This window comes from Passer domesticus, chromosome 2, assembly GCF_036417665.1.
Source record: "Passer domesticus isolate bPasDom1 chromosome 2, bPasDom1.hap1, whole genome shotgun sequence".
Classification (NCBI taxonomy): Eukaryota; Metazoa; Chordata; class Aves; order Passeriformes; family Passeridae; genus Passer; species Passer domesticus.
In genome coordinates, this window is record NC_087475.1 from 115,790,020 (window position 1) to 115,850,967 (window position 60,948).

The following is a 60,948-nucleotide window of genomic DNA, read 5'->3' on the forward strand; positions in this document are numbered from 1 at the left end:
TTGCAGCATGGTAGACAGATCCAAGAATATTTAAATCTTTTTGCTATATATTTTGAGCATTTAAAAGAAGATGCATAAAGGCTCACAGCAACTTTACTTTTTGATTTCCAACATCACATATTTCAGAGAGTTACACAGCAAAATGGGGGGTTTGTTTTCCTTTGGGTTTTTTGTTGTTGTTTCTGGGTGTTTTTTTGGGATTTTTTTTTTACAATTGAAGCTCATCTTGTGATTTAGAAGTACGGAAATCAAGGGAGATATCTTTTGCTCTTTCTCAGTGATCTATGAGTTGTGTGGAGCCATGCTGATGAATTGCAAAGATATCTGCTGTAAAACTCAACCAGCAAAGGGATATTTTTGGAGATCTCCTTACTGGATAAAAATTATCTGCACTCCGAAAGGGATACCAGAAGCCCTGGAAAATTCATGTTATGTTTTTGCAATGAGTTTTCCCTGACCTTTCTACTTTAGATGTGGCTGATTGCTTGCATTGAATATGTATGTTTTACCTTGATACCTCACCAATTATCTTCAGAGTATTACAGAGCACTTCATAAAGCTGTAAATTAGATACTGATGGTGCACTAAATGTGTAAGTAAAGGTATCAGCAGTTATGCATTCAGCTGTAGCTTATGCTCACCTGTGCACTTTAGAATTCTTTTTATTAAGAGGAATTCCTAACCCCTGCCTAACCTTAGAGAAGAGTGCTCCAAACTACCACGCAAACGGATCAGATTTTAGAGACAGACAAAGGCTGTTTCAGCCCAAAATTATCCTTAAATGTAAAGTATGACTCTCTGGCTCTCTGTGTCTTTGTGTCTGAGATGAACATCCAACTGTCAATCAGACTGGGTGGAAGCATGAAATTTCATTCCTACTGTTGACACAAACAGGAAAAAGAAAGAAACTTGCATTTCCATTGTTTCAATCTACAGTGAAATCGCAAGTCCATCATCCCCCTCTCCTATCTATCCATCTTAGCAATACTGTTCAAACCTTTTGGAGAGAGCAGGTCCATAAATTAGAGCTCAGACAGAGACTTTACTTGTATAACTTGCACCATTTCATCCTCAAATTAAAAAATAAACAAAACCAGCAAAAACAAAATGTCTTTCTGATCAGCTGAATTGTTCTCTGGATTTTTTTTTTCTCCATAGAGAAGAGAGGGAAACCAGAAAAACTAATTCCTAAATTAATGCTTTAATTTAATTGGGATAAATGGGTACTTGAGATAATGATTGACTAGATTGCTGCTTTAACCTGACCTACTTCCATTATCTTCTAATCTCGACAACAAACATTTCCTTAGTAAGTTTCTCCTCAGGGATAACAGTGGGCATCCCTTTTTGATGTATTGGTCAGTTTAGGGCAGCCTCTGGAATCTCTAAAGGTTCCTGATTAATATTTTGATTAGAGCCACTGTGACCTAGTCTCATCCTCTCTCACACCTCATACAATTGTGGTGCTGTAAAAGCCATTTCAGTCTGGAGAGATCTGTAGTGGACAGTCTCTGTGCTTTTTTTGGTCATTCTTATCAACCTTTACATCGTGGCTCTTATTGCCCTATCAAATAAGCTTGGGAACCTCTTTGATGCCTCCTTCCTCATCTTCTGGACCTCCTTTGGCAGTCAACAGGACCGAGCTTCACCCCAGTCCAGCTTGGTCCCTGGTCTCTCCACCAGCAAGAGGAGCACATATTCCAGACAGGGAGTCTGCTATATGCCATGTGCAATATACATTTCTATGGCCACACAAATAAGACACAAAGGGCACTCACAGTGGCAGCACCAATTGTCTGATGTCTCTGATGCATCAGGTTGGGTTTCCAATAGTAAAAGAAATAGAAACATGCACATATGAGGAAGGTGGATCTCTCCAGCAGCAGGCCTCACACTGCCATGTCTCTGCCTCTGACTCCAGCCTGTCCCATTCCCAGCACTTGGACAAAGAAAGCCCTGCAGCCACAGCCCTGCTGCAGTTGCTGGTACAACATCACTGCCAACCCCTTCACACCCCCCAGGGCTCCCCTATCCCCATGTCTGACTGCCTGTGCTCTTGTCTCTAGAGACACACACATGCATCACAGCTCTGGGATGTGACTTGGAGATACATTCATCTCCTCAGCTCCCAGACCTCTACCCCTGCTTGTCAGCTCCTCTGCTTTATCTTTGCTATCCATCACACACTTGCTTGCACGCCCACCCTAACTCCAGTTACTGCAGCACAGACATGTAAAGCAAACAAAAAATCCAACACCTGCACAAAGATCTTTGTATATGCAGTATATAATATTATATACTGTTGTTATGTCAAAATTGTCAAGACAAAGTTATGAAAAGGATAGCATCCTCTGTGATGCTATTTCCTCATACCTTTCAAAACTGAATTTTTCATTCTAGTGTCATACACAATGTCATAAATGCACCTGAAGGTCTTTGGATGTCAGATAATGTGACATATCAGCCACTGAAAATTAACTAGGAGACTGTAACTCAGGTAACACGGTCACCTCTTCATGTAAACTTCTTTGATTTTATCCCCTTGTTATGACTACTGGCAGTTTTCCATTTACCTTTGCATAAAAAAGTAAGTATTCCTTAAGTGGTTTTTTGAATGTGCATGACAGTTGAACAATGTGGATTTTATATATATTTAATTTAAAAGCAATATTGCTCTCAAGTAATGATGAAGTTGTCATCTTCTGACTTGCTTTAGCTTTCCCAGCTTTATTAAAAAAACATACCACATCAAAATTCTTCCTACTTCTTCTCTACCTATCTCTCAGTAGCAAAAAGTAGTAAGTTTTCTCAAGACTCAATTCACAATTGGGCCTCCAAATGATGCTGTGGCAGTAGAAATAATTGGAAACCTTTGTTCCATTCCTCTTTGTCTGGAGGGCCAAGATATGATAATTCATGCTGTTTCTGATGTGTTACTTATTTTGCAGAGCACATATAAGCAACCAAGGGAGTAGAAAGTCTTAAAAAATCAAATTAAAAATATCTTTCTTCATACAAAATAGGATATGAACTTAGTCCTGTCTGACTGATTTCTCTCATATATATGTTAGCCATATTTACTCCCCATACGTACAATGAGGGTGTTTTAGCTCACAGTTATATCAATTTTAGTTAACATATGGTTCTGGGCTGAATTTACTAAACATGGCCTAGTTAGGAGATTGATTTTTCAATCTAGCATACCACAGTAATTATTAACAGCAGATAAAGTAATTGGAAAACATCTCATGAGACAGTTTATGAAGACTCAAGGATCTGTTCTGCCCTATTTATTCTTATCCTTTTAAGATACTGCATTCTTTAAGGTATGTTTCTATACACAAGTGTTTTATGTTTGAGATATACAACTGTATCTTATGTATAGAGAGTCACAAGAAAGTTTAAATAACCTGTGAAATTAGATAATTTTGTAGTAAATATAGAGCAGCTAATGAGCACCTGATTTTATCGATTTTCGTACAATACTCCCTGGTTAATTTTTCTTTCACTTAGGCAAGGAAATTATTCGATTCCCCAGTAACTTTCAAGTGGAAGATAAAATAAAAATTTAAGGAGTGGGCAGACCTTAAAGCAAGCAGTTTGAACAACCCCATAGCTGAGGGAGCCATGGGCTTTGTGCTGTGGAGGAGTAGCTCTGCTGGGCATCCAGCTGGGAGCAGATTCCTCACACTGGGGCCCATTCGTTTGTCTTTCCCTGACAGGAAAAGAGTCATGGCTGCAGTTTGACCTCTGGTTTGGGCTGTACAAGACTGTCACCTGAAGGGGCACAGCACACTTGTCATCGTGTCACAGACTCAATTTTCGAAGCTAAGACTTTAACAAGGTTCTAAAAGAAACTGGAAATTTATATGGGTATTCAAGCAATCGGTTCAAGATTTAAGATGGAAATTAATCCATATTTCCCACAGGAGTCGTATACAGACTTGTGCAGCACTTGAGCTACTCTCAGCATCATACACAGAACAGAGGGTTCAGTGAACTCTGACTTTGATGTGGTAAATTCCATATTCCATATTCCTAGCAATAGCTCTTCCTATTCCTAGCAATCCCATACTCCTAGCTCTTCCCTAAGGAACCAAGATGGCTCACTGTGACCCCTACAGTGAGCCAGACTCACTAGTTGATTATATCCTGCTCTGAAAGCTTCCTATATCATTAATGAGAATATTGCAGAGTAATAATTAAGCATCTTTGCGTGTTCAGATTGCAGAAACATGACAGACTGTGCTGAGGGACCTGCTCTAAGGGAAAGTAACTCGAGTCATTAGGCTAGTCAGAGTCCATTCCACAGCCACAGAAATGAGTGGAAGAATGACAGACAGAACATTTACCCTTTTACTGTGGTACGTTACTATTTCCAGACCTGAAAATTGCATTTAAAAAAAAAATGTGTTAGTACATGATCAAACACTTTTCTTCCATTAAAATCAGAGTTAGTCCTGTATCTAGAGTTGCATATTTGAAAGTTGACTGTACTTTATCCTTAAAAAGGAAGAATTAAGAACAGGTGCAGCATTGTGGTCTTTAGAATGTTATTTTGGAAACATGAATAATGCCATTCAGGAGGTTAGCCATCTGCTTTCTGAATATCTGCTACTGCTGCTGCTGCAGCAATGTGAAAGTGGTACACAGGATTATTTCTGCAGTGGATTTATCAGAAAGCTTGTGCATATTATGGAGAAAAGTATGTTCTATTTTCAGTGTGGTTTTAGTGAGTAAGGGTAGAGTATGTCGTTTGTAAATATCGTAAAAATGACTATAATTTAATGCACTTCACTTGTGTAGTTTGCATCCTATTTTACTAAGACTTAGCAGAGCTTTTTGTACAAGGTGAAAGCTAAAAGTCAGTATTTTTGTGATGTAGAATGGTCTTACTGAAATGGAATTATTTGCAAAATATAAACTGATAGAAAGGGAGTAGTTAGTTCTCAAATGCAAACTCAGAGAGCGTGCTTCTAGAGAATCAGCTGTGACAGGAGTACAAAATTAGCATCTGAGACTCAGGGCAAGTGTCATCTGACAAAAAGGGAAACGTGAGAGGGCAAGCTAACTTCAAAAAACAGCAGAATCTGTGAGCTGGAGTCAGTACTTACAGGGGCACTGTTATACCAGATTTATTAACAAGCTTTTGAAAATGACAGAAATACCACCTTTTAATGCTGTGAATAACAAATAAATCTATCTTTACAGGGACAAAACATTTTCATTATGGCACAGAGAATGAAACCTTCTTACAAAGTGACAGGAAACAAGGAAAACTAAATAACTGCTTAGAGACATGCAGGAGGAAAATAAATTTTGGCAAGGTCAGGACAGAATTCATAACATGCTGTAAACATCACAACAAGAACTGCAGATGCACTGCTGGCTACCAGGGATCCAGCAATCACAGCTGCCCTAAACACATACTTACAGCACTAAAATTTCTAGAAGTATTTAGTGAGTGACAATGAAGGTCCATTTATATCAAAGGGATTCAAAACTTGAATCAAACAGAATGGAGTTAAGCACTGGAGCGATGGTAGAGGAAACAAGCCCACTGTGAGTGCAGGAGATAGAAATCAGACACACAAAGCAATTTGCCTTGCTCAGCTGGAGTAGAAACACTTCAGGGGAGAAAACAGTGAAATTCTTTCTAGGTGGCTGCTGATGTGCTCTGCCAGTCTGACCAGAGATCAGCTCCCCACAAGGAGGGCTCCGTGCTGTACAGATGAGGCAATCAGGAGCAGGGCTACATCACTTGCACTATCAGGGCCCCAATTACTGTCAGAAATACCAAATGTACTCTCTGCACAGCTCCCCCTGTGAGATGTGAAAACAGAAGGACAGACCTTTTCTCTGCTGTGGCCTCCCTGGCTGTATCTGAAGAAGGCAGTCACTACACAGGCACAGGCTTTACCTGCTTCCTCAAGGGAATCAGTCAATGGGAGCTGACCAGGACATGACAGGCGTGTCCTGGACCTTCAGACAGTGTGACAGGAAAAAAGATAAATTTTATCTACAAGCTTAAAGTGGGTGATCGTCACTGTATAAAACAATGCATGGACTAATTAACCAAAACACCATCTTTTGTATTCATGAAGGAGCTCAATTAGTTTTGATAAAAGTGCAACAATCTGAGCATTCCTTGTTCCTGAATTTAAGGCTGATCAACTTTTATATTCCATTAGTACAGGGTTTTGGTTTCAAAATTTCTCTTGTTTGCAATTCTTTATTTCTATGGCAAATAAAATCACCCCTGATCTCTAACTCATCACAGTACTGAGGAATGAGGAGATCAGTAATGATGAAAATTAGATATTCCACTAATAAATAATTATTTACCAGGTAGGAAAACTACTTTTTAGCAGTCTAAAAGAGTTAGGCAAAGAAAGAAAAGAATCTATAGTGATATGCATCTGAATTTCCCGTTACTCAGATCAGAAAACACTCCAACCAAGAATGCCTTAGAAATCTCACAACTCATCATCATTCCTCTTGTGTACAAAACATTGGATTAAAATTAAGGATTAGGAACACATTATTTAATTAGCAATTAGAAAGTTGCAAATCCACTACTAAGATTCACAAATCCTATCCCTTAGCAGTATTTCCTTTTTGTAGTTCCAGGGCGGGGAGGGAAGATTTTTTGAGGCTTAGGGCAAATAATTCATGTGTGAGGCTTCTAAACCACAGGAGATTAAACATCTACAGCAGAACTGTCTCACTGCAGGGAAAACAACTCCATCCACATTAACTGGGAAAACACGTGGGCCAGCTTGGGCAGCACTACAGGTCCCACGTGTGAATAGTGACTGAGCTTCTTGGGCTTCACTACAGAAGTGAAGACTCACACTATTTATAGAAAAGCTAATCAACAGCCATCTGAATTCAACACCTTTTCATGTAAATCATGGCAATTCATTTCCTTTTTTTTTTCTTTTTCCCACTCCACTCTGCCAAAAAAAAACCCCATTCCATTGATTTTGACATGCAAATAGTATTCTTTTTGCATGCCCACAGATAGTACTCACACAACTACTGCCTCCTGAAAAATTCAGTCAGTTTAAAATTTAGCTTATTTCTCAGTTCATTTGCATGATACAAATTGGTCATGATTTGTACCTTGCACAGGAATTATTCATAGATTTACTGGAAACATGCCCATAATTTTCATGCTGTGTACAGAAATATAATGGAAGAACAAATAGAATATTTAAATAAAATCTTAAATAAATCAAATCTACAGCAGATAGACATGTGAGATTAAACCTAGGATGGAATTTACCAGGGCAAATATCCATCTTGTGCCACCTGGATGGATTCTCTCTTCAGTCACTCTTCAATGTTAACACTAATACTAATATTAATAAATATTAATACTAATATTTTAGTTCATTGTAACAGATATTTATAAGAAATCAATGTGAACAATATTTTTAAAGTGGCTTTATACAAACCATGTAAATAGAATTTTCTTACGTTGTTACTATTATCATTAGTAGTATTAACTATCAGTATATCAGTTGCCCAGTTTCTTGAAAGAAAGGAATTAGTGAATCTGGAAAAATTGTTTTAACTGAGAATGCATTTGAATGCAAATGCTTTAGTGATGATTGGATAAGGAACATGCTGACTTATTATGTAGAAGAGAGAACTTGACTGATAAGGAATTGCGGTTTATAAGCAAAAGGCTAGAAGATTCAAAGGGGAGGAAGGCAAGTTGGAAAATCACATGAAAAAAATTCAAAAGTTAGTGAAAGGGAGAAAAAAGGATAGGGGGAATTGTAAACCTTACATCATACCCTTAAGTTTTATTTGAAGACATTAATTTAGTGAATTTTGCCAATGTTTGTTGTCCTGTCTCTCAACTGTGTTCAGGCCAAAGGGTGTTTGCATTGACAGCATTACCACCTTTATGTACTGAATCTTCAATCGTGCAAAATGGTCACAGTCCATGACGTTTTGTCATCATAAAAACTCTATCAGGGTTTGACTAATCCAATAGAAATACACCCTTGTGTCCATGCAGGACCAATGCATACTGTTAGGACAGTAACTATGCTACTATGAATTTTAACAGTCCTTTTAAAGTATATTTATAACCCAAAAGTAGAATTATAAAATTTGGGAACAACTTATGACCATACTCCAGGGTCAGTCTGACCATCATTAATAAAAATGATGCATCATAGGTTTTACATATATATACATGAAGGATTTGGCAAATATTTGTCTGATGCGTCATATTTCGCAATATTTCACTGTAAGTATTTTTTTCAATTCCAGTTAAAGGTCTGGAAATGCAAACAAATGTAACTCTATGCATGTGAGATAAGTATCCATATTTATGTTAAAATTGGGGGGTTTGTTTTTCAGATCTGTTTCTTTCCACAGGAATTCTTACTGGAGGCTGTATTGGTTTTATGTGGCAATGTTTTGGCTGCTGGAGTAGCTTCTGTGAGAAGGCACCAGAAGCTGCCCCCATTCCTGATAGAGCCAGGCTCATTCAGCTTCAAGTCAAGCCTGCCATCAGCCAAAGCTGAGGCCAGCAGAGACATTGGTAGCACCACTGGGATGACAAATTTAAGAGAGGGTAAGGGATGCTCCTGGCAGGAGCTGTGGCCCACGGAGCAGCAGGGTTTCTGGCAGGAGCTGTGCTATGTGGGGGTTTCACACTGGAACAGCCTCCTCCTGAAGGGCTGCTCTATGGAAAGGAGCCACACTGGAGCCATACTGAAAGAACAGTGGGAAGGACTCATGCTGGACAAGTTCATTAGCAATGGTTTCCTGGGAGACACACCCCATGCTGGAAGAGGAGAGAAGAGATTGAGCATTATAGACTGACTGTGTCACTCAATTCCCCATCTCACTGCATCACTCAGGAGCTAAGGGTGAAGTTGAACCTGGGAAGAAGGAAGGGAGGGCAGGTGGTGCTTTGTACTCTCATCCTAATCTCTTACAGGCAGTTGACAATACATTAAGTTATTTTCCCCGAATCGAGTCCATTTGCCCAAGACAGTAAAATGTAAGTAATCTCCTGTCCTTATCTCAAGCTTTTCACTACAACATTGTCTCTATGTCTAGTTGAGGGGAGGGTGAGATAGAATGTCTTAGTAAACACCTGGTGTCCAGCCAAGCTCAACCAACCACAGAAGCTTTGAAGTATTATTCTGCACAGCAACACTGAGAAATTTATTTTTGTCTTGGGTGTTCCAGAATAACTGACTATCATTTCAGAGTGGCTATCTGAATTTCTGTCAGAAGAGGGTTTTGAATCTCAGAACAGTAGACAGTCTTATTTTTCCTTTCTACAAGAGAAATTAAAACACAGGAAATTTGTTAGTCTGAAATAAAAAATACAAGAAATCACAGCCCAGTTTTCTCCACTCCATAAGAAAATAGCTCTGTCTACAGTTTCTTGCAAGGCTAAACATTTTGGGTGTTTGTTTATTAACTTTTATTTCAGTAAGTCTTATTTTTATTTCTCTTAAAAGAAGCTGAAAGGTAAAGGCCCAGTCCTAAGTTTCTAAAATACTTTAAGTTATGGGCTGGGTCTGTCTGGTTGATTATGCTTGAATATACTTACTAAGGCTTTTCACTTTCTAGCTTTTCCCTCCTGGTGAAATACAAACCCCCTTCAGCTGAATCAGCACAGCTCTCTCTGTGGCACTTTCTGCACAGGAACTTGTCACTTACTCATTTTAGAGTATTATCTAGTGTGTGATAAACTCACTGGGAAAAAAGCAAGGTCTGGGAAAAAAGGTGCTCAGAAATCTTTTAAACAAGGTTTGCCTCCAGGGAAATGGTGACATGAAATTCCACCCTGGGATCAACTGCTCACCCTCAGTTACCACTCACCATGAGGGCAATTGCCTCTTGGCTTTATTGATGAGCAGATTCTGCATCAAAGCAAAGGCACAGAAATTTTCTGTGCAGTTCTTTATTAAGTGACCCCAAAAGGCACACTTTTCAAAGCTGCTGTCAAATTTCTGTCACATGCAGCTATGTATTTACTTACAGTTACCTATATCTAAATGTAATTTGCTTTATGAATCCCTCTACATAGAGAACTAGATAGTTAAAGGGTAGTGTAGGAAAGCAACAGTGCAAGGAAAGACAAACATATATGTTGTTGCATACCGATGCTTGTTTTAAAATTAGTCAATTTTTTCTGCTTCATTACACATACTTTGCTTATCAGATAATCAGCTGTCTGAATGTAGTCATTCTTGTTATTAACACAGTTTAAATTGGAGTTAACCTTGTTACAACCTATAGTCTTTTATAAAGAATGATCTTCATGTCTGTAGACTAATTGCACTGAGAAAGTTCACTGCAAAGACATAATTAATAGTCCATAATGTTTGGGAAGGTGACATTTCTTACTTTCTTTGAACTCTCAGTTTGGTATTTGAAAGCCAGGATAAGGTACTGAATCCAGGATATTTAATCTGGAGTGGTGTCTAGTCGATAGTTAACTGAAACTGCTTCCTTTCCCCTAACAGCAATAAACCAGAAAGGACTAATTACCCCTTTTTATAGGTGCAATTTGAACTTAAAACTCTAGAGAGAGCACAAGTAGTAAACCACCATTATAGTCAATTTCACCATCTGCACCTTAAAACTGGGGCTGTGGAACCAGCAGAAGAATACACACAGCACTGAGATTCCCTACAAAAATTTGGGGGTTGTTGTAGGGAAGAATTTCAGCAGACAGTGATAATGCAGACATATTTTCTGAATCCCTGCACAATTACTTTATTTAAATGAATGCATATTCCATTGAATACATCATTAGTACTTAATTGAAGCTCACTCATCTAAGGACAATATATTAATATTTTTGTGAATTTAATGAACCCCTGTATCAATACATTTTTTGCTTAAGCTATGTGAAGAAAAAGAGGCCTTAGGTTATTCCTCCAGCAAGAATGGCAACCATCACTTTTCTAAGCCTAGAACTTATTTCAGTATGTTTGTTTTCTTCTGGTGTTTAATACCGGATTTTTTTCCATGAACAGGCAGGATCTGCTACCATCAATATAGTTCCTCAAGCTCAATATTTTTTATTGCTTCTGTTTTACTGCTAAGTTGCAAAGTTCTATATCTTTCATTATCTTCATAGTTGTTTACATAAATGAGAAGTTATTAAATTTGAGGTTGGTTTCTTAAATATGCATTTTGGTAGTCTGGAGTTTTCAGAAAAAAACACATTTTTTGATTAGCAGCTGAAGGTTGTCTACCTTCACCATATGGCAACTCTTTCTAACCCTTTGCAGCAGATTTTCAAGTCTTGAACTCTTCATTCACAATTTTCAAAACTTTTAACTCTCACTTACAGATTTTGCTGTGCTTTTGACCATTAATAGCCACCTCATTAAAATTTTCAGAAGTGATGCACTCTTCCACAGCATATGGTGTGATTGTGGCCATTTGACTGTATAGATATCCTCTTGAATTGTCTTGTGTCTAGAAGATCTTTATGTCCTGACTCTGAATGGTTTCAAAAATAAAAAAAAATTATTTTGGGGCAGTCTTTTTCCCAAGTTTGTTTGGTTTTTGGTTATTTTCTCTTCTTCCATGCTTTCCTGAAATAAAGAGACAATCCATAATTGTAACAAAAGAGAAAAGTCAGAGTTTGCCACCATTTTCCCTGACATAGCCTCAGGCTTTTGAGGAAGAGACTTGTTTTGCTTTTGGGTGTGAGTTTAATTTAGCAAAGGATCATTGAAGTTTCAGAGAAAAAAGTATGAACAATAGTTGTAATATTTCAGAGGATAAAAAAAATTTACAACCTTCAAGGAACTCAGCTTTCCTTTCTCTGGAAGTATGTGGATGACACTATTTTGTTCTATTAATTAACATAATATAAAGACTGAGAAATTCTGGAGTGTGTGTTTTTCTTAAGTATAACTTGAAATGAAATTAAGTTTCAAAGAGGTTTTAACTCCACTTGATAGTAGCCTGGAAATTGAAAGATGGGCTCCTGTTTTTTGAGACACAAACAAAAGGTTCAAGGCAATTTTGCCAAAGAGGCAGAGAACAATATGAATTTATTACTATTGCAGGGTGCGAAAGTGCAACTTGATTTTGAGCCACTTTTGCAAAGCTTTTGGGGAAAAACAGGACTTATTAGTACTTCATGAACTCATATATTTGCATGTGTATCTGTTGCTGTCCATAAAGTTGATTCAGCCATGAATGTCCTTAATTCACATTGAAAAAAGTTTATATAATAATGTGTAAGGTAATCTTAGGTGATTTGAAAACAATATTTGACAATTTTCAATTTGCTCAAATCCCTCTACCATATATATACAAGAATTAATCTCCATTTTTTGAGAAGATGTCTCACTGTCCTTCCTCTAATGATCATTTAAACCTGAGTAGAGCTTGAAGTCTTTTCTGCACTTGCTTAAGTCACTAGACCAGTCAGCTTAACTACACAGTGTCTTACCAGTCCATGTAGTAACCAGAACATACAAAAGGATACAAAGGATCTCTTAAAAATGAAAGGAAAAAATATCTTTCATAAATTTGCTAAGTGCTTGAGGAAGTTATTTCAAATACTACTTTGTTAGCATAATACCTTTAGATTTCTTTCTTGTACTCACTATTATTGCTTTCTCTAATTGCTTAGTTAAAAAAAAATAGACACAAAAGTAGAAAATATGCCATTTTGTTTACAAAAAAAAAAAATTATCCATTGTTTGTGATGTTACAGCAATTTATAAGTTCTGACAATATCTGATTGGGACTGATGGCCATCTCAAAATTTTTTAGAGAACAAGTTGTCTAAAAATAAGATAGATTTGTGAACATTAAAAGATGATAACAGGAAACCTTTGCAAAGTTGCAAAGTTGTATGAATTAAGTGAGGACTGATCTCTGTAGGAATCCCTTTAGATAATGAGATAAAGACCATTTTTTAAAATTCATTTGAAAGAAATCAAAATGTGAAACCTGGAATAACTCTATTTTTTATCTGGAGAGTGTATGAAAAATTGTCAGAAATCTTTTTTTTTATAGGGTATTTTCAAAAGACACCACAGATCTTCCCAAACCAGAAGGCAAAAGCTTTGTAAAGTCAGAAAGAAAATAAACAACCAAGGAAAATATAACTCCTTAAATCAGTATTTTTCATCAGATTTTGGCAGAGCTGGGGGCAATAAATGACAAACAGCAGAAATCGTTGCACAGGATCTAACATATTGAAGATGATAAATTTTCCAAGTCCAGCAATGTTCTTTCTCTCTTTTCTGTTGCATCCCCAGATCTTCCAGTTTATTCCTAATATCTGTCCTGAGACAAAGCTGTTTCTGTTGATTTACATTGCCTTAGAGCGTTCTGCTTGCTGGTCCTGTTAGCTGATGCTGTCCACCATGAGCTGGAGTTGCAATGTGAGGATGTGTTAAGAGACAGGAAAAGGAAATTGAGAAGCTAGATAAAGAAATTTTACCCTGAACTCTGGTCTTCTCCTCCCACACATGCACAATTCATACACAGAGAGATTCTCCTATGTATAAATTTCATGAGAAGTCTGCTTAGTATAATACTTGACTTTGCTGAATATTTATCTTGAGGGTTTGGATCTGCAAGAGCAAGTGTGAGTGGAAATTGCAGCCATCTCAGCTGGAGATTGGATTTGCTGTGTGTGAGAACCCAAGACTCCCCTCTAGTCAAACACACAGATGCAATGGCATAGCCCCAAGCTGCCTAATGTTCTCTGTGGTGCCTCTCATTTGTCCAACCACCACTGGGCTGGCTCAGCAGGAAGGATTTGCCTCTGCACATTCATGGTCAGGGACAGGGGGAATGCAATGATCCTTTGTAATAGCTGTTTTTGTGAACTGTCTGGTTTGGCCTGGCAGAGATTAAGGAGGTTTATCTAAGATGTCTTTTGTGGTGGCAGAGGAAGGTCCTGGTGCTGCTGTCACAGAGAAAACTCTTGCAATTTCTCCACTGACACAGGAATGGACTGAACTATCTAGAGATTAAGAAATCAGCTGACTGAGAAGTAAATTAAAAATGTACTTTGAATTTGTTGGTGCCTAATGAGAGAGGCAATTATTTCACTCTACTTTGTGCTGTTGTGGCCTCACCTCAAGTATTGTGTGCAGTTTTGGGCACCACCATTTAAGAAAGATATAAAGATATTAGGGACTGTCCAAAGGAAGACTGCAAGGATGGTGAAGGGTCAGGAGAGAAGACCATATGAGGAGCAGCTGAGGGCTGTTGGTCTGTTCAGCCTGGAGAAGAGGAGGCTGAGGGCAGACCTCATTGCAGTTGCAACATCCTAATGAAGGAAAGAGAAGGGGCAGGTACCAGTGTCAGGACCCAAGGCAATGGCCTGACACTGTGTCAGGGAAGGTTTAGATTGGATATCAGGGTAAGATTCTTCACCCAGAGAGTGGCCGGGCACTGGAAGTGGCTCCCCAGGGTAGTGGTGACAGCATCAAACCTGACAGAGCTCAAGAAGATTTTAGCCAACACTCTCAGGCACACGGTGGGATTCTTGTGGTTGTCCCATGCAAAGCAAGAAGTTGGACTTCGATGATTCTTGTGTTCCTTTACAAGTCAGGATATTTTATTTTTTTATATTTCTAATAAAGTAGTAGCTGTAATTGACCTTTTCCCACAGCTGACACGGGGTGTCTGACGCATAGTAAGAGGAAAGCCAATGCCATAGGATTTTTTGTGCTAGAAACTAAGACAGACCCTCTGTAGGGCACAGTCAAGCCCTTCAGGCAACGGCAGCACCTCAGGAAAAGTCTGTGTAAGGAAGTGCAAAACCTGCCTGGCAGTGAAGGGTGAGAGGAACAGCAGGAGCCCCAGCAGGGGTCCCCTGCAGCCCCTGGAAAGACCATAGTGTAGCAGAAGAAATAAGTGAGAAGGAGCAGGACTGGCCACAACCCCGTTCCTGCAGTGTAGGGACTGGGTGTAACCCATGGTGATAACAAGGGGAGAAGAGACCTGCTTGGGGTGAAGCTCACTCAGGTGGTTTTCATCTTATCCCCCTCCCTGACCTGCTGGGGTGGGGGAGATAATTGCTGGGTGGGCTTTTGGGAGGCGGCTGAGGTTAACCTGTCATGAGGTAAAACACCAATCTCACTTTATCTGGGATGAAACCAGTGTTTCACAGAGGTGAGTATAACCTTTCTAATCAAGAGTGACATTCAGAGTCTGTAATTTGTTATTGTTATTATTAATTTATGTAATAGAAATCTGTGTTGCATTGTTTTATCTGAAAGTTTGCATTGTTATATCAGGTCATAAAAGAAAACAGTGCGTCTGTTTTTTGGTTTAAAATTTAAAAAGTAATCCAGAACAAAGGTAATCTCTTCCCAAAACCAAAACACAATAGATATATGTACATAAATATAGGTCTACATAAGATAAAATAAAAAGATCATAAATCACACCCAAATATGGCAGAAATATAAGAAAAATATACAGACGGAATATGTTCTGTGTTTTCCTTCAAGGAACATCTTATGAAGTAATAAGAGCAACCTACAGATTTTTGAGACAACCTATGGCCATCAGAAAATAAATTGACTCTCTAATAATATTATTTCATAGATATGTATATTAAATTAAGGGATATAATTCTGTACACAGTACTTTTCATTGTGATTGCACAGTAACTTACCTCATGCTCAAAAAATTTTCATGTCATACAAGAAAATCTGTGATAATCCATGGTGTTACGGACACTTGCTAGAAATTCTTGTAAAATTCTGAATAAAGTGCTGAAAGATGTATTTTCCATAATAATACTCTAGCACATGCAGTGTAATCAATTATTAGCTCTATTATTTCTTGGTTTTTGTTTGGTGGTGGAAGCATTGCTGCAGTTTTAAAGGTGTGAGAATTTTCATGTCCTAGAAACAGGACATCTGGGTTTTGGGAGGGATGTTTTTGGTCAGTAATTGCCATTTTATATAACCTAATTAATTAACAGCCTTAACTGTAATCATCCAGAAATAAAATTTCTGGATGATTACAGTTAAATAACACTCACATCTATCAAAATGGTTCCAAGAGTTTTTTTTCTATTTCATTCCACTGACAAATTGTCTATTTTTTTTATACAGCGTCATAATTGGAGCAAAATATTTAAGATAATGTTTTCATTTCACACTCTTTTCAGGGTATATGTACCTTACAGCTGTACCCAGATGCCCAAAGTTTTTGCTCAGATTCAGTTTTCTCTGTCTTGACACAGCATTTTATGGTATTGCATTTTGAAGTTGTTTTTTAACAGGTTAAAATATTTTGTACTTTTGCATAGTTATGTTTTGAAAAATCATGTTTTTATGATGAAAACTTAATCCATTTATGTTTTCATTTTACTTCTACCACCTTCACATGATTGCTAGGATCATGTATATGGGAAGCAGTTTTGACTTCTAAGAGTTTAAAAAACTGAGATTTTAATGTGTTAAAAATACAGATAAAGGCAGAAGTCTAAGATTCCTCAAGTATGAATATGGCTTTAAAATCTCTGAAAGATTCAGATAAAAATATTTGTAAGACTAAAATAAATAAATCTGCTTTTGTAGTACAGCTACACTGAGAGGCTTAAGGTGATACATATATTTCTGGATGGATAACTGAGGGCTGTGTTTCAAAATTAGTGGCTGTTGGTTTCCTTTGAGGCTGTCACAGCTGATCATAGCCTCAGTCACATCTTCCTTCTGTAAGAAAGAGCGTAAAACAGTGGAGATGGAACAGTTGCACTTGGTTTTCTTACAGAAATTTATAATATTTACAGACATTTAAAATGTTGACCAGGATACTCTATGTGTGCAAAGAAAACTGAGTGACACACAAGGTGAGCAGTGAGACAATGGTTTATATGCATCATTTCCCCCATCTTCTTTTCTATTTAAATCTGTTAAAGGAGAAAGTTTGCAGGGATGTGAAAAAGAGTGTCTGTAAGTGGAAAGAAGTTGTTGATGGGAGGTGCTAAATAACAACTAGAGGGAAGACACAAACAGCTTAGAAGCCTGTTTACTTGTGTGTTAACAGTGATATTGCAACCCATGACCAAAAACCCTTCCTGACTGGCAACACTTCCCACAGCTGTGCAGCAGGGTCCTACATCTGGAGAGTTCCTGGAATATGCACTGTGTTTATTGTCCTAGGACACTCTAACACATGTAAACTCCTCAGTCAAGGATATAATCCACAGCTATACAAACCCCAGAAAAACACCAGGAGAAATAAAGAGCAGTATCCAACATGCCAGGTGCCTGCTGAGTCAGGAAATCTATTGAGTAGTGATAATCATCCAAGGAAGAAGGCCACCAACTATGCTATAAGAGATGGGAAACCATCAATAAACCTCAAAAGTCTTTTCCAAACCAACTTTAAGACACATCCTATCCTGATCTTTAATGACCAGTCAAAATAGTAAAAAATAGTAAAGGGATGGGTTGAAAGAGGTCATATTTCCATGCTGTGTAATTGATATTAGAGAGGGGAAAGCTCCCTTTTCCTAGGGTTTTTGTTGAGGAGAGAAGACTCTACTGATATAGCTAAATGAGTGGGGATTATGGTTTGTTTTTTGTTGTTTTTTTATTTTTATACACCAATTATTAACTGTAGTGGAATTGGCTTTTATGTAGGGGTTCTGGAGCACAGAAATGGAGGAAAAAAAAGCCCTCCTCTCTATTGGTCTCCTGCAGATATTTGCCATATTTCAGGATGATGCAGGGATTTAGCTTCTCCCTTTATTCTTTCACCTGATGAACTTCCACAGCTGACAGTGAAAGGCAGATGGGAAGCCTTGTCCGTCACTTCAATACTGTTTAAATTCCAAAACTGAGGCAAGCCATTCCCCCCACCTGAACTCTGCCCCAGGGCTCTGCTCATTCTTTAGTGAGGGCATTACCAGTCTAAACAGGAGACTAATTAGCCTGGACTGTGTGTTCATTTGGAATTTATGCCTTGGTATTGCAGACCCCAGTGTAAATATCAGTCGAGCATCTCAGTACTGACCATCTGTCTTTCAGGGCTGTGCTGGGTGACATTGTTCCCATTCAGGCACATACCTGAAGTTCACAGCCAGGTAGATATGTGTTTAATGTGTGCTGGGGAAAGTCACTGTAATGAGAATTCTCAAAGGTACTGAAACAGCTCCGGGTATGGTAGGAACTTCTGGATGTACAGTCCCTTTGCAGTTTCATTAGCATAATTGGAACTGGAACTTACTTTAGTGCTACTCAAATTTGGATTGATTGTATAATTGGATGATAATAGTAATGCTTAGCACTTTAGCAGTACTTTACATGGTCAGAAAGCTGTGCAAACATTAACTAAATAATCTTCACAGTGCCCCTGTGAGGTAGTAATTAGAGATGGAAAAGGCCCATTACTACATCATAAAATCCCATTCTCTTGCCAGAGCAACATACATTCACCCAGCAGAGGACATAGAAGACACTAAACTACTGTTATGTTCAACCTCTGATCCCCTTGTGACTTTATTTCAATCTGGGAGTTCCCTGAGACTGTAAAGGGACTTTACAAAGTTTTTAAATAGAGAAGGAACTGCAGTGCTCCTTTTTGATGAAGGTAAAACAGGTTTTTACTGTCCTTCTCCTTGCCTACTTTTCGATGTCAACAGAGAGAAGTGCATTTGATGCTCCTCAAAAGGAATAGGGAAAAGGATGAAACTATTTAAAGATGGGTTCACAGTTTCTTGCTTAGAATAGAAAGAGACAGGAAAGACTCCTGCCTCTCCAAAATAAACATCCCTAATACTAGCTATCTGCCAACAGTTCAACACTGATGGTATAAAAGTGAGACATTTCATCAGTAACTATATAAAATCTCTTTCCATTACCAGTTGCCTTGATAGAAGCACCACTCAATGTTTATATCCTGCATTTCATCAGGTTTCCAAGGTTGCAAAGCTCTTTGAATGTAAAATATCTGCTCAAAATACAATAATCAGTGCAACAATAACCTTCACCACTCTCAATCTTTGTCTTTTTAATGTTATTTTGACCAATTGTTTCCCTTGACAGTTCCTATACTTTGACAATAATAGTGACAAAACAATTATATCCTCTGTATAAGCCCTAAAACTGTACCTATGAAATAACTTTCAGAGTGTTCAAGGCCATTTTATTTCATTTGCATGAATATTCATGCATGTATATCCATAGAAAGTGCAAGTCTAGGGAGCACACGAGCTCTAGTTCTGATGCTTGTGGCATTAGCAATCAGTCTGTACAGGGAGGTGAGCCACAGAAAATAGAAGGAGCTGGCTGTTAGTCTGGGGCAGATCAGTTCCCTGGCCAGAGTTTGTTTCCTTTACACCTGAGCAGAAGATACACTTCACACAAACTTTGGTAATTTTTCTTAATAGAATCCTAATTTCATAAAAATTTCTTAATTTATTTTTAAGATGAAGAGGTTTGGATGATTTAAATTCATCTGTGTGCATATCCACAGAAATTTTTTTCTTTGTTTTTTTTTGCTTTTTACTCCTATAAAAAAGGTGGTTTTAAGTCTAAATAAGATATGTTGTACACAGTATATAAATTTCTCCTTGAGCTTTCTACATTAAGAGTATTAGTTTTTGACCAATATTAGCAACTCTGAAACTCTAGGCAGCCAACAGTAGAACTTGGATTGGATAACTAAGGCTCTTGGTTCATAATTTTCCACAAAGACCAGATTGGAAGGTGAGACAAGTAGAAGCCAGAAAATTGCAGGCACTTTCCTGAGATATTGTTGTGCTGGTAAACATAAAAGCCTTAAGCACTTAGTTTTTTTGGCTTGTAATTTTCAAGTAATATACATTATAGAACCAACAGAAATCATTATCTGTGAGTGGAATAGAATTCTTGTAAAAAAAAGGTTTGGGTTTTTTTTCAATTATCAGACTTTTGCTGTGGTTTTGTTACCAATCTGAAACGTTACTTCCAATCTACTTTGCTGTAACAATGGAAACATGTGAACTATTAAGAATCACAGGGAAAAAGACCTACTTGAGTCGTACTTACTGCAATATTATCTTTTATGTTAGCATGAAGTTCTTTTTTCCCAAACACATTTGAGACCAAGAATTTATTTCTATCCATCAAATTTTATTGAACTAATAATAACTGCAACTATCCATTTTCAATGTTAACAGCTGTCTTGGTGTCCTAATTATTGCTGAGTAGCTTTGAATAGGATCCAGTCACATCCATGGCATAATGGTGGTTATTTTTCATTTTAGCATTAATTAGTAATTTTAGAGAGCATATATTATTTAAAAAAGGGGGGACATATAAATGACTTGGTTGGTGAACTGAGTGCCTGCTTCTGAACATTTCCTTGTTTGTATAAACATTGTAAAGATACTGAAAAAAAGATCTATTTTCTTCAAAGAACATCAATGGCACCAAAATATGGGGTTTATTTCTTTTAATATATCTGTCTTTCATTTAGCTACAGATAAACCTAACTTTAGGTTGTTTTAGATTGAAAAGACCATTTATATACTATTTTAGTAATTTTGCCCTGATTTTAGGCAGCACATTTTTAAAGTACTAAACAAAATATCTCAAAACCTTGACTAAAGTTAGAACATCACTGTGAAAAGTGCTAGTCAAATAGAGCAAGATAAGTGGCATGGTTTGAAGAGCCTAAAATTTTAGTATTTTTGAATGCTTAAAATACATCAGCAAAATAAAAGGATGATGGAGACATTTTAAATTAATTCGAAGATGTTTTATTATCTGGTCTTCTTTATTTTAAAAAGCACACTTTGGAACTTTTTTTACACCTTAGTAAGAACTTAAATTTGAGTCATGAGAACTGTCCTGCTTTAGGGCAAATTTGGGAGAAAATGTTTAAATGGGTCCCTCTAGAAAGCAGATTCAAGTGGCCCCTCCCCCAACTGATTTTGGAAAATATTTCCTTGGAGAAAAGTGAAAAAAAATTGTGTTTAACAAGCAAAGTATTCAAAACCATGAAAACTAATTATATTGGACAATAAAACCTCTTGCTGTTCTGAAGAGATGGCAAATTCAGAAAGTCCTTTTCATGGGGTGTAACTCGGTTCACTCAGTCTCTTATCAACCCCTCCAGCACTGGAAATGCCACATCCCAAGCCCCAGTGGGCCCAGAAAGAGAAAAACCACAGTCCAGGGAACTTTTCTGCCTCAGCTAGTTAAAAACTAACTAAAAGCAAAGGAGAGTTCCTTCCCCCTGTCTGTGCTGTAGTCTGTGAGAAGGAAAGCTGAAGCTCTTATTTTTTATGTTTTGAATACAGCTGCCTCAGACATTGCACTGCTTCTCCTCCTCCCCACCTTCACTCTCAGATCTAGTTTTAAAGGTGCAAAACTTATTTCTGAGCTAAACAGATGAGTGGGGATACAATTAACATGATAAAGTCACCCCAGGACAAGAACTTTGGATCAGATTTATGGCAATGGTGTGTGAGAACTGGCAATTAAGTGAAATAACAAAATGAGGTGATGCCTTAATTCCCCAAGTACTTCACTGATAAACCCTTGAGTAAAAGTCAGGCCACCAAGCTGTCACTCTGGTGCCACATGCATCAGACTGTCTTGGCCAAAAGTAACCTTTCAGGGTGGACCTTTGCCAGTTTAAATGCCTTCTTTATTCAGTGTATCAGAGGAACATGAGGCTAGAAATCTTCTTCTTAAACTGTTCTAGTAGAGATTAAAAGCAAAGAAGTTGGGATGGAATGGACCATGACAGTATTTTTGTGTTGGAATAGGAAATTGCATTTGTTTTACTGTGAGTTTTGAGATAGCTAACTTGATAATAATAATAACATGCAGGACAAACTTGGAGCTGCATGTCAAGGGCAAAGTCTTTCTGTGGGACTGAACTTATACATCAGTGATGCAAGAAATTAAAAACTTGAATAATTTTTTATAGACTAGGATAGAATAAACATTGTTGGAATTGGACCTTGATACAGTAGCTGATAAAGGTGTCTATGTTTTATAACAACACAAAATGGTGATGTTGTGGTCATTCCTACTTGTTCTAAACTTAAATTATCTTGTAATCTAGACTGGACTTGTTCAGAGCATTTTTAAAAATAATTATTTACATTTTTTAAAATATTTTCAGTACATATAATATGTTTGTCATACTTGATGAATGAATGTAACTGAAGTTAAAGTCTGTGCCACCTGTTATTAAATTATATTTAATGTGAGGCACATCTGTGTAATCTGCAATAACATAAGGACTAAGGACCTTGGTTTCTGATTTCTGAAAAATTCAAGTACTGAAAATTTTTCCACTTATTTCCACTTTTATTGACTTTCATACTTCAGAGGATTACATTCTGTTATTTTTTCTAAATTGTTGGTTGAATGAAATGGATGCAAATTTGAATGGGTCTGTTCAGGTGTTTTAGGCAAGTGTCACAACTGCAAGACATTACATAAAAGATGTTTAGTTTTAAACAATCCATGGAATCCACTCTATTGGCAGAACTTTTTCTAGCTATAAGAAAAAGATGAAATCTGAGTATACCACATCTGATTGACTACTGTAAGAGTTTTTATTTTCACCTGTACTTGAGGACATACGTTGGCAGGCAAAACTTCTAAATCCGCTTTGTCACGGTTGTAAAAGCGTTGATCTCAGAGAGCTGTACAGAAACTGGATATCTTACAAAGGATAAAGCTGGTCCTATGTGTAAACCTTGACTGGGAAATCATGATAGCTGTGCATGACCCCAGAAATCTAACAATTAAAACTACTTCCTTATGCCCTGAACATGAGTATTTGACCCAGGTCTACTGTCTTAAACTTTCCTCCATGCTGTACCTCTCTCGTGTTGCAGTGCTGATGAAAATCAAATCAAGTTTGGGCCCATTAGTGAAAAGGGCTTCAGTTCTCTGAGAGCAGAAGCATCTTTAAAGAAAAAATGGCCTTGATAAGGCTTGAGAAAGTGCAGTTTATTTTTGGAGGATCCAATTCTCTCCTGTAGGAGTTAATTAATGAGGATCTGTCTTCAGCCTTGTTAAAATTTCTCTTTGGGTTATGATCTGGACTTGAGAAATAAATGAGGGAAAACAAGGAATGACTGAAGACACAGTGACTTTCCAACATCTTTCTTGTAACTAAGGAAAAGGTTTTATTGGTTCATCTAGATATGTGCCCTGTCTGATGTTTGATTTTTTTATTTTTTTTTTGGGGGGGGGTATTATCCAAAGGATGTATTTTCTTCCAAAGAAGAACTCTGGAAGTGATGCCCTCTAATGAGATTTCTCTGCACAGACCACAGGATCAAACCTGGTGTGGTGTAGCTTGTGCTGTGGTTTAAAAGATGAAAAAAAAAAGTGCATAAAAATTTTTAAAAAAAAATGTTTACTACCTTAAATTTTTATATCAGTTAAATTGGAATGACAAGGGTGATGATTGTTTCTTACCGTAACCTCTGGTTTCTAAATCTTTAATCCTTCTAAGATGAGTTCATACTAAAAAATGCTGGTTTTAATTGAAAGTTTCTATTCCCTCGGTCTCCTGGGTTATGCCAAAGGCATGAGAGCTGATAATGCTCCTGCATGGCAAATACACAATAGCTGCATCTATGATTCTGTCACAGCATGTAGGATGTGGTGCTGCAGATAAAGTAGTTCAGTATAATGTTTTCTTCACTGTATCTCAAAAGTTACACTTGAAATCACATCTGATAAATGATTATGCTTTAGAAAAGTAAACAGTAAAAAAGGCCTGTAGAATAGGAAGTGACCTGAACTGAAATTGCATTGCAAAGATGTCAGAATGCTGTAGCAGCTTAGTGATAAGTTATTTCCTGCCAGTATTTATACATTCATCTTTTTTACTTCTTAATAGAACTTCTAAAAGCTTCTTACTCTCTGACCTCCAGCTGTCAGTAGTAACCAGCAACAGTATTTCATTTTATCATTATTTTTTTTATTAGAGCAATAATTGTACAAACATATGTAGATTAAATGAGGGATTGAACATACTAAACAGCTTTTCTGAATTCCATTTTGGACACTGCTTAAGATAAATTCCCAGAAAGCTCCACAGGGGTTTCAGCCTTTCCTGTGGTTTGCCAAATATATTTTCTGTTCACTCCTGACAACTAAATGCTTCAGCAAAATTCACACTTGGTTCTGTGGAGGTGGAGAAAATATTTTACATGAGTTTATGCAAGGGTTATTGGAACTAGCAGCAAAGTCACTGCTGATATCACACATGCACAGATGTTTTAAGGAAAAAAATACCTTGAAGCAAGCACATAATTTTAGCAATTGATGTGGTGGCAAACACTGAATGCAAGATAATATTTTAAAGTATGGTTTTATAAAACCTTGCATTGACACATAATAAATCTGTGGTGGTGTGATTGTAAACAAGATTATTGCCCACACAATAATACACAAACATGCCTTTATGTATTTCCCAGCAGTCATCTGTTGCTTGCTAGATTATCTTTTTCTTTTTTTTTAAACCTTAATGATCCCCCAACCATTATCCTCTCTGAGTATCCTAAATTATATGCAAAAAATGAGCTCTGGGAATTATAGCCTGTCCCCCAGACCCCTGTTGGTGTATTTGTACAACTCTGACCCTAACTCATGGATTTCAGGGGCTGAGTCTTTGGCACAGAATCCTGACTTTTCCCTTTTCAAGCTGAAAAGCACTTGCAAAAAGTGGCCATCTGGCTTTGGCATAACAGATTGAGACGTTCTCTGCTCAACTAAAAGACAGTTGCCAGGTCTGACTCAGCTGTGCCACGTAATAAAAGGTCTCAGGGGTGAGCAAAAACTATATTAGAAAATTTCAAAGCTGAGATTTGGCTTCTGTTGACTTAAATCCCTACCACAGGATTGTTTGGTTATGCTTGAGCTGTAAGAGATGCAAAATGAGCTCAAATAAAATAAAGATACCAGACCAAACATTTAAGAAAAAAAAATACTATATAATTAATGTCTCTAAAACTTCTCTAAGGTCTTTGAGTCTTTGTCATATGCACATCATGGATTTAATGGGAAAGTCAATACGGGAAAGTTGGTTCTTGACATTTTTTGGACAGTAGACTAATAATGATTTTGCTTTCCACAAATGCTGCAATCAGCTGGCACAACAAATGATGTACTTTTGAATTCAACCTACTTTTTAGTCTTCAGTTTGAGGGATAGGATGATGAAATGTTTTCCAAGTAGTAAGAAAAATGTACTTTTACTAATTTAATTCAAATTAAATTGAAGAAAGGTTGCAGATGGAACTTCCCCTGACAATCTCTTCCTTATATTCTCTATAAGAATACCCTGATAACATAGGCACTGATATTATGCTTCCTTTTGGCTCCTCTTTTTGCAGCGGAATGAAAAAGCATCCTGTGCTTTAAATGTGTGATAGATGCCTGGAAATACAAAACTGCTTGAGATTCAAAAGCTTTCCTTGTTGGTTTTTTTCTTTTCCATCTAAATTCCCACCTTTCAAGTCAACAAAGGGAATTAACCTAATACTGACTATTCTGTGTATTCTTACTGTGGTCTTGATAGACCTAATTTACCACTGACAGCACTAAAAGGATTCTCCATTTAGCTTGTTCTCCCACTCTCCTGATAACTCATTAGCAAGCCCTGGCTTTGCTTAATGCTTGCAACACGAAGAATAAACTGGTTTGCATAAATCATTTCTACCTTCAAGGGACAAAATATTTTGGCATGCTCTGAGTTTATATTTCCTTGATTTTCTGTTCAATGTATTTAGAGACCAATTTTGCAGTTTTCCCACAGGCACATGCTGTGTCTAGTTTGGTGTAGCAAACACTGAATTTATGTGAAAGGAAGACCATACCACTAATCAAAGTGTTTAAATATAGTCTGTCATGAAATAGAATTGCACCCATGGGATTCAACAGTGACTGGAGCAGCCTGCTCACTGATTAACGTAATAAACAGTAATGATGGCAACATCTCGAAATGGGACATCTTGCATTTCCTTCTGGATATTTTCAGCTACTTAGAAAATGCCTATATTCCCTAATTCAATGTACAGCTTTTTCTAATTTATAAAGTTAAATAAATTTTGGACAGGTTGATACTACTACCTGTTATGACAGAGGATGCATATAAAGCAAAATTAAAATTCTGGGGAATTCTGGAAAAATATAATTAATCAAAAGAAAAAGATATTTCAAAATGTCTCACCATCCTTGAGCAGACAAGTTAGCTCAAGTTGAATGTGCAGACATATTTTGGTGCATCATGAGTTCTTTACATTATCTACTTTTTCTAATGAGATGAAATTTGGCACTTTTTTTCATTACTTTACTTTTTTCAGTAAAATTTCACTAAGTGAAGTTGAAAAATAAGTTAATTCCTCTCCTTTCTTCTCTAATTTTCCTTATTCTGCCTTATGTTTTTATTTTGTTATCCCCCTTTACAAATGTGATGTCTCCTTTCCTCCTTTTCCCTTCTTATTTTTTTTCAGCATTGCTTGTAATTCTTCTGGTCTATTTGGAATAAGTTCTGCCTTTTAATAGTCCTTTATGCTTAACTTGCCCTCTTTCTGACAATTTTTTTTTTATTTTCACTTTAGAAATCTCTGACATCTGACTGTGCCTATCTGTTGTGTGCCTCAAGTAGTTCTTCATGAACCTAGGTAAAAAATTTACACAAAATTTATATGCTAGTATCTCTTGTGCCATTTTAGTATGCTTAGATTTTAATTCAGTGCAAGGCAATATAAATTTCAAGCCTATTTATAATTTATAGGTGTCACAGACTTCCAATCTGTCTATATCAACCAAATTTTCCGACAGAAAAATGCACATGGAAGAATTTTTTGTGGCAATATGGGATTTCCAGCTATATGATAGTTGCTGTGCAGTTCATCTTGACATCCCTCTGAGGTTTTTGGTTGTGTCTGCAATGTGTAGGCACCAACACAGTACTGAACATGTGGAGCATGGCTGGAAACAATGGATTTATTATAAATAATCCCCACAGAGTGTGCCAGCATCTTTCTGTCAGAAATTTAAGGAAAAGATAACAGCATTTGTCAGTTGAATAGATTCTTTCTGTCCTGTTGATGTAGGTTTTCTTTAATTCTGAGTTCATGTGACTCAACTCATCTCCAGTCTATGATTCTGTGACATTCCTGGTGAGGATCACGTGATGTAGGGAGGCTGTGAGATCATAGAATGGTTTGAGTTGGAAGGGACCTTGAAGAAGCTCTTCAAGTACCAAACCCCTGTCATGGGCAGTGACACCTTTCACTAGACCAGGTTACTCAGAGCTCCACCCAGCCTAGCCCTGAACACTTCCAGGAATGGGGTTTCCACATTTTCTCCAGGCAACCTGTGCCAGAGCCTCACCACTCCCACAGGAAAAAAATTCCTTCCTGACATCTGATCTAACCCTGCTCTCTGCAAATTTATACTCATTCCTCCTTGTTCTCTCTACTGCAGTTTCTGATAGAAAGTCTCTCTCTGGCTTCCTTGTAGGCATCCATGGAAGACAATTTTGCCTAGCATAGTTTGGATCAGTGAAAAGTCTCATTGAGATATTTGCAATCATTTAATTTAAATGGTACCAGCACTTCATAAAAGCTCAAGAACTGAGGAAACAAGTTTGAAAGAGAAGAGCCCTGAGCCATGTGTTATAAAAGCTTGCCTATCAATACCTCCTGTAATCAAATATACTGAGGTTCATGCAGCACTACAATGACAGCACTACTGCTGTAAATGAAAGTAGTAAAGCAGTCATAGGATCTCATGGGGAAAAGAAATGAAAATGGACTATGCTTTCAGCAGGAAAAGCCTTAGTCAGGAACAGAGCCTAGAGAAATGCCACAGGCAAGTAAGTTATATGTCCTCCCAAGAAATATGACTGTTTGTCCACCAGGGCTGGTAAACTCCTCCACTTTCCACTTTGCAGTCTGACTCAAATGCTGCAGATTTGGGGAGCTGTGCAGCCTTTGTCTTGCTGCTACGAATGTTAGTTTTGTTCTTGGTGTTTTATCTCAAGGTTGAAGGGGTGGAAGTACATTAGCAGCTAGCGCTCTGAAAGGTGAGTGGAGTTATTTCTATGAAAATAAATAAAGGAAAAAATCTAAGTCACTCCAAGGACAATAAAAATAAAGAATGAGCTATGCTGCCCCATCAGATGCTTTTTTTTTTTAGCTAAATATCAAGTTTATGCTTTACTGTTTCTAGTTGGTTTTGCTTCCTCCCAGTCCATCAAGAAATCTGCTGACAAAAGGAAAGACATTTTTCTTTCTTCCCCACACCTATAGTATAAGCCTTGAAGGGAGCATAAAAAAACTTCCAAATTATTTCCTAACAATAACTTGTACAACATTGAAAACAGTAACAGGTTAATTTCCCTCATGACTAATGTGAAACCTTTGCCTGTCTCCTACCCCAAAAATTACCAGCTTGTTAGAAAGAGAACTCGAGATTTATGGCTCAAATGCCTCTTGTTTCATTCTCCTGGGCATCAGCCTGCACAAGGAAAGCTGTATTGATCAGTACAGTAATCTATCCCTCTTTTTGAATAGACAACAACTTGAACTCAAAGAGATTAATTCCTTTCAGCCATCAAAATGAAATTTTTAAATTGAAACTCAGCTTTGTAAAAGACTGTAAGTAGCCTGAATATCTGAAATGCAGAATATATATATTAAAAAAAAAAAAACAAAAACAAACACTTGGTAAAATAAGTGAAAGAGAAAAGAGGATTATCCCCAAAAATGTTCATCTTTTCTCTTTTTTTTGTTTTTTTTTGGTTTTGTTTCAACTGCACAACATATATTCAAAATATCCAGAACTGGGCTGCAACAACAGAGAGTGGCAGAATACTTTCAGTATTTAGACCATGACAATGTACCAGTTCAGCTACTCAGAGGCTGAAACCCTAAGAAAATGTTGGTGTCCACTAAAGCAGATTAGGTAAGAAATGTGTACTTTTTTAGAGATTTCTATAATCATGCATTTTTATAGGCAACTTCTTACAAAACAGATTATTTTTATTTCAGAATAATTGCCTGTCATATTCTTGTTGAAAATAATCAGAAGAGGAAAGGCTGAGAGATTTGGGATTGTGCAGCCTAGAAAAGGAAGGCTTTGGGGTGACCTAATTGTGGCCTTCCAGTGCCTGAAGGGAGCCCAAAACAGGGACAGAGGGAGATTATTTACAAGGGTCTGAAGTGACAGAACAGGCTGGAATGGCTTCAAAATGAAAGAGAGTAGGTTTAGATTAGAAGTTGGGAAGAAATTCTTCCCTGTGAATATGGTGAGGCTCTGGAACAGGTTTCCTGGAGAAGTTGTGGATGCCACATCCCTGGAAATGTTTCAGGGCAGACTGGGTGGGGTTCTGACCATTCTGGTCCCTGCCCATGGCATCAAGGTTGTAATGAGAGAATTTTTAAGGTCCCTCCCAGCCCTGTACAGCAAATTCTGTGATTCTAAGAAACCTCCTCTACATGATCTTACCCACTGCAGAACAGATACTCCATGAAGTTGTAGGGAAGGGCTGCTCCAGGAAGGGGAAAGTGCAGTTAATAGGAGGAAAAGGCTTCTGGAACTGGAGAAATTGTTAGATGGTGGAGAGGATCTTTCCAGTTTCCCAAGCCTTATGAGATATTTTAGAAATGCAGAAGAGACTCAAATGAGCTTGTTTAAACTTTCCCTCAGCTTTAGTTCACACACACCTATTTTACACCATGCAGAGCATCACAGGGATTCTTAAAATGCATGACCCAAAGTTCTTACTGGTAAATGGATACAAAGGCATGGCATCTGTTTACCTTACAGGCTAAAACAGCTTTGGATCAAAGAAGTTCCACTGAGAATGTTTGAAAAACTTTTATATTATCTTATGTTCTGTTATATATAAATCAGACTACACTCTAGCAAAATTTTAAACTATTACAAAATTATTTCTCTTAAATTACTCAAAAAATTACTTCTCTCAAATGCAATAAAAGCTGTGTTGTCCCACTCTCACTGTTTCCCACATGCCAAACAAAAGGTAATGTACTTTTTTCAGACATTTCCCTTAATCAGCAAAAAGCTTGGACTAAAAGCTCTCTCTGATTATTAGCCTTAAATCTTAATCTCCTTAACTTGTCAGGTCCTTGCCATTACTTTTGAATGTTTAAATATAGATTAATAAAGAAAAGACATGTCTAGCCACTGCAATCATGTAGCTATTAGAAGAGCAAATATCTTAAGAGCTCAAGCTGAAGTGAACCCCAAGAGAGATGAGGTTTAAATTCAAAAGAATGCAGTTTTCAATTTAGGTGAAAACAAGGTGGATTATGAATTGTTTGTCACTACCACCTCAGTGTTTATTTTGCTGAAGATTTGTAGTGGTAATTAAGTGTTGACTTCCAAGTAGTGCTAAGTATCCATGGAAATAAATGGAGCCTGTCTTTATAGACATAGAGATGAAATGAAGGTATTTGTGGAGTGAGGATTTGTGTTTATTTATTAATTTAGCTTGTAGTACTGTGGGAATATCTGTCTTCATTTAAAATATTTGTTTATTTGCAAGTCCTGTATTTACATTTTTGTTTCCCTAGTGGGAATAAATCAGACTTTCTGGTTTTTAAAAGAAGTCACAAAACTTCAATGGATCTTTTGCATTGCACAGTGTCTTCATTAAATAATTTGGGCAGACTTTACTCCTGAAATAGTTTTAGAATGAAATTGCCAAGGTATTTGTATATTTTAGGCTGAGGTCTGCAAAATTATCCGTCACTCTGAAGTCCACAAGTTTTCAGTACATTATTCTGTCAGGATAACTCTCTTGTAACTGAAGAATAGCAACTTTTTTCCTCTGTTGTCCAATGCTTTTCTGCCCTCCATTCCTCTTCCCCATGCTTTGACCATTGTAGTAATAGGCACAGTCCTTGGATAGCTGCATGCTCAGTACAGTGGTGTAAGATAGGAATTTTCCTTTGACTGGATTATAGACAACTAAGTTGATTTTTCATTAAAATGTTTTTCCAATCTTAACTGGATAAAGTTGGGTTTCCTCAGAAAGCAGGGCAAATTTCCACTTTCTCCTAAAACTAAAACAAATGGAATGACAACAAAAGCCAAAAACCCTGGAAGAAGTGATAACTTATGTTCAGACCTGAATTCTATGCCTATTTTGTGTCACTGTTAGTGCCTCCAATTGTGTATGGAGTACTCCTAAGAGAAAATCCATTCTCTTCCTCAAATTAGAAAAGGAAGAAAAAATGAGCAGCTGGTTTATTTTTCTGGCTCTCATCTGAATGTAAAGCTTTCTGGGCTCGTTTGAGACCATTTAGATATGATTGTTGTCCTCCTTTCTTTCTATTTCTCATAATAAATATACATCTAGGAGTGTTTCCAGATTTCAGGATAATCTCCTGGTTTGGTAACTGATTTCTTTCTATCTTTTTTTAAAGCTACATTGTCAGTGTCTTTCAAAGAATTTCCAGATGACTTTTCTCCTTGCAGTACTGTTGAGATTCAAAGTAACAAAGAACAGGAGAAGAATATATGATTTCTTTTTTTCTTTTTTTTTTTTTTTTTAAAAAAAGAGGTTCCTGTTTTTCTCCCATTCCTTGAATGAGTAAAAAAAAACATAAAAGGGTTTGAACTAAGCTAAGTCCAAGAGGTAGATAAAGGAGAGCCTGACAAACTCCAGTTGGTTTGGAAAACCAGTGCCGATATTGCCTTTCTTATCTGTATGGATAATACAAATAATAGAATGACCTATTTTTATGGCCTGATCATTAAATCTTTTCCTATGGCCATAAATGACTTTGAACTACTAACAGTCATTATTTGCAGTTATTTTCTACGTTTAAATGCTTCAGATGAGACTCTTTCAGTTTCACCCTGTATTATAGAACAGTGACTGTTGCTGGACATTCCAGGTCGTGGCTGAAATGTCATTGCTTTTAGCGTCCACACTGTTATTTTCATTAGATGATGAAGATCTGAGGCTACTCAATCAATTAAGCTAAATTTAAAAACTATTTTAATGACTGCTCAGAGTGTTATCCTACATGGCCAAACACATTGTGATGCTTCTTTTCAGTCTGTGTAATAGGTGCTCCTAGAAAGTCAGGAGACCAAAGCAGGCACAGAAGCTTCTCCCTGTGGTTCCAAAGCAGAGCAGTAGTGGAGCTCCTTGGTACAAATGAATGACCCTTTTGAGACAGGGTTTGGTTATTGACAAGCTTTCACACAATAAAAAAAGGACAAGCTTTTGTGAGTGACAGTGAAGGATATACAATGGCAAAATTATTTTTGCTGGTTAAAAAAAGATATCTAAAGGTATTAGAATAAAATAGATATTATAGTCAGTTCATAATCAATCAGATGGCAGTGAACTAATGACAATGTAATTAGTTTGGATGCTCTGGATGTGCATTTTGCTTTTTTGTTTGCCATTGCTTATATAACTGCATGACATTTGCTGCCATGAGGGACATCCAGATCTCCAGTAATTTTAAGAGCAGTCAGAGTAATAGATCTTCCTTATATTAAAGTGGGAGATTTAATTTATATTTCTCTTCCACCATCAGCCAGTAATGCAGTTGTGGGAATATCTCCCTCAAGTGTGTGTGTGTGACAATGGCCCATGAAATGACACCTACGATGGGAACATGGAACATGCAGAAGATATTGCTAGAATGATATGAACAGTAAAGATTGAATTGTTATGATCTGCTCATGGATGAACTTAAAATTTCACATATATCAAGAACAAACATTTCTTCAGACTGCAGTCTTGATAAAAAACACAAATGTAAGGCTAAGGAGAGTTACTCTCCTGATGAGAGCATTACCCTTCCATAGCTAGTGATTTAAACCTATCCTAGCTCAAGCAGAACAACAAACAGATAGTAAAGGATGACATGTCAATTTTTCTCTATGTGGAAGGCTAAGATCACATAAAAATGGAAAAACCACATTGTGGGTGAGAGAAGTGTTTCATTGTTTTGGAGTTATAGATCAAAACATTAGGCTCCTGAAACCTGGACTGTGCTGCTTAGGAAAGCAAAAATTATCATTAAGCAAGTAGGGGAAAAGCCTTGAAGATATACTTCTGTCTTAATTTCTGTGTAACAAAGAAGAATTTTCTAGAAAGGTCTAGATTCACTCCCTTTTTTAAAAAATGATTGCAAATGGCTGTAAAATCACTGAACAATGCAGTGGGAAAAGTTTACTTCCAGTCTGCCTTCATTCTTGGATGTCTAGCCCATGTTCTCCATAGGCTGACTGTCATCAGGACACTTTGATCTGGTTTTCTGCCTTTTTCCAAGATACCTGATGCTCTGCTAATAGCAATTTTTCCCCTGAAGATGATAGCTGCTCACAGCTGCTATCCCTACCCTTTGTGGATGCTTGGCAGCCCCTCCTCTGTCATGCTGAGAACAAACACCTGGTCTTATATCTGAGAGGCTACTGGGCCCTTTGGAAGGGTGACAACTAAGCACCAGCTGTTATCACTAAAAGAGCTCATCCATTTCTCTCCTCACCATCTCCTGAAATGCTCAAAGGGAAAAAAAAAAAAAATCTGACCAGGAGCAGGCTGAAGAAATTGTTGCCCAGAACAGGGGCACTTCAGATCCTAAAGACTTTGTACTCTATATGATTAGAAAGACTGGGTGCAACTGCTCTCTTTTGTTCTAGTTCTTATGTGGTTCCTGTTCCTACAATGCTGGAAAATATTTGCTGCAGTTTAAACTTTCCCAAAATATATCACGTTTTTAACTCCCATCCCAATCACTCACTCATTTGTAAACATGTCTATCCTGTCAGGATTGATATGCAGGAAAATGGACAAGGATGCTGTGTTAAGTCATAGTTTATGGCAGCTCAGGCCACATCTTGCAACTTCATGAAAATTTAATTACATTTCTGAGTTCACTGAACTGATTTTCTCTGCTTTCTAATATCAACTAATTGACTATATTTTGTCAAACATAGAAAAAGAAAAGAACACCCCAAAGTAGGCAGATAACTACCTTACACTGTAGCTGGAACTATTTCACAGTTCACTTCTCCAATGAGATTATGAGGCAGCTGCTACATCAGCTGGTTGCTTTCTTTCTATCATGGAGCATTCACCTCCTTCATAGTTGATCTTCTCAAGTTGTTGCCAGGTACCGAGCCGTTATCTAAGCAGCAGCTTATCATGTTTGAGATGTTTCTCCTCAGAGAAACACCTATTTCTAACTTCCTACGCTTCCATCATGTTTGGTTAGCTATTCCCTACTCCAACAGTTGTTCCTTGCTGCCTCTTCCCTAATTGTTGCTTACTCAGTGACCTGTTCCATCTACTGCAGCTTTATTAACAATTTCTCTTAATTCATCTCCATCAACACAAACACTGCTGTGGGCTGATGCAGGCTATACAACATCGCTATTTCAACTTCCACTGCTTTCCTAGAAACACTGAAGTAAAATATCACATTTTTCTTTTTTTTCCACAGCACTTAATTTGTATCCACATCACTACAGAATTGGTGTTTAAGTTGTGCATTTATCTCAGAATTTGTGAGCTGGTCTGTGTTTTCTTATATTCTTACAGCTCCAGATTTTCTCTGGTTAGCTGTGGACTTCCTTTTCAATAACTATGAAACACAAAAAATAGGACATGTTAAAAGATGTCATGTTTCATCAGGTGCTTTCATTTATCTTCCTTTCTCTCTATCACAAATCCAGAGAGCTGTCTATGGTCTCTGAAAACCTCCTGTGATTTTCTTTTAGGATCCAACTATCAGGCATATTTGAGAATGTAGAATTTCTGCTCTGCCAGTGTAGAATTATAGCAGTGTATGGAATAGGATGAACCCTATTCTCTAATCCCAAGATTAATTTTAGGTGTGGAATTTTGCCTTTCTCTTAGAATTATTTGTGCCAGTCAAAATTCAGAAGACATCTGACGCAAAAGTAGGTTTCCATCTAGTAGCAGCTGGAAAAGCAGCATCAGAATAAAGTACCAAGCCCCCAGATTCAGGCCACACTCTCTGACTTTGTCACTAATCTCAATTTAATTGATAGTGGGAAAACCTACATTAAGAATAGAAGTAGAAATTGTTGCTCAAAATATAGAAAAGCAAGCAAGGAGAGAAATCTACTTCAAATGGATGAAACAGTAGAAGAGAAAAAAATCTTGATTTTAGGAAGATGTAGCATGGTAATTCACTGTTTCATCCGACTTGTATAGCAAGCTGTGGACAACCAGTTATATCAGTCAGTTTAAGAGGAGTTAGCAGCACTTAACCACCACTTTCCTTTAGTCCTAAAGTAGCATCAGGAAAAATTGCCCCAACCATGTGGTTATCACAAAGGGCTGGTTTGCCACCCTATTTATAGTCAGATTACCTTTGTCTGATTGGAAGTGTTGACATTGTTCACTGAGGAGACAAATCTATTTTTGAAAGTCATTAAGCTTCTCCAAATTTTTGTGGCCTATGCTGGTCTGGGAAAATTGTCTTTGCCTTCCTGGAAAAAGAGTAAGAACTTCTCATAAAATTCCATAAGGGTCTCAGTATCTCCATTTACTGCTGTGATGTAGCACAGTCCTATTTAGTTCTCCCTCTCAAACCGTCTCAAACCTTTAATGGATTAAGATATTTACAGTTTATCACACAGAAATAAATTCCCTCTCTCTCTTCAAACTCAGATCTTACTGCTAGTTATCACAACACCTGGCTGTTTTCAAATACCACCTTCCTTGCACCGTTAGCTGCACACACTATTTCATTCCTTTTTTTCTCAGTAAGAGATAATCTCCAGTTTCTGTGGATCTATTTTCTTTGTAAGGGCTCTGGACTGCACATGTGGTGAAGAACATATCTGTTAAATCACCTTTGAAGTGAGAGCAGGGCTTTTCTGAGCAGAGGTTGGCAAATAGGAGCTCCATATTCACAGTAATGATCAGTGATGTTCTCTACCTCAAACAGTCCTCTTTTCTGAGAAATCTCCTTATCATGCACATGCATTGCATAAAGGCATTGACTGGATTTACCTTTTTCTTGGTGTCAGTTGTCTGTAACAGCCATGGGCTATAGCAATAACCCTGACAATGGCAGCTGCTTCTGTCTGTCTTAAGGAAGCATAAAAGCCCTGGACTGTCCCCACTTCAGTCCTGGCAAAGGGAGCACCTCAGAGCATGAGCTCAATGTGGAGGAAGACCTTTTAGATTAAAAAAATATATGTTGTGTGGACTGCTGTGCACTGTTTTTGTGCTGTGGAAAAAACAGTGATAAGAGAGTTTCATTAACCCTGAGGGTCTGGGTGTTTAACAGTGGACAGAAAAAGAAAAAAGCTTCACAATATTATATACCATCTTTCTAGCTGCTTTATTATGCTGAAGCAGCTGAGTTTCACTCAGAATCTGGTATCTGGCAAGCAGTGTATTGAAATGCACTCTATTGAAATGAATACAGTACTTGCAGAGCAGATACTGTTGAACAGAACATTCACAAATGGATGCAGCTACCATTTTTCCAGGGGTGACTTGTAGCTTCTGCAGAGTGACAACCAAATTCTCTGAAGATCCACCCCAGGACAAATTATTTAAAATTGCACTAATGAGTGCTATGCTCAGAATGAGAGTCTTATGCTTTAAAAGATATTTTCTGTCACTTGTTTAAAGGATAAGTGTTGAATCTTGTGGTCTGAAATGAGCAATGGTAGGCTGAGGCACTGAAGTGAATAAGGGTTTGGTAAACATTTCTTGCAAGGAAATATGTTTTCTGGTGCATCTATGTGGGTGCCTTGAATGCTTTAGTAAAAATCTGTTGGAAGCAGGCAATAATATGGAAGGAAGCATGCTGAAAATTTCTCAGAGGTATTGAGAGAAACTGTCGTATATGATGTCATTAATGGCTTGTGAAATGCAGTTGGTGTTTAAGTAAAGCAATTCTGGCTGAGCTATACATATTTAAATTGCTTGCTAAGTTAGCTGTGAAGAAAAAATATCTCCTTAAAGATGTTTTCCATTCTTTACAAAAATCTTGCCTTTTGAGATCTTTTTTTTTCAGCTCACTTGACTTAATTGAATTTCTAAGACTAATAAATATGTTTTGTTGAAGATGTGAGTCTTAATGCCCGTTTGAAGCTAAGTTATATTTCAAGTATGAATGTGCAGTATAGCACAAGTATTTTAACCACATCTTCTAATTTGGAGGAAATACTGTTATACCTACAATGAATCTGGTCATCCTTATAAACTGATACTTATCTAAAGCAAATAATCACTGCTATGTACATTTGGCTAGTACTAACCATGAATCTGAACATGGGTTTGTCTGAAGTAATATCTAGGATGCACACCACATTGAGCTTGATGTCTCCTAGAGAGAGCTTTGTTTGATTTGTGCAGCCAGGAAGTTTAATGTACTCATGGTATTCTCACAAAAATGTAATTCTTGATCAACTCTTGCCACCATGACCTTGAATTCTTAATTATTAATTTGTTTTTCATTATTCCTTGCAGAGATGACACTTAACTCATTAATTTCTCTGCATTCCCTCTTCATAAGATATTTCTCACTAAAGAAAGAACAATTTTATTTGGCTACTTACTATCTTGATTTACAGATTGCTTATATAGATCACAGACTGTCTCTGTTTAGAGCATTAAAATTTATTGCTTAGGTGCAGAAAATAGCTACAAGTGTGTGACTGTTTACTGTCCTGTAAATGATCCCATTTGTCACAGCAGTTAGATTGAGCCAGGGGGATGTAACCCCTGGATGCCACATGTTTTCCATAGGAAAACCTGTTAACAGAACACAGCTATCTGCTTTTGCCTGCCCCAAATGGGTGTAGTAACAGTAGTAATAACAGCAGGTGCTTAGTATGTTGTTGTTTGTGACAGAAAAAATGGAAAAGAAAGAGGAATTGTGGGTAGATGCAAAAAAGAAAAAAAATTTCAAATGGGTTTCTTTTAAACCTAGCTGTGTTTAGCAAGAAGTTTACAAGCACAGGAGGCCTGACAAATAGATTTGCATGAAATATATTGAGTTGAATTTTGCTTGGTGGCCAGTGGTTCCTGCACTCCTTACTCTGAGAGTCCCCCCGAGCAGTAAAGGCAGGGATGAAGTCATTACTACCTGTCTTCTGATCAAAATCAAACAGTTCTGCTCAATGGTTTTCTCTCTATATCATTTATAATTGCTCTTTGCACAAATTCATTGCTTATTTTCATTTGTGAAATGTCTCTTCACTTTGCTTGGCCTAAAGTGCTAGTTTTTCAGCAATGAGAGGCTAGGGACATTGGTGACCCCCAAAGAAAAAAGAATTTTATTCTACACTGGACAAAAAAGCAAATATAAGGCCACTCACGTGTATTCTTTCTTTTATTCCTTGTGTCTTCCTTCTTCACCATAAAAGATGCATAACTGAAAATTAACCCCAAAGCTTTTTTTCATCTTCATCCTTCCCACATGAGAGACTGGGAGAATTATCTCAGGACACCCAGGGAGAGAAAGAAAAAGACATGGTCAATCTATCACCTTCTAAAAGAACAATTCACTTGATATTTTCTCCTGGACCTGGACCTGGCTCCAGGACTCTTTCTTTAATCATGTACAACATAAACTATTCTGGGATTGTGATTATGTCTTGCTGCTGCTTACCCAGCAGATTTACTTTCTCATTCATTTGATGAAATACTGTATTTGTTGAACTTACCTGTGACAGTTTGACTGGGTGCTGAGGCTATAAAATCTGCTTACCTGCACTTAATAAATAGCATTTGCAGTCATTTTACAAGTATCTTGGCTATTTTAGTCTTGCCTTCTGAATATTGTGGCTATGGAACAAACAAATCTGAATTTCTCTTTAAAATTTCATCAAAGGCATAGTTCTCAAAAGTCTAGTTTTTTGACAGTCCAGGAGTGCCATCCACAGGATGAAATTCATATTTTATGCCGCAATGTCTTTGATACTTTAGTTGGAAAAAATAGCTAAAAAAAAGAAGAAAAATCAGCAATTAACTTTTGATACCACTTAAATATTTACACTATAACCAAATAGGAAACTCTTTCGTTCTGCTGGAATTGAATGACAACAAAAGATATGATTTAGATCTTTAGGTGGTTGATAATTGACTTCTAGCAGTACATAAAAAAATAATGATACAAATATAACGTAGCTATGGTTTGGAGATTTTTAAGACTGTTCTGTGATATTTACATAGAACATATTTCTTGTGTATTCACTGAAATCTGCAGGGAAAATACTCCTTTGCCCAAAGAGAGCTCATTGGATAATAAAACCAGGAAGTTGTGCAGGTCTGGATTTTCTAGCTAAGGTGGTAATATATAAAGCAAATTTCCCAAACTAAGATTATATTCTCGGAAATAAATTGTTAAATAGAAAATATTTCTTCATGTATATTCTGTTACACTGCCTTGAGAAACTACAATGAGAATAAAGAAATTATGGTGATTTTGTAATACATAGAAGGAAAAGATTCCCCTCTGAAAAAGAGGGGAATCTGCAGCTGGAGAGAAGTGTGTTTATTAAAAGGTAACTGTACGGAAACTATAAAAATGCAAATGGTCTCTCATATATTTCAAAATACCTTTTCCTTGAATACTTTGATAATGTGAGTCCACATACGGAAATTACTTAAAACTACAGTAGTTTCAACATGAGAAACCATTGAAATGCATCTTCATTATGTCTTTGGCCAGTGTTAGGAGCCACCGTGACAAAATCAGGTTTTGGTGGGAAGTCATAAGTTATTTTTAGTGGTCCTCTACTGTCACTGGTATTGGTACCATAGTTCTGGAATTTCTGGCCTGTAATTTCTGTGACCCTTCTGCCATTAGTTGCAATGAAACAAAAGATGGACAGCTGCTCAAGATCTCCTTATGGTAAGGAAAATTTTCCTTGTCTTTTCCTTTTCCTATTCTCTGTCCCCCAGTACAGTTTTCTATGCCTGTTATGATTTGCCAACTCACTCCACACACTTTCTGTCCTCCCCTCTGTGCCATTTCTCTGTTTTACTGCCTTTCCTCTCTCTGCTGAACACAAGGCTGTGCAGCTCTGAAGTGTGTTTGGAAAAAATTATGGATGACCTCAAGTCAAAACCCACTGAATCTGTTAAATTCTTTGACCTTGAATGTACTTTATCTTGGTACAATTGCTAACAAAGTATAATTATCTAACCACTGTCAAAATTTTTCCCATATTCTATGCTTTTTTGTGTAGCTAGGTCAAGCACATTTTCTTTCCAGCCCACAAAATGCATTCCAAAAGGCTCCAAAGCAAAAGTGATTATGATCCAGCTATCATTTTGCTTTAAGAAGAGACTGGGTTTTATTTTATATTTTTGGGAAAGTTATGCCAGGGAAGCTAAAGACCAATAAGCAGTTCAGATGCCCAATATAGCTTGCAAAATTAACCTTCCATGATTAACTAACCTTCTGTGCTTTCAGCTGAAAGTAACACTGAATGGGTTGGGATTACTTAAGTGCAACTCCACATACACATAGAAATACACTTATACTGTTACAAAGTATGCAGTCCTGACAGTCGGATTCCCAGCTGAAACTGCAGGAATGGTGTTTTCAAATTGGTTTATTAGGCAGGAATAGAGAAGAAATCCTCATTGTGCTCATAATCTTATTATACAGAGCAATATTTCAGAACATCCTCCCTGAAAAGTGTGACCCAGAAATTTATGCTTTTTTTTTGTCAGACTGCTGGTTATCATTGCACAGGTCAGTGCTTAAACAATGCATCACTTAAGGGTTTTTCTCTCTATTTCTCATGGAGAATAAGTTCTGGTATCATGGGAGTTCTTTGTTTATATTATTAGCTTCTATAAAGTTCACACCTGAGAATGAAGAATAATCCTGAAGTGTGGAGAAAAAGATATCTCAACAATTTCAAGTATTTTTTTTCTAGGTTTAAGATATTTTTCAGGTTTTTACTTTTCCCTCAAAGAATCTCTATAATGTTTGCTCACTAGACTAGTTACTCCTCATGTCTAATTGCTTCTACTTGCATCCTCTGCAGCCTTATTCTTCCATACCCCAATCTGCAAGAAACTCCATTTGTTTAGAAGTATCAAAATCTTTGTCATGCTGTCATATGTTAAGCAAACCAAAATATACCATTTTCTTGTGTTTGTAATCATTGACAGCATCATACTTGGCCTGAAGCTTTTCATAGCTGTGGAGCCCTTTCTATGTTGCCACAGCATTCCTACAATGGGATTTTGGCCAGCCATTAAAGATGCAAAAAAATCCAATGATTTAGGTCACAGCACAGATAAAACAGCCATTCCCAGAAACAGGAACCTCTTCCAGGATCGTAGTGGGAGGCTAGAAAAGGAAAAAAAGGGAAAAAAAGGAAAAAAATAACAATCCATAGATGCAAGAATTAAATCAAAAGTTTTGTGAGATACCCAGAGAAGCTGTGGCTGCTCCACCCCCCGCATTGTTCAAGGCCAGAACACTGATCTAGTGGAAGGGGGGTTGGAACTGGATGACCTATAAGGTCCTTTCCAGCCCAGGTCACTCTATGAAGGTTGTGCAGGGGCTAAGAGAGCAACATAGCTACTGCTGTGACACCAGTACCCTCTAACAGGGTTTGCTATCATTTTAACGTATAGAACATAAACACTGAGAATTCTGCCACCCTTGAGTTTCTAAGCAAGTCACATTTATTGCCTGATCAAATAATGATGTGATGAGAGGTTGTGCTCCTTTCTGAAATCCCATTAGTCACCTGTGTACTGGGCTAGACCTCCAACATTCTTTTTTAATTTGGCTGCTTTAGAAATTCCTGTCTAAGATACCCATAAATAACACACATCTCAGGCCTGGCCTAAAAATATCAAATTCACTCTGAGCTGCTGATCTTGACTAGAAACAGACTGTAAGTGGTGGAGGAGGTATGATTTGCTCAGGCTTCTTTTTCATGACGTTACGGAACAGAAGTGCTGATCACTTTTGGAAGGTCTCATTTGAGTGTTAACCTTCAGAACTGACCTTCCCAAGCCTGACAGGGCAGATGAGCCTATTGAATTTTTTGAAGAGCAGGGACTACTGGGGGAAGTAAGGTGTAAGGCTGCAAGGGATTGCCACTTTTGTTCGTGGGCTTTAAGGTTGAGTAAATGAGCAGGAAAAGTAAGAAAAAAAAAAGTCTGCTAGGCCAAGGACAGATTTATTTACTCTACAGGCAGTACAGAGCACAGTACATTATAAGCATGTTTAACAGGTTGCTTGGGAACCATCTCAGACTTTTATAACATGATATGACAACCTTTGCTCAAATTTGTGCAATACCAGCCTGGATGCAGCTGTTCCAAGGGCTCCTTATCTTGCTTTTCCACCTGGTCTCTGAATGCAGCAATCATTAACAACTTCACTGATCCCATGGCTAGCAATGATAACTAATAATTAAGTTAATATGAACATTCATAGTATTATTATTTGTCCTAATCACAGTACCATTTGTGCTCCAGAGTAATATGAGGTCCTCTTTCAGTAAACATCCTTGTGACAGTCCATTTGAATATCCCAAATTTAGGGAACAATGGTCTCTGTAAATTAAGCTTTATTTTATGAACTCATTAGCCAAAATAAAACCAAACAAGACAAATATAGCCTCAATTCCCTTTGTACAGACTCACATGTCTGTGAGCAAAATGTTTCCCTAGACAATGGTAAGAGACCTCATTCTTCATCTTGCTCCCCTGCATTACTCTGGGAAGCATAAAAGCTTCACCAGTCCAGCTGCTGCTGGAAATGTTTCAATATTATTTTCAAAGAGTCATGCAATCCTTATGGTTGACATAGACCTCTGAGATCACGGAGTTCAACCTTTGATCAGCACCTTGCCAACCAAACCATGGCAGCAAGTGACACGTTCAGTCATTTCTTGAGCACTTTCAAGGAATTGTGACTCCACTCTCCTGGGCAGCCCATTCCCATGTTTAACAACACTTTCAGTGAAGAAATTCCTCTTTATGTCCAGCCTGAATCTCCTCTGGCACAGCCTAAGGCTAAGCTTGAGGTAAAGCAACATATTTATACCTTCCATCTTGGAAGTTTGGTCTGTACCACATCCATTTCTTACTGGATTCTGAAGAGACACCCCAGCAAGGGGACAGTAGGTGGTATCTTCAGGAAGGGGCAAGCTTAGGGTGATAATGGCTCAGGGTGGCCTCTACTCCTTCCTGTGCATTGCATCCCAACAACACCTTGTCTGTCTTTGAACAGAGCATCCATCAGGTCTTGGCATGGGGAGTGTACCAGGCCAAAACTGGAGCAGCAGCTGAGCCAACAGCTGGAGTTAAGTAGGCATAAATTCAGTCTCCCAAAATAGCCAAATTAATTGTTGGATATTATAAGGTTATCTTTGTTCAAAGAAGAATTCAGAAGGACATTTTGTTTTTCTCTAGATCACATCAGAGGGTCTGCATGGTATGTATTAGCCTCAAATGCTTTGGAAGTGTCTAAAAGAATGCAACAGAGTCACCAGCCACTTCAAAGTCAAAGACATTCAAATACACTATTCTGTAACTGAGGTATCATGACTGGCTCAGGAAATTCTGACCCAGGAAAACTGGAATGACAGCTGGTGGATGACTGCTTAGAACTTCTGTGAGAGGAGCTGTAGGTGTCTGCTGCCATAGGAAATGTCAATATGCATTTTCTTCATGGACTGATTATTTATCTTTGTCAGAAAGGTCCATCTTTCATATTCCTTATTTGGAAGACTCTCTCAGAATGTAATATTTATTACAGATAGCTTGTACCTGTTTGCATTTATATGGATGAAAGACTGTTATTTCTTCTTGCAACCGACACAGGCTGATAAAAATAAACATTATTTGCATAGCTAATGGTATCCCAGTAAGTAATCTTCCTATCTGTGAAGGATTCCTTCATGGATTACTTGGATTCCTTCATGGGATGATTCTGATGAGAGAAAAAAGGAAGAGAAAGGGGAGAGAATGTTTTCCCAAGTTAAATAAGCAAAATGAAAATTAATGTTCCTTTTTTTCCCATCTAACCTAGTTTATTTTTCTAGATTCATTGATGACTCTATGTGCTAAATTTTCTCTCCCAATGACTTTCCTCAAAGAGATAATATAACATTGTTTTCTACATGTAAGTCTTCTGGATCCACTTAGTCAGAAGTAGGCTGATTGTGGAAGCTGTTCCTGCTGCTTCACAACAGTTGCAGTGTGTTTAAAGGATAGGATTTCTTTTTTTTTTTTTTCATTCTACTTTCAGCTATTAACCTTAGCAAAAATCAACTTTCCAATATAATTTCAGGTGTCTCTGGTGTTCCCTTAATTTTTCTTCTGGTTTCTAGAAAACATCAGAGTGAGCTGGTATTCTAATCATTACCCCAGGAACTAAAATAAGCATTATTTATCCATGGAACAAACTGCTTACACCCTGAGGCCAAGAAAAATTCTTAGGACAGCCTCAGGAAACCTGCTTAGAACTATCAGTAATATGTTTTTCTCCTGGGTGTTATTTGCACTGCTCTGTCCATGGAGCATCCTTAGGCTGAGGGGGGCTGAGCTGGGTTCCCCCTGCCCAGCCTGTCTGAGCTCCAGCTTTGGAAGTGCCACCAGAGAAGAGGATTCAGCCCCAGGCAGCCCCCTACTAGGGGGCTGGAGAGCAGCTCCCACCCTTTCTCTGGGAGCAGAGGAAAGGCAGCAGGTGAGGTGAAAGAAAATCCACCATCAGCATCCTTCTCCTGAAAAGTCTTTGGTGTCCTGATGCCATTCTTGGCCTCAAGAAAATTGCCACAACTGACTGTAGCAGTTGAAGAAAACATGTTAGAGGCACAGATAATTTGTAAGTCTTCCTGTACAGCTCTTAAGTTTTTATAGCCAGTAAGTTTTTTTTATTTGCTAGTTTGAGGAAGGTGTTAGTGTTTTGTAACTCTAATAACTACTTCTTCATTTGCATTTTTGTTAAGATTTTTATTAGGCTAACAGGAAATTCTTGGCTCCATGTTTAATGCGTATTCCCCTCCACCCATCACCTTGTTTTTAATGGTGCTCAGTGCTGTTCATACTGCAGGTCTGTGCAAGGCAATAAGCAAAAATGATTTGCACATCTATTTTTAAGTCACAGCAAACCCTGAGGCAAAATCATGGCCTAGCACAACATTCACAATAAGTGATGAAGATGGGAAGATAAGTACATATGAAACTGTAGAAGAGTTTACATGTGGAACCTCCAGCTAACACAGCAGATTCCACCAGCCTTCATTTTAAGAAAAATTAAACCCTAATTTAAATGAAGAGTTAGAAAAAGGTGCAAATAGATACATTAGCTACAGAGAGGCTTTTTATAAGCTGTCAGCTATTTTTCCTCTTATTTTTCTTCAAATGCCCTTGTTGACTATGTCAACAACATCTGAGATATCAGTGTCATTTTTCAGGTAATTTGTGGTTATTTAGCTCTCTTTGCTTCTTGTTCAAAGGTTAAGAGAAGTGAGCGGAGTTTCCCCATTTATTTGATTATTTGCAGTCCATCAGTTTAAAAACCTTTAGCAGTAAGAAAATGAAATAGAATAATTCTTTCTGAACTTTCTTTCTCCTCATAGTTTCTGATTATGGTCCAGCATTATGAAAACCTCCAAATGGATTTTTGTTGTGGTGCTAAAAATCAGTGAATTTGAAGACACATTGATCTTACTAGAAGTGAGCTGTGGACGTGGAGAGGAGGCTGGAAGGTGACAATATAAAACTTCTGGGACATACACCCAGTTGAATTTTGAGCCTTGTTATTACCACACAAAACTCGTCCTAATTTAATATCAGATCAGATCTGCCTCTGCAGCTGTGAGAAGTGCAAGTGGTGCCAGTACAGAGTTAACAAATCTTGAGGGACCCTTTCAGTTATCCAGCAGGGAAGTCACAGATTCCATACCCCAACCCTTTAAAAAATGGTGATGTGAGCAAGAGTGGAAAACAAGAAACAGGGAGATGTAATCAGAATAAAGTTGGATTCAATGATCTTTATCTAAGAAAATGTTCCCTGGAAATGATTTTTCAAGAAGCAATCTAATTTGGCAATTAAACTATAGAATCCAACTAAAAAGGACTATAATTTCACAAACAGGTCATCCTCATTCTTGTGATTAATATCTTTTTTGAAACCCATGTGACTGGATGAGAGTTTCAGGACCATAATTCTTTCCCCAAGACAGCTATCATTCTCTTCTGCCTATAAATAATGATCCACACATAAATCTCCTTTGACATATTCAATCTTATTTCCCATCTACAGCTGTTGTTGAGCTTGGATGGGTTTCATTAAAAATCCTGTAGAAAAGACTACACTAAATTGTGCATAAAATCACCACCATGCTGGAGATGTATCACCTTAGAAATTCTGTGGGATGTTTCTGGGTTCTGTAAACATGATGAAAAATTTTTTGAAGCTTTATTTTTCTGTGCTGAAATCCTGAGTGATTATAATCCATTGTATCCTCTTCACACATTTGAAGTTGATTAAATAGCAATATTTACATAGGTACTGGTAAAGCAGAACCTAATGAATGCTTGTTTCATCTTAATGAGTGCAGTACAGAGGGTAAGAACAAATGCTAATAAAAAAGCATCTCTTTTTTTCAGAATAAAAAACAGCAACAGCTTTTAATCTTTTTTTTCCTTTCTTGAACTCAAAGTTTTCAACAAAAATAGTTTAAATTAGTTTTTGGTGTGCTACCTTGTTTTCAAGGATTTGAATAAAAGATTAGTCTAGGAGATACATAAACGTGTGTGTTGCTGAAGGATCCATGCCTAAGGAGTTTGTGTAGCCATCTGGAACACATTGCTTTTCCTGATTTTTAGGAGGAGGCAATCCTTTTATCAAGAAGCAGAATTGTTCTAGCATAGTCTGTGTGATCATCAGTTTCCAAGTGAATGAAAGAATGAAACTGTTGTGATAATTACCCAGAGAGCAAAATGTAATGCTTGAAGAATAAGTAGAGCAATTTCTGGTAACTGCAGTTTTTACCAGAAACAAAGTTTTTTTGTAGTTATTTTCATAACCATAATAACAAATCAGAAAAAAATGTGTCTCTGGAGTAGGGAATCAAGGCTGCCATTTTCAGAAATAGAGTTTATTGTTAAATTATTTCTTTTTTATGTGATTCAAACTGAGATCTATTACTTCTATCAAAGTTGCATAGGCTGAGTATTGTCAAATCAGGGTGAAACTAGATTGTGGAAGTATCAACACAAAGATTTCATCATACATGGTTTCAGTAGTCAGTTAACTCATCCAGAACATAACTTTGGAACATTTCTGTGTGTTTTCCCTATCCTAAGCCGTCAGAGCAACACTAAGAGCAGCAGTAGGACTGTACTCTGTAGAGATGCACCCTGAAACCCAGGCTTCTTGTCCTTTTTTCGCTTCCAAATAAAAGAGGAAAAATATGGGATTTGGAAAGAGCAGCACTGCCCTCCGGTGGGCAGATTAATCCTTCACAGAGGAAAGCCTTGGTTTTCCTTCAGATCTTTGAATATTTAAAAGCAGTGCCTAGAAAATATAGGCATCGAAACTTTCAAGGTAAGGTTTGAATATGAATAATGAAAACCCATTTCTTTTTGGAGGGTTTGGGGGGAAGATGTGTGTTGTGTTTTGACTTTGTTGTTTTGGAGTTTGCCTTTCTTTTTTCCCCAGAAATCTGTAAAATACTTCTATGTAAGATTAGAAATCACTGCAAAATAGAAGGGGAGTGTTACAAAATACGTGTCTTTTGTAACATGAAAACACTACAGTGTCAGTAAAGGTGAGTTTACTTCCTTCATAATTGATTTACTCTCTCACATTTTCAACCCTGAATGACCATTTGCCATTGATCTGATTAGAATAAAATATTCCGCTTTTAGTTATTGAACAGAGCACAATAAAGACTAACTCAAATCAATAGCAAAAATATTTTTGTTATTGGATAAAGCACAATAAAGACTAACTCAAATCAATAGCAAAATGTTTTTATTTGAAGTTAATCAGAAACAGAAAAGGAATAAAATGTGTATATATTAAATTTGCATATATATAACCATGTTTACATAGAAAAAATATTGTTAGCAGTTGTTTCTGCTGAAATATAATTCTTATGGAACCCTTTCACAGGCTTCCTTCCAGGTACCAAATCACTGATAGGAGCTTTCTGAGAATAGGATTGCAAAAGATTTGAATTCACCTTGCAAAGCTTCATTATGATAAATTTGTATATAAAACAGAATCAGAAGTCTGCTTAAGTCAAAACATCTGACTAAGCCAATCTAAAACCTTTGCTATCATAGAGTTCTGGAATGATTTGAGTTGGAAAGAACCTTAAAGATCATCTCAATGCAACCTCCCTGCCATGGGCAGTGACACCTTCCCCTAGACCAGGTTGCTCAGAGCTCCATCCAACCTGGTCTGGATACTTCCAGGGATGGGGCAGCCACAGCTTCTCTGGGCAACCTGACCCAATGCCTCACCACCCTCACAGGGAAATTTTTAATTTTTTTCTTGTAGTATCTAATCTAAATGTGCTGTCTTGCTCTCCTGGTGAAAATAATAATAATAATGAGATTGTTCTGAATGAACTTTTTAAAATGTCCATGTGTTAATTTCCATGTTTTCCTAACATCTATGTGTCATTTGGGATGCTTACAATGAGTTGGGGTATTTTTTCCCATTTTTTTCCAGACATTTGGCCTGGAAATTCAACTTACACTAGTAGATTTGGGGGCTTCAGCCAGATATTTTTCCTTTTTTTCTAAATATATTACATGGTGAAAGTCCTTTTGAATTCCATTAACGCTAGTAGTTTAAGATTAATTTAGAGAGATGTTTGGGGTCTTTTAAGTACCTTAAGAAAAATTTCCTCAGACCCAGTTAGCTGAAAGCATGTGTTTAATAGTAAGTACATTCTAACCAGGACTTTTTCACCCATACTTCGAGCTAAGGCCTTGATCTGCTCTTACAACATTCACTTCTCTAACCACATGAGCATGGCTGAAATTGCTTATAAAGAAACAACATTTGCTCCTTTGCTGGTTATATTGGCACATCTTCCCTTAAAACAAAATTGTTTTCCATGCTCCAACTAATTTTCTACCCTTGGATAATTTCTCTGGCTCAATAGACATTCCTCAGAGGGAGGACTTTTTACTTCACTTTGAGGCTGACTTGACTTACCAGCTCTGTGTTAGTTTTAAGCATGTGTTTCCATACTGTACTGAATCGATGTTAAAATTATGAATCAGGCTTAATTTTCTCTTGTTGATTTTCCAACTGCTGCAGCAATATGTTTTCCTCAACAATTAATTTGTTTAGTATTCATGAACATGCAAATTATTCTAAAACCATTCTCAAGATCATCACCATCTCACCTAAACCCTTATTAAAATGTGGGACTACACTGGTTTTTGAGTAGAGTCTTTAGTTGAAATAATGTCGAGACTTTTAATGTGGCTTAGCTCCTTTTTATATGCTGAGACGAGTTTAAAACTAAGCTGAGTCTTTTATAAATGCAATAACTCAATGAGATATACATTATGGTTTGTTAGAAAATTACTTTTAAGCATTGTTTCTTAATTAAATTTATGTTTAAAAAGCTGTATTTGAATATAGGTTTAAAATACTACTGAAATCTGAGACATTTGCATTGAATTTCAGTTTTATTTAACCACAATGTGAAGTGCAGTAAGATTAAAATGCAAGTATGATTTTTTAAAATATTTTAATAAATATAATCACCATTCTGTGATGTCCTGGGGCTTCCTCTACAACCAGTGATGGCTGCAATGGTGATGTCAGTGGGAGTCTCCCAGTTTGAGTGGCTTTGGATCAGGCCTGTTAACATCCACTTCCAACTATGACCAGCTGGATTTATAAGAGTTAGTTGACATAATTCCTAGAAAAATGGTGGGCTGTTTCTGGAGAAACATGCACTACATCCCTAAGCTTAGCTGATACTTCCAGATATTAGATGAGGCAATTTAATGATGTGTATCTGTACATTTTGGGTGATGAAAGGGACATATCTCCCTGCTATCTAAATTCCAATATATAGAAAAAAGACCTAATGAAGCTGAACTCACAGCTCCAGGAAAGAACATTTTAGTTCTATTATTCTCCAAAATTGCAAGAGGACTAATACAGCCTGGGGAGGATTGTAAAATGAATTATCCTTAGCTGCACTTTTCCTTATGGCCTGATTCCAAAGCAAAGCACTTTCCTTTCAGTCCCTATGAATATCTTTTGCTGTCATTCTTTGGTTTATTTTACTTCAGAGACACGGTCAGCTTTTATCTGCCACTAAAGATCCACTTCTGACAGCAGGTAATGACATTTGAAACCTTTTCCCTACACTATCACTTTAGACCCTTTGTGCCATGAAATTGGTCTTTTCTCTTTTTCTCCTTCTTAGTTTGCAGATAGTGAGTGGATGCATCAGCCTCCTTGATATTTCCCATTGGGCACTAGGAAATGACCAGGCAAAAAGCCAAGTCTGGATGAGATCAACACAGAGACCAAAACCAAAAAAAAAAAACACCAAAGGCAAGAGGGTTTTTCCCTCAGCTTTTGATTTAGCTAGAATTTTGTATTGACTTCAAAACAGGAAAGACTGACGTTTCCAAAACTCCCTTTTTTAAGAATTGAAAGCTTTTAAGAACTGAAAGCTTTAGTTCTTAGCTTGAAAGCACTCTAAAATTATAGAGAAAAAAAGCTGTCATTAGTCCAGTCACTTTGCCTACCTTGATGTCTAAGGTCAAAGAAGCAGCAAGTGACTCAGGGTGTTTGCAGGGCTTCCAGACTCTGGTTTCATATGTAGCCCACTGAATTGAGCCTGAATATAAGTCCTGAATTTGTCTCCCTTATCCAGGCTACATAACCTATGTATCACTTCATCAGCACCACAATCCCCAGGATCACCTGCCTGGATTTGCTTTGATGTTGTTAGGCAGCATGAGGAGGCAACAAGCCATTTTCTGTCATCAGTTCAGTGGTATGGAGTGAAGGGTTAATTCTCTCTGACTCCTCTTCAGTCATGTCTGGCTTAGCTGAGCCAGCTCAAGGAGCACAATTTTTATCTGATATAGCCCAGTGGCAAAAAACCCTCTCCTTTAGAGAACCCAGAATGTGCTTAGAAAGCACAAAAGGTTGTGTAACTCAGAGAAATCTGTTAGGGGTACAGGTCATGTGGGCATTGTCTAAATGTGCACTAAGCCAATAGAAGGATGTCATACAGCTGGAAACAAGGTATTTCCCACTCACACTGACATAGTCCAATATTCTATTGCACATTATCATACAGTCAGAATGGCTGGGGTTGGAAAGGCCCTTACAGATCATCTAGTCTCCACTGCAGTGGAGAGAGACATCTTCCACTAATTCAGAAACCTTCAGAAGTTCTTGAAAAAGTTCTTTTCATGTACCAGGAGTCTAAAATCTGTGTACATTAACCACTCCTTAAGAAGAAGGACTTTTAGAAAGATATATCTTAAGGTGTCTGAAAATAGACTGCTGTCCAGCAGGTCCCAAAATTATCACTACTGGTGTGTTGTTCAGTGAACCCAGTGGATATGCTACAGTCAAATGTCTGCTTCAAATTTGTAATATTGACTGCAATGCACAGTGGAACGTGGCTGTGAAAGTTAAACAGACTGTAAAAGAAAGAAGGGATGGTCAGTGTAAATCCTGTAGCACAAAGCAGAAATCCCAGCAGTTCATGCAGTAATATAAAACCTGATCAATGAGAACTAGAAAACTTGTTTTTTAACATGGGAAAAGAAAACTGTTTTATTTGTCTGAGTTAAAATATGAATACTGTGCAGAGAATAAAATTCAACAATAAACACAGTGACTGCCCCCTGATGTTGAATATATTGTTTCCAAAAGGGTGGCAGATCAAGCAAAGAGTGTGATTTTTAACAATATTGGTCTGACTGTGAGTTTTGTTAATGCAGGAATTTATTTCTTCTTTCAACTTTTCAGAAATGAGCAGTTAGTTAAGAGTTTCCTTCCTAGGAGGTTAAAATTCCCCATTACCTAAAGAGTGGTAAGTATTGGAAAAATCACCTTCATCTTTCTTTTTTTCCTCTCTTTACCTTGTCATTTAGGGTCTCCAACTGTCACCAATGTGAAAGCTTCATATCACTGAAGTAGATGTAGTGGTTATCATATCCACTTAATTAATATTTATTTACTCACTAAATTACATCATTAGATTAAGTAATGTTCTTTTTATCTATTGTACCAGGTCCAGCTGGGGTGAAGTTGATTTTCTTCATAGCAGCCTGTATAATCTCATGCTTTGTAATCATGTCTGAAACTCTCTCATATTTTGGCTATGACTGAGCAGTGCCCGGGTTTTCTCTGTTTCCCATTCTGACTCACACAGTGAGCAGGGTGGGACAAAGTCAGGTCAGAGGGATATTCCATGCCATACAACACCATGCTTAGCAATCAAAAACACTACAACAACACTGGCTTGTATTTCATTGAACCTTTGGAATTCCTTGCTGTGGTTTGGAAGTGACAGTGTGAACCCAAGACCAATGGCACCTCTGTAGGAGTCACTGGCTGTGTGTTTGTCCCTATCCAGCTGTACTTCAGAAACAGCTTTCATGTCAACAAAGCCATGTTCAGGAAGGGAAATTTAGAGCACCCTTTCCCAGACCCCTGCAATCAGGCTCCAGTGTTGCAGGCAAATGCATAGCTCTGACATGTTTAGTAGACAGGTTTCTATACAAAATTTTAGAGGTGAACGTGTTTCTCATTCATCAGAAAGTCAGGATAAAATCATAGACTGTTAAAGGGTTGGAAGAGACCTTAGAGACCATCTTGTTCCAAACCCCTGCCATGGGCAGGGACACCTTCCATTAGACCAGGTTGTTCCTAACCCCATCCAACCTGGCCTTGAACACTCCCAGGGATGGGGCATCCACAGCTGCTCTGGGAAACCTGTGCTAGGACCTCACCACCCTCTCAAGGAAGAATTTCTTCCTAATATCTAACCTAAATTCCTCCTCCTTTAGTTTGTACCCATTTTCCTATCGCTACAGGTCCTGATGAAATGTCCTTCTTCAGCTTCCCAGTATATACTCACAGTTTCTTTCAACAGCTTAAATAGTGCTTAACAGATATTTCTTCACTGTAATATGCAAAATTTCACATTACTGTAGAGAAGAGAAAACAATGAGTTTAAGATAAGTTTTATAAATTAACACCTGAATTATTCATAGTTGACAGAATTTTTGGTTTTCCACATTATGTCAAAGTTTATTCTACACATCGTGGTGTTTTCAAAATACATTACCTTCTCTCTCTTTTTTTTTTTCTTTTTTCTTTAATTTTACCTTTTCTTATATTTCTGGTATTTTTTACCTGGATTATATTTTTTTCTAGTTTTCTGGCACAGTCTTCCAACATGTCCCCTCTTTAACTTTCATCTTACAAAATCTAAATCTCACTTTGGACAGAGTGTCTCCTAATTCTACGTAAATTTTTTTCTCTGACAATTGAGGATTTCAGTTATTATAAATTACATGAAAATTCAGCTTTTATCCTTCATTCAACAAATGGTTTGTCTCCATGTCCGTTATTTCTGAATGACCAAGTATATTTTGTTGACTATCCCAAGGGTGGTGTAAAATGCTGTCAACAACCTCATCTGTTTCAAAAGTGTCATGTTTTTCATGTATTTATAAGAGAACGTTCAAATATATTTTAAACAGAAGTAAAATCCTATTACTTCTCAAGTGTTTAGAATTTGTATAAATATTATCATTTGTACAGTTGTACTATTACACCATTTAATAAGCATTTTACTAGCCTGCTTCCCCTTGAAAAGTTACCCTTTTTCTTTATATTTGACTGTTAATTTTTCACATGCGACTACAGTGAAAATCATTTTTTCTGGGAGATTTTGCTGGTTTTAGCCTACACATACTCTTTTTTTTTTTAATGACAAATATGTGTGATAACACAATTTGACTTCATTATTTATGACTTCTTTTTTCTCTTGGATAAATTGATCTCAAAGATAAAATCTGAAAGGTAACAAAAATAATTAATACTGGGTGAGAGAAGGAAAATGCTGGGTCTTAGTGTCCCTAAACGAAACTCTAAGCTCATGGAAGAAAATCAGACATGTGCTACAGTGTCAGAAAAGAGATTTTACTTAAGAAATAAGAAAAAAACAAATTAAAATAAACCAGATTAAATTGTCATGTCTGTTCTTTTAGAAGCAGTCATCTATCATGATTATTCTTTCTTACTTCTGGAAAAGAAATAGAAACTTAATATTTGTTATAAAATATGTCAGGCTCATTCAGCATTTGCAGATTCTGGATGTTATATCTGTGTTGTTCTGTCAACTTAAATATCTAAAAACTTACTAGACTTAAGAGTCTTTATTCTTCCAGAGCAGAGACTATCAGGCCATTTTATAGCAGACTGTGCTAAAGGTTTGTGTCTCCAAGAAAATAAGTCTAATAACTGTAACTATATATGGATTTTTTTTCAGTTGGTAGTAACTGGAAAAGCCTGAAATACAGTTGTACATTAACAATGATTCCTAAAATTATATTTTCAACTCAATATAATCTTACCATTTTAAATTCAAGTTTAGTCTTTTGTGACTGAAACAGTTTAATTTTCCATTTATAATTTGAAGAGTTGACAGAGGTATGAGAGAGGGAACTGCAGCCTTTTAGCAACAGAATTTCCAATTTGGTTCCACTTCTATAATCTTTCATCAATTCTATGTAAATGGAAAAAAACAGTTCTCAAATCCATCTGCTGGGCTTGTACTTACCAAGACATATTTTTAAAGGTAAATTGATTCAAAATGTGTTGTTTCTGCAAAATTGGGAGAAAATCAAGTGGTTTATGGGCAATATAATGTTTGCAGGGCTTTGACCATTCTATTGAAATAATTGGTATATATGTTAGGTGGAAATACTAAAACTCTTGTGTAATTGTATTGTGATAGATTAATACAAGTTAAATGCAGATATATTTGCAAGCTTTAAAATGCTTTTTGTAGAATTTCACTGAATCATCCTGTTCCCATTGCCTGTCCCTTCCTTCCTAAAAGGGAAAAAATATATGAAATCTGAAATATTGGTCACTTCTATAAGGGTTTTCTGAGCCCCGATTTTTGACATAATTGCATTTTATCTGTTTCTAATAATTTTTATGCTTTTGCCATGTTTCAGACTGACTTAAAAGAGCAATTTTTTTCCTCTTTTTGTTTTTGTTTATTTGTTCCTTTTTCTTATTTGTTCTTATTTGTTCCTTTTCCTCCAAACCACATGAAATCTGCCAGAGTTGATTTACACTGGGATGTAAAACCTTCCACACAGACTAGTCCTGTGTCTCAGCTGTCCAGTTCTCATTGGTTTTGCAGTGGGAGTTCCAGTTTTTAAATGAAGACAAACTGAGGCTGAAGGCTTGTAATAGAAAAAAGCTATAAAATTTTAAATATTGTTGTTAGTATTTTCTGATGTGTTTGATATCAGGTTTTTTTTTCCCCAATTTAGATAGGCATTAAAAAAAGAGAAGTTTTGATAGATTCAACAACAGAGAGTTATAAAACATTTTTCCATTCAGTATCTTGGGAGCATTTAAAGAGTTTTGAAATAAAAAGTGTTCTCTTTGTAGTACCTAAAATGGGTAATGAAGAACAATTTGAGCACAATGACCAAAATTTGAACTCCTGTTCAAATAGATGAGCCCAGTTATTTGAATCTTTGAGAAAGTAATTACATGCTTAGTTGCTTTCAAAATCCAACAGCATTTTTCTCCTTCTGTGCTACTGTCAGCTACTGCTCAAATAACTATTGTGTTAAAAATAAAACTAAGAAACCAATTGCACTTAATTCTGTTTATTTATCATCTTGTCAAATGTCCAATGTGAAAAGTTAACTTGGTGCAAGAAGTTAAATGGGTTATTGTAGAGGTCTGACCTGAATATCTCTCCACCTGTGTCTAAAAGAATATAAATTACTTTTAGTTCAGTAGTTATTTAGAGGGTCATGTACAGAGGATAAGAAAATAAGAATTGCCAAATCATTTAGTACTCTAACTTGAGATCTGTGTTACCTGGTTTGGGGAATCTTTTAAAATGAAGTACAAGAGTTTCCTTGTCATAACTTTCCTCCATAGCCCACACGTAATTATTGTCTTGCTGTGACATTAAGTATAAAGTTGGATTTTTCAAAGGAATTGCACTGGTATAAACCTTTTTCAAGTCAGGCTCAGCTTCTACTGAAATCTGCACTACAAATTTCAAAAGGAAAGGAGCAAGGCTGAGGCTGAATGTTTTTGGAAGGATGTGTAGATAATTTTAACATCAAAAAAATGTCATGCTGCCAGTATGCTTTGGAATATGTGCATTTAGAAAGTAAGCTTATTCTTACACTTGACACACTGAGAACTAGGTAAATGCTTATCAGCTCTGTTTCATAGCCTCTCTGGCCTCACCTTTCACCTCATTTTGTGTGCTATTTGGGAATGAACCGCAAGGATTTCAGATTTACTTCTTCCTATCTTCTCCCTTTATTTGGGTAATCTATTTCTGACCCACATATCTGATTTTCTTTTACTCTGCCTGACATGAGCAATAAAAAAGTAACCACATGAGGTGGCAACAAAAGGTATAATAATGGAGAAATTTGAGGGTTTGTTTCTTATGGTCTGCCCTTCTGAATCTGAGACAGTTAAGAATGTTACATCCACAACACAGATACACAGGAGAACAGATGCTTCATAAAACCAGATTGGATTTCACATATGGATTTACAAAATAATTCCAAAGGGTTATGGACAAGCTGTCTTTGTATTGTTGATTGTATAAGTTAGCAATAGAGATAATTGTTTCTCCTTAAGCATTTCTTAGTTCTCCTGTTATGGAGATACCAATGGTTAGGGTTTTTCCGTCTTAAGAAGAGATCAGATTAAATATCTGTTGGTCTAAGAGAGACATATTTAGCAAGAGGACCTGGGAATTTTAAAGTACTTAAATTTCAAAGAAAGAGATGTTCTTCATATTTTTAATAGTTAAAATTTAACGACAATGCTTATCAAGATGTACAGTCAAGAGTTTTCCTTGGACAGTTGAAATAACACTCATGAAATACAGATCTTACTGTTTTCATTATTATTTGAGCATGAATTTTCCCATTTTTTTCATATTTTTGAGAAAAAAATCTCTGTATATTCATCAAGAATAACAGTTTTCTAAGTATCATGGACAAACTTTGGAAAGACTGCTGCAAACTACATAAATTATGAAGATGCATTTTAATGACAGCTAACTTTTCCCCAGAATTTTCCCCAGGTTTTGCCAAGGTTATAGATATCCTGAAGTGGTTTACACAGGACAGAAAGAGGCTAAACTACTCCGTATCTAAGTCCCTGTTTCAGACCTTTCCCTCTTCTGTGTTTTGTGGCCCTTTAACCTGCAAACAGAGATGAAGATTTTCTTTCAAACTTCTTCAGAAACAAATACATACTGACAAAGCCCTGTGATGTGTAGTATGGAAAACTTAGCTTGCATTTATTCTATCATTCTGAACAAGAGGCAAGGATGAAAGAGGAGAACCATTCCCCTGCCACTTCAATTTTCTTTTCAATGCTTCTATATTAGCCTACAAGGCACAAATCTTGATACACAGCAATGTCCCTGTGGTTTGTTTTATTCATAGAAATTATTACATTGTGGCAAATTTACTGCTGTTTTCAGTGCCTGCTCCACACTGGCATCAATTTACATCAGCTAATCAGAGAATTCAGAGAAGCAATAATGTTGCTATTTCCTCTTGACCTTTGTCTTTTACCTGCCTATTTTGCCATGCAGTGTTATCAGCTGAGTTGGCTCTGATTCTTTCCCTGGTGTGCCATATCTGTTCTTAGCTCATCCCATTTACTTGTCACAGAGAACTTTGCATTGACATGCTTTTTCTCTTGTTCAGATGGTTCATGCTGTCTTCTGCTTTCTTCTTGATTGCTACTGTCTTCACTTTGTTCCCATGATCCACACCTTTTTTCCCCTAAAAATATGGGGGAATGTAAGGAATTATGTGCATGTAGATGTTTAAACTCAGCTAATTAATTCAATGTGGTCTATCAGTTTATTTTTTGAATGCAAGGCATAATGTTTTTCCCATTTTATCTAATTTTAATTTATGAAAAATTAGACATTTATTATAAAATAATTATTTACTATATTTAATCAATGTAGAAGGATTTGATGGCCTCCAGAAGCAAATTCTTACTCTCACCATTGGGTCTCTAAAGTGAGGTGAAATTCTTCCTTTATTCTCAGTGCCTGTTGCTGCCTCTGTGATCACTTCTGCTGAAGATGACTGCATTCATCACAGATTTCCTTTCTGGATACTTTTAATTAGCCCCACTTTTTTTATAATTTATTCAGAAACATATTTCTCTGAGTCCGACTAAAAATAAGATTCTGTGTTGGAAACTGCTGGGAAAAGGAAGTGAATGTTGAGCTGCAGTTAACCAGTCAGACAAGACATGCACTGACCCAGAAAAGAACCCCAGGGCTGTCCTGTGAGGTCTTCCTGGATGTACTTAACCAAGGTGAGTTTTTTGCTTGCTTTAAAAAGGCCTTCCTCCAAAGTGAGGGAAAGGTGACATATTCCAGTTTTGCTTTCTGGGCAATATTTTTTCCAAGACAGTCTGAAGAGCTATTGCTCATGACAGCAGTGCCTTTTTAATTATTCTTCTGATATAGATTTGTTAACATGAAGATAAATTCCTCACCAGCAGTTTATTTGGATCTTTTAACTTAATAGTTCAGCTTAATCCATATTTCTGAACACTGTTCAAGGGATGTATAAAATCTCTAAGGGATTTTTACTTTTTTTCTTCCTTTTTCTTATGGTCTTACTGGAAGTCACAATTTAAACTGTGAAACAACACAGATATTTGGTTGTGTGATAGGAATCTAAAACTCCTCAGAACCTTTTGTCAGTTTCTATATGGTCTTCCACACAAAGTAAATGTATTGGTTACTTCATCCATTACTATATTATCCCTGACTGTTTTTATTTGCACATTACACATCCCCTCTGTTTAGTGATCACCCCTAGGAATCTTGTTAGGTGTGCATGTGAAAGTCCCTGGGCAGTGTCTCAGAGCAAACACTCACATGACTCCACGAGATCTTCCCACTACAGTAAATCTTCAGATGATGAGGTCACCAGACATCAAATCAGAGATTTCAATAACTGCCAGCTCAATATACACTTAGACCCAGGATTTAGGGAGTGTTTAGGGACAGAAGGAAGATATCAGGTCGAATTCCTTTCTCTAGCTTCCCACCTTTGGCATACCACAGCCAAATGGAGTCCTAAATAACCCAGACCTAGGGGCACTTACACCTGTTCCATGGCCTTTCAGTTTGGTTTTGGAGGGCTTGGCATTGGTTGGATTTTTAATTATCATAAACTGTATGACTTCAGGAGGGAAATGGAGACACTGTTCCTTCATATCTTTCTCTTGATTAAAATGCAGGTATTCCCAAATTTGTCCAATACTTTTGTGTTCTACAGCATAGTTTTCTCACCACCTCTAATCCAATTTAAATAAAATAATATTGCTCATTTTTGACATCTTTAATACTGCATGCACTTTTAAAATGTTGTGGTCTTCTCTAAGAACCTCAGGACAAGAAGTAGCATTCCAGAAAGCAGAAGATTCAGCAAGCTCTCCAAGCTGGGTTATTCTGGAAACAGGTGAAAAGAGGATGAATACAAATACTGTGTACTCCTCTGCCAAGTTATGTCTTGCTGGATAAAATATGAGAGGAACTTTGAAGAGAGAATAGTACATAAGGGATGTATATTATGTGACTTTTAGTCAGACAACATTTAATAATTAATTACACAAAAAATGAAATATTTCTAATTAAAACATCTGATAACTGGTTTAGTAAATGAGGTCCATGTATTTCCTTTCATGTGAAGTTTCACAGTTGCATGATCACTATCATGGATATTTTTCATCCTCTTTTTTTTTTTTTTTTTAAATACAGTGTTACTGCAATCCAGCTCTGGGGTCCCCAGCACAGGAGGAACAGGGACCTGTTGGAGCACACCCAAAGAAGGGCCACCAAGTGATCAGAGGGATGGAGCAGCTCTCCTGTGAGGAAAGGCTGAGCGAACTGGGATTGTTCAGCCTGGAAAAGAGAAGGCTTTGGGGTGACCTAACTGAAGGGAACCCAAAGGAAAGATGGAGGGAGATTATTTACTTGCACCTGGAGTGACAGGACAAGGGGGAATGGCTTCACACTGAAATATGGTAGGTTTAGATAGGATATTAGGAAGGAATTCTTTACTTTGGGAGTGGTGAGGTGCAGGCACGGGTTGGATGGGGCTCTGAGCAACCTCATCTAGTGGAAGGTGTCCCTGTCCATGGCAGGAAGGTTAGAACGAGATGATCTTTAAGTTCCCTTTCAACCCAGGCCAGTCTATGATTCTATGATTACTGAGAAGTTATTCTTCCATGTGATCTCCATTTTAAACTTATCCTTTTGATGCAGTGGGGAAAATAGCTCACAATCTGTTTCCATACCTTCACAGCAATCTTAGGGAAAAACACTTGAGACATCTGAAAAGAGCTGCCAAAAGAAAGCAGATTTCCATTTCATTTTGGTAGGTCAAGGCAAGTCTGTGGGGGGTGACAAAATGTTTTCCCACAGAGACCTGGTTATTAATGTAATGTCAAGCTTTAAGTGTGTTTGTGAGAGTCTGGGTATTAGAGGAATTATCTGAGCACAACATCCCCTCTCCTCCTATGTCAGCAGTCTTTTCATCCTGTGCTGGAGACTGATCAAGCAAGGAAATGAAAGAAGCCCAATAAGGCTAAAACACCTGTGGAGCTGCAGATATGGATGCAGTATAAATGACCTAAATTGTGAATCTGTTAGATTTCAACCCT

The 60,948-nt window shown here is 37.2% G+C and overlaps 2 long non-coding RNA genes across 2 annotated transcripts; both read left to right on the plus strand.

The window, feature by feature from the left end:
- The first annotated feature begins 15,017 nt into the window (after window positions 1-15,017).
- Window positions 15,018-28,053, plus strand: LOC135294933 (uncharacterized). Its single transcript, XR_010356919.1, has 3 exons — window positions 15,018-15,147; window positions 26,578-26,640; window positions 28,008-28,053. It is a non-coding gene; the product is annotated as an uncharacterized LOC135294933 (long non-coding RNA).
- A 734-nt stretch (window positions 28,054-28,787) lies between these two features.
- On the plus strand, window positions 28,788-36,257 carry LOC135294932 (uncharacterized). The gene is made up of 2 exons (XR_010356918.1): window positions 28,788-28,930; window positions 32,548-36,257. It is a non-coding gene; the product is annotated as an uncharacterized LOC135294932 (long non-coding RNA).
- Window positions 36,258-60,948: the final 24,691 nt, after the last annotated feature.